We start from the raw sequence: 72,089 nt of genomic DNA, 5'->3' as shown, positions 1-72,089 counted from the left end.
TGCGGAGGAGTGTTGAACCCTAATCCTAGGGGCGACCCTTTATACCGCCCGCACTCGCTCAGATTGAGGATGAAATCTGTTCGTTGAATCGTCCCGGAATCGCCGCCCCGCAATCAACGGTCGAGATCTGCGCCGTCACCGGCTGAATAGCCGTTAAACTAGCCGTTAGCGGTCACGTCGAGCCCAACGGTCAACAACATGCAAACGGTGTGCGCCTCGGTCAACGTGAAATCTAGCCGTTGGCCTCTCCACGTGTCTCTATGATGACTACGCGTCGACTGGCAAACGGCGATCGCCGAGCCGATCGTCACACGCCGACTGACTGATCAAATTCTGGCGACTAAGACTGCCACCGCACCCGCGACTTTATCTTTGGAAGCCCGGCGGCGACTCATCTTGATCCATCACCGCGCCTCTCCAAGACTTGCTCCAGATCCGCGCTTCATCACCACCGCGCTTGGGGACTACTGATGGGGATATGCCCATAGGGGGTGGGTCGCCAGTCCCAGTCGCCATGAAGATAGAGGCTCGGGTGGATCGCCAGTCGCCTAAGCGACTGGGCCCTAAGGCGACTGGGCCGTGATCCCAAGGAGGAGGTCCACACGGCTGGACAAGAAGATTACTTGCGAGGGGGATAGCGGATCCCGGATTAGTAGCAACTGATATGATTCGGAGTTATCTCCATGTAACCCTAGATCGGGGGTGCTTATATAAACCCCCGAGCTTAAACCCTAGAGGACACCTTACTTGAGATCCAATCTCCCCCTGTAAGCTCTCGGCGTAGCCGCCGACTGAGCCCCCCCCCATTGTAATTCTCCACTGAGCAATAAAGATCTAGCAGGACGTAGGCCTTTTACTCTCCGGAGGGGCTGAACCTGGGTAAAACCCTTGCGTCTCTTGCACCTCGACCCGTAGATGGCAATGTTCCCTTCCCCTCGCATCAATGAAGTGCTACCCCCCGTAGCATCTGCCGTGGTTACATCCACGACATATGTTGTAAACATATTCTATATTGTAAAGTCAACAAATTTGTCTATTTTTCTTCATCAAGCCCCCGAGGGACTCGGTGGCTGATTTCTTTATTGTATGTGCGAGGTTTAAACCAAAGCCACGAAATTATATCGAACATAATATATTTGCGGGTACGAGCCCCCAAGCGTTTTTTTGCTGATTGCTATTTTGTCTCTTCCTTTTTTTTGCGAGGTGTTTTCCACCAAAGCGAAATATTTGTCAGTAATGTATATTGTAAACCTTCGATCCTGTCGAAAAAGATATATATCTCAACTATCTTTATTATATTGCAGCACCGCGAGTCCGCCTCATTAAAAACCTTTCCCGGCCCCACTCGGTGCCCCGAAAAAGGAAAAGAGTGCGTCTGAAAACTCGCGGGCGTTTCAGTACATTGTATTTTTACAAGGAGGACTATATTTCGATTCTAGGCATAGAAGCGTCTTAACTGCGCCACGTTCCAGGGATTTTTCTCGGGATCCCCCGTCTTCTTGTCCTTTATCCTGTATGCTCCTCCTTCGATTAGTTCTGTTACGATGTAAGGACCAAGCCACGGCGACTCGAGTTTTTCGGTACTATTTTGATTGAGTCGCAGAACTAGGTCTCCGACCTGAAAGGATCTTGGTCGCAAACGTCGACTATGGTAATTTTTCATGTCCTGCTGGTACTTAGTAACCCGCGACAATACTTCATCTCTGGCTTCATCCAATGCATCGACATCATCTTCCAATGCTTTCCTGGAAGCTTTTTCATCATACTCAGTGACTTTTGGAGAATCATGCTCTATCTCTATTGGCAGTACTGCTTCAGCTCCATGGACTAGGAAGAACGGAGTTTCCTGTGTTGCTGTATTTGGCGTTGTTCGAATACTCCATAAAACACTTGGCAGCTCCTCTGGCCAAGTATGTCGAGCTTTTTCCAGTGGCCCTAGCAAGCGCTTCTTGATACCGTTGCAGATTATACCATTGGCTATTTCGACTTGGCCGTTTGTTTGCGGATGCGCAACTGACGCGAATTGCAATTTGATGTCCACTTGTGCACAGTATGCCTTGAATTCCTTGGATGTGAAGTTACTGCCATTGTCCGTGACGATGCTATGAGGTACTCCAAATCGAAAAACAATGCTTTTCACGAACTTTATTGCTGATGCTGCGTCTGGTGAATCTATCAGCTTTGCTTCTATCCACTTGGTGAATTTGTCGACAGCGACGAGCATATACTCGTATCCTCCTGGCGAGGCCTTGTGTAACTTTCCCAACATATCGAGTCCCCATTGAGCAAAGGGCCAAGATAGTGGTATTGGCATCAACTCTGCCGCCGGAGAGTGAGGTTTCGCGGCAAATCTCTGGCACGCGTCACAAGTTCGTACTACTTCCTTCGCATCTTCAATTGCTGTCAACCAGTAAAATCCTGCTCTGAAAACCTTGGCCGCGATAGCTCGACTGCTTGTGTGATGACCGCATACTCCTTCATGTACTTCCTTCAGAATTACCCTTCCTTCTTCGGGTGTAACGCATCTTTGTAACACACCCGAAATACTTCGTTTGTACAATTCTCCTTTGACCACAGTGAAGGATTTGGAACGCCTAATCACTCGCCTTGCTTCGACTGGATCGTCGGGTATTGTTTTTCTTAGGATATATGAGATGTACACTTGCATCCATGGAATTTGCACCATCAGGACTAGATCCTGTTCTTCTTCTGCTTCCGGTGTTTCTTGCACAGCCCCCGAGGATTTCTCATCCTTCTCCTTCTTTTTTGATTTCTTCGGCTTTGTGGATCTCTCTGTTATCTCTTCCCAGAACACGCCTGGAGGAATCGCGAGGCCCTGCGACCCGATGTTTGCAAGAACATCGCTTCATCATTGCTTAGCCTGCTGATGTGGTTTACCTCGCATCCATCAAACAGTTTCTCCAGCTCGTTATACATTTCCTTGTACGCCACCATGCTATCATTGACTGCATCACATTGGTTCATGACTTGTTGGGCCACCAATTGTGAATCGCCAAAGATTTTTAGTTGAGTTGCACCACAAGCCTTCGCCATCTTCATCCCATGTATGAGAGCTTCGTATTCTGCCTCGTTGTTAGACGCGTTTGGGAACGTCATCCGTAAGACATACTTTAATTTGTCGCCTTCAGGTGATATTAGTATCACGCCTGCTCCAGCTCCTTCTAACCTTTTGGATCCATCGAAGTTCATAGTCCAGGTTCTCGATAAATCTGGGGGTCCTGTATTTTGCAGCTCCATCCACTCTGCGATGAAGTCTGGTAGAATTTGCAATTTTATTGCTTTTCTTTTTTCAAACGTGATGTCCCGAGGGGAAAGCTCTATTCCCCAAAGGGAGACACGACATGTAGCTTCTGGATTGTTTAGTATATTGGATAGAGGCGCCTCGTTGACCACTATTATCGGATGCGCCGAGAAATAGTACCGCAATTTTCGTGCGGTTGTAAACACTCCGTACGCTAGTTTCTGGTACTGCGGGTACCGCTGTTTTGAAGGCGATAAAACTTCATTGATGAAGTATACCGGTCTCTGCACTCCATGGAGTTTTCCTTCTTCTTCTCTTTCGACAACTAGCGCTGTGCTGACCACCTGGGGTGTAGCCGCAATGTATAACAGGAGCGGTTCCTTCTCTTTTGGCGCCACCAAGATTGGTGGTGTCGAAATTGTGCGTTTAAGATCCTCGAAGGCTCTATCTGCCTCTTCGTTCCACTGGAACTTCTCTCCTTGTTTGATTAGGGCGTAGAACGGTAGCGCCTTTTCTCCCAGCCTGGCGACGAATCTGCTTAAAGCTGCGACTCGCCTAGTTAACTATTGTATTTCTTTCAACTTTGTTGGCTTCCTCATTGTTACGATTGCTTGGATTTTTTCGGGATTTGCTTCAATCCCTCTTGCTGAAACTAGGAACCCAAGAAGTTCTCCCGCAGGAATGCCGAAAGAACACTTCGTCGGATTCAGCTTGAGACAAAACTTGTCGAGGTTGTCAAAAGTTTCTTTCAAATCATCTATCAACGTTGTCCCCTTTTTTGAAGTTATGATGACATCATCAATGTACACTTGTACATTTTTACCAATCTGTGTTGCTAAGCACTTCTGCATCATCCGCTGATATGTTGCTCCCGCGTTTTTCAGACCAAAGGGCATTGTTCTGTAGCAAAACACGCCATACGGTGTGATGAACGCTGTCTTGGCTTCGTCATCTTCTTTTAATCTGATCTGGTTATAACCAGAATATGCGTCCAAGAAGGAAAGACGTTCGCATCCTGCCGTGGAGTCGATAATTTGATCGATCCTTGGGAGGGGAAAGTGATCCTTTGGACAATGTTTATTGAGGCACGTAAAGTCGACACACATGCGAAGGACTTTCGTGTTTTTCTTCGGCACCATCACTGGGTTAGCTACCCAAGTGGCCTCTGTAGATATCTCTTTAATGAAACCAGCTTCTCTGAGTCGATCAATTTCTGATAGCATGGCTTTGCGGTTTGGTTCCAAAAAACGCCGCAAAGGTTGTTTGATTGGTCTCGCTATTGGATCCAAGTTTAAGTGGTGCTCGGCAAGTTCCCTGGGTACTCCTGGCATGTCAGCTGGACACCATGCGAAGATTTTCCAGTGCTCACGGAGGAACTCGACGAGCGCGCTTTCCTATGCGAGGTCCATGTTTGTCGCGATGGACGTCGTTTTCTTTGGATCTGTCGGGTGGATCTGCAACTCCTTGGAATCTTTCGTCGTGTTAAAGGTTGGTTCCTTGTTAAATCTCCCTACATCTGGCAGCACATCATAATCGGTCGTGAGCCTTGACGCCATGTACTCTGCTTGCATGCCGAAAGTTTCTGATAGTCGATGAAAATCCTTGTCACATTTATCGGCTAGCGCGAAGCTTCCTTTGACTGTGATTGGTCCCTTAGGTCCAGGTAACCTCCATAGCAGATACGTGTAATGTGGTACCGCCATAAACCTCGCATATGCTGGTCGTCCCAACAAGGCGTGATATTGCGACGGGAAATCCACAACTTCAAACTCCAACCTTTCTATCCTGTAATTTTCTCGGGTCCCAAACTGAACGTCGAGATGAATCCTTCCCAACGGATAACTCGGCTTCTCTGGTGTGATTCCATGAAAACGCGTGTCAGTTGGTTTTAGATTTGCCTGGGATATGTTCATTTTCCTCAATGTATCTGCATACATAAGGTTTAGACTGCTGCCTCCGTCTATGAAAACTCGAGATACGTCGAATCCTGCAATCACTGCTGGCAAGATAAGTGCTGACTACCCTGGTCGAGGAACTTGCTGCGGGTGATCCGCAATTGTGAAGCCGATATCTTGTCCCGACCAATTTAGATACTCTATTGTTGGTGGAGGCATCTTCTCTGCGATGAACACTTGCCGCGATATTACCTTCTGAGCCCTGTTAGATGGCCTAGCTTTTGGAATCATCGAGACCGCGCCATTGGAATTAGGATCGACATACGGAGGTGGGTGTGGTGCTGCCGCTATTCTGAGCTGGTGTCGATTTTCGTCCGTGATCGCGGGAGGAGGTGGTAGGTGGATCTCACTCCTAGGCCCTTGGGGGTTTCTATTTGCTGCTTGAGCGTTGGCTATCCCTGCCACCCGCAGCATTGCTTGAAAATTACGACAGTCCTTCTGCAAATGTCCTGACTGCCTTCTGATACGTCTCCGACGTATCGATAATTTCTTATGTTCCATGCCACATTATTGATGTTATCTACATGTTTTATGCACACTTTATGTCATATTCGTGCATTTTCTGGAACTAACCTATTAACAAGATGCCAAAGTGCCAGTTCCTGTTTTCTGCTGTTTTTGGTTTCAGAAATCCTAGTAACGAAATATTCTCGGAATCGGACGAAATCAACGCCCAAGTTCCTATTTTCACCGGAAGCATCCAGAACACCCGGGAAGGACCAGAGGGGGGGCACTGGGCCCCCAGATGATAGGGTGGCGCGGCCCAGGCCCTGGCCGCGCCGCCCTATGGTTTCGTCGCCCCTTCGACCCTCCTGCGCCGCCTCTTCGCCTATATAATGCCCCTGGATCGAAAACCCTGATACGTTCGATGAAAACCACAGAAACCTTCCAGAGCCGCCGCCATCGCGAGGCCAAGATCTGGGGGACAGGAGTCTCTGTTCCGGCACGCCGCCGGAGCGGGGAAGTGCCCCCGGAAGGCTTCTCCATCGACACCGCTGCCATCTCCACCGCCATCTTCATCACCGCTGCTGCTCCCATGAGGAGGGAGTAGTTCTCCATCGAGGCTCGGGGCTGTACCGGTAGCTATGTGGTTCATCTCTCCCATGTACCTCAATACAATAATCTCATGAGCTGCTTTACATGATTGAGATTCATATGAGTTTTGTATCACAATTCATCTATGTGCTACTCTAGTGATGTTATTAAAGTATTCTATTCCTCCTGCATGGTGTAAAGGTGACTAGTGTGTGCACCATGTGGTTCTTGTCGTAGCCTATGATCATGATCTCTTGTGGATTGTGAAGTTAACTATTACTATGATGGTATTGATGTGATCTATTTGGTTATGTTGATCTATCTTACACTATAAGGTTACTAAAATATGAACAAATTGTGGAGCTTGTTAACTCCGGCATTGAGGGTTCGTGTAATCCTACGCAATGCGTTCATCATCCAACAAGAGTGTAGAGTATGCATTTATCTATTCTGTTATGTGATCAATGTTGAGAGTGTCCACTAGTGAAAGTGTAATCCCTAGGCCTTGTTCTTAAATACTGCTATCGCTACTTGTTTACTACTGCTGCGTTACTACTGCTTGTTTACTGTTTCACTGCGTTACTACTGCTGCAATACTACCACCATCATCTACACGCCAGCAAGCTATTTTCTGACACCGTTGCTACTGCTCATATATATTCATACCACCTGTATTTCACTATCTCTTCGCCGAACTAGTGCACCTATTAGGTGTGTTGGGGACACAAGAGACTTCTTGCTTTGTGGTTGCAGGGTTGCATGAGAGGGATATCTTTGACCTCTTCCTCCCTGAGTTCGATAAACCTTGGGTGATCCACTTAAGGGAAAACTTGCTGCTATTCTACAAACCTCTGCTCTTGGAGGCCCAACACTGTCTACAGGAAAAGGAGGGGGAAGTAGACATCAAGCTATTTTCTGGCGCCGTTGCCGGGGAGGAAAGGTAAAAGGTACTCACACTCCGGACCTCGGCTACCAAGCTATTTTCCGTCGTCGTAAGTACTCAAAGCTATTTCCTTTAGATCCTGCAATTGCATCTTTTTGTTTCTTGTTTACACTAGTTTGGCATAATGGACAAAAATGAGCTTCTATTGCTATTTCCTGATTTAAAACATGGATTGTTTGATGTGAAAATTAAAAAACCTATGGAATATTATTTGCATGCTGGTAGTAATATTAGTATGAACGCTTTGAACACCATTGTTGATAATGATATAGAAAGTTCTAAGCTTGGGGAAGCTGGTTTTCATGATCTTTTTAGTCCCCCAAGCATCGAGGAGAAAATTTTCTTTGATGATACTTTGCCTCCTATTTATGACGATTATAATGATATTGGTCTTTTGGTGCCACCTACTATGGAGAGTACATTTTATGGTGATTATACTATGCCTCCTACACATGATGAGAATAATAATGATAGCTACTTTGTTGAATTTGCTCCCACTACAACTAATAAAATTGATTATGCTTATGTGGAGAGTAATTATTTTATGCATGAGACTCATGATGAGAATGCTTTATGTGATAGTTATATTGTTGAGTTTGCTCATGATGCTACTGAAAGTTATTATGAGACAGGAAAATATGGTTGTAAAAATTTTCATGTTACTAAAACACCTCTCTATGTGCTGAAATTTTTGAAACTACACTTGTTTTATCTTCCTATACTTGTTACTTTGCTCTTCATGAACTTGTTTATTTACAAGATTCCTATGCATAGGAAGCATATTAGACTTAAATGTGTTTTGAATTTGCCTCTTGATGCTCTCTTTTGCTTCAAATACTATTTCTTGCGAGTGCATCATTAAAACTGCTGAGCCCATCTTAATGGCTATAAAGAAAGAACTTCTTGGGAGATAACCCATGTGTTATTTTGCTACAGTACTTTGTTTTATATTTGTGTCTTGGAAGTTGTTTACTACTGTAGCAACCTCTCCTTATCTTAGTTTTGTGTTTTGTTGTGCCAAGTAAAGCCGTTGATAGAAGAGTAAGTACTAGATTTGGATTACTGCACAGTTCCAGATTTCTTTGCTGTCACGAATCTGGGTCTACCTCCCTGTAGGTGGCTCAGAAAATTAAGCCAATTTACGTGCATGATCCTCAGATATGTACGCAACTTTCATTCAATTTGGGCATTTTCATTTGAGCAAGTCTGGTGCCATTTTAAAATTCGTCAATACGAACTGTTCTGTTTTGACAGATTCTGCCTTTTATTTCGCATTGCCTCTTTTGCTATGTTGGATGAATTTCTTTGATCCATTAATGTCCAGTAGCTTTATGCAATGTCCAGAAGTGTTAAGAATGATTGTGTCACCTCTGAATATGTTAATTTTTATTGTGCACTAACCCTCTAATGAGTTGTTTCAAGTTTGGTGTGGAGGAAGTTTTCAAGGATCAAGAGAGGAGTATGATGCAACATGATCAAGGAGAGTGAAAGCTCTAAGCTTGGGGATGCCCCGGTGGTTCACCCCTGCATATATCAAGAAGACTCAAGTGTCTAAGCTTGGGGATGCCCAAGGCATCCCCTTCTTCATCGACAAATTATCAGGTTCCTTCTCTTGAAACTATATTTTTATTCGGTCACATCTTATGTGCTTTGCTTGGAGCGTCTGTATGCTTTTATTTTTGTTTGTGTTTGAATAAATTGGATTACATCATGCTTGTGTGGGAGAGAGACACGCTCCGCTGTTGCATATGAACACATGTGTTCTTAGCTTTTAGTATTCATGGCGAAGTTTCTTCTTCGTAAAATTGTTATATGGTTGGAATTGGAAAATGATACATGTAGTAATTGCTATTAATGTCTTGGGTAATGTGATACTTGGCAATTGTTGTGCTCATGTTTAAGCTCTTGCATCATATGCTTTGCACCCATTAATGAAGAAATACATAGAGCATGCTAAAATTTGGTTTGCATATTTGGTTTCTCTAAGGTCTAGATAATTTCTAGTATTGAGTTTGAACAACAAGGAAGACGGTGTAGAGTCTTATAATGTTTTCAATATGTCTTTTATGTGAGTTTTGCTGCACCGGTTCATCCTTGTATTTGTTTCAAATAGCCTTGCTAGCCTAAACCTTGTATCGAGAGGGAATACTTCTCATGCATCCAAAATACTTGAGCCAACCACTATGCCATTTGTGTCCACCATACCTACCTACTACATGGTATTTCTCCGCCATTCCAAAGTAAATTGCTTGAGTGCTACCTTTAAAATTTCATCATTCACCTTTACAATATATAGCTCATGGGACAAATAGCTTAAAAACTATTGTGGTATTGAATATGTACTTATGCACTTTATCTCTTATTAAGTTGCTTGTTGTGCGATAACCATGTTCACTGGGGACGCCATCAACTACTCTTTGTTGAATTTCATGTGAGTTGCTATGCATGTCCGTCTTGTCTGAAGTAAGGGAGATCTACCACCTTATGGTTAAGCATGCATATTGTTAGAGAAGAACATTGGGCCGCTAACTAAAGCCATGATCCATGGTGGAAGTTTCAGTTTTGGACATATATCCTCAATCTCAAATGAGAAAATTATTAATTGTTGTTACATGCTTATGCATAAAAGAGGAGTCCATTATCTGTTGTCTATGTTGTCCCGGTATGGATGTCTAAGTTGAGAATAATCAATAGCGAGAAATCCAATGCGAGCTTTCTCCTTAGACTTTTGTACAGGCGGCATAGAGGTACCCCTTTGTGACACTTGGTTAAAACATGTGCATTGTGATGATCCGGTAGTCCAAGCTAATTAGGACAAGGTGCGGGCACTATTAGTACACTATGCATGAGGCTTGCAACTTATAAGATATAATTTACATGATACATATGCTTTATTACTACCGTTGACAAAATTGTTTCATGTTTTCAAAATCAAAGCTCTAGCACAAATATAGCAATCGATGCTTTTCCTCTATGGGGGACCATTCTTTTACTTTTATTGTTGAGTCAGTTCACCTATTTCTCTCCACCTCAAGAAGCAAACACTTGTGTGAACTGTGCATTGATTCCTACATACTTGCATATTGCACTTATTATATTACTCTATGTTGACAATATCCATGAGATATACATGTTATAAGTTGAAAGCAACCGCTGAAACTTAATCTTCCATTGTGTTGCTTCAATGCCTTTACTTTGAATTATTGCTTTATGAGTTAACTCTTATGCAAGACTTATTGATGCTTGTCTTGAAGTGCTATTCATGAAAAGTCTTTGCTTTATGATTCACTTGTTTACTCATGTCATATACATTGTTTTGATCGCTGCATTCACTACATATGCTTTACAAATAGTATGATCAAGATTATGATGGCATGTCACTCCAGAAATTATCTGTGTTATCGTTTTACCTGCTCGGGACGAGCAGAACTAAGCTTGGGGATGCTGATACGTCTCCGACGTATCGATAATTTCTTATGTTCCATGCCACATTATTGATGTTATCTACATGTTTTATGCACACTTTATGTCATATTCGTGCATTTTCTGGAACTAACCTATTAACAAGATGCCAAAGTGCCAGTTCCTGTTTTCTGCTGTTTTTGGTTTCAGAAATCCTAGTAACGAAATATTCTCGGAATCGGACGAAATCAACGCCCAAGTTCCTATTTTCACCGGAAGCATCCAGAACACCCGGGAAGGACCAGAGGGGGGGCACTGGGCCCCCAGATGATAGGGTGGCGCGGCCCAGGCCCTGGCCGCGCCGCCCTATGGTTTCGTCGCCCCTTCGACCCTCCTGCGCCGCCTCTTCACCTATATAATGCCCCTGGATCGAAAACCCTGATACGTTCGACGAAAACCACAGAAACCTTCCAGAGCCGCCGCCATCGCGAGGCCAAGATCTGGGGGACAGGAGTCTCTGTTCCGGCACGCCGCCGGAGCGGGGAAGTGCCCCCGGAAGGCTTCTCCATCGACACCGCTGCCATCTCCACCGCCATCTTCATCACCGCTGCTGCTCCCATGAGGAGGGAGTAGTTCTCCATCGAGGCTCGGGGCTGTACCGGTAGCTATGTGGTTCATCTCTCCCATGTACCTCAATACAATAATCTCATGAGCTGCTTTACATGATTGAGATTCATATGAGTTTTGTATCACAATTCATCTATGTGCTACTCTAGTGATGTTATTAAAGTATTCTATTCCTCCTGCATGGTGTAAAGGTGACTAGTGTGTGCACCATGTGGTTCTTGTCGTAGCCTATGATCATGATCTCTTGTGGATTGTGAAGTTAACTATTACTATGATGGTATTGATGTGATCTATTTGGTTATGTTGATCTATCTTACACTATAAGGTTACTAAAATATGAACAAATTGTGGAGCTTGTTAACTCCGGCATTGAGGGTTCGTGTAATACTACGCAATGCGTTCATCATCCAACAAGAGTGTAGAGTATGCATTTATCTATTCTGTTATGTGATCAATGTTGAGAGTGTCCACTAGTGAAAGTGTAATCCCTAGGCCTTGTTCTTAAATACTGCTATCGCTACTTGTTTACTACTGCTGCGTTACTACTGCTTGTTTACTGTTTCACTGCGTTACTACTGCTGCAATACTACCACCATCATCTACACGCCAGCAAGCTATTTTCTGACACCGTTGCTACTGCTCATATATATTCATACCACCTGTATTTCACTATCTCTTCGCCGAACTAGTGCACCTATTAGGTGTGTTGGGGACACAAGAGACTTCTTGCTTTGTGGTTGCAGGGTTGCATGAGAGGGATATCTTTGACCTCTTCCTCCCTGAGTTCGATAAACCTTGGGTGATCCACTTAAGGGAAAACTTGCTGCTATTCTACAAACCTCTGCTCTTGGAGGCCCAACACTGTCTACAGGAAAAGGAGGGGGAAGTAGACATCACCTTCTGCCATTGTTGTCGAGATAAAAATGCATCTGGCATGGCCCGTTCATCATATCTTCGGGAGTTATGAAAGGTCTCTGAAACCTTGACCCGCTGTTTTGCCTGTTATTTCGAGAGTCATCTCTGTTGTCGCCTCGCTGCTCATTACTTCTTTGATATTCATCTCTATTGTTTCCTCCGTTGTTTCCTCGAAAACCGGCCGATATTTGGCCAGGAGCATCGTAACTCGAGAATTGCCGCGGGAATCGCCTTCTATTTTGAAAGTTTCGGCTGCGGTCCTCCTCTGGTGACCTGTGTCGCTTGTTGTGAACAGCATCCTCTCCATCTGCCCATCTGTTTGCTATTTCCATCAATGCTGACACTGTCCTTGGGTTAGTTCTCCCCAAGTCTTCGACAAAATCTCCTCGCCGAATTCCTGCTACAAACGCATCTATTGCTCTCTCGTCAGATATGTTCTCTGCCGAGTTCTTGATGATGTTCCATCTTTGGATGTATTTTCTCATCGATTCATCATGTTTTTGTCGACACGACCTCAACTCTTCAAGTGATGCTGGTTTTTTGCAGGTTGATCAGAAGTTTTTCACAAACACGTCCTCAAAACTATCCCAGCTGTCGATGGATCCTGGAGGGAGTTTCTTGATCCAAGATCTTGCGGCTCCACTCAGGTGTATTTGAATACTTTGCATTGCTGTTGCTCTGGTGCCACCTATCAGTTTCACCGTCTCGAGGTAATCGACAAGCCAATCTTCGGGATCTTGCAGGCCATAGAATTTTTTGAAACCATCTGGTAACTTGAATCCTGACGGGACTCGAGTTTTGCGGACTCGTCGCGTAAAACACGGGAGACCACACATATCTTCTTCAGCAAGGTCTGGTGACTGCCGATGTTCCCTTCTTTCTTGTCGTGCTCTATCCACTCTGGCTTGAGTCGACGTATCTCTGACTCCACTTGCTCTTGGTGGGTCTTGCACTGCTGCAGTAGGTCGCGGACTATTTTGCCTTGCAGTTCCTTCGGGAGGTGTAGCCGCGAATGCTGCTCCCATGGCTCCGCATCCTGCCATGGCCATGTTATACGACGCTTCTCTTGGATCTCCGGGAGGTGGTCTGGACGCTAGGATGAAAGCTTGCGTCGCCATATACCCTGCTTCCGGTGTTTTTGGAATAATATTTCCCCTCGTGTCGATTGACATAAAGGACATATCGAGGTTTTGGATTAAAGTCTCTCTTTCTGCTTCAGGTATGTTTTGCAACCGAGATCTTGCTCTCCTACGAGCTTCTCTATGACTATCTCCCGAAGTTCCTGACTGTCGACTTAACTCCGCTCTTCGCCTGCTTGATGCGGAAGCTGCCTCCCGTCTTCTGTTCAAAGCAGCTATCTGTTTTTCCAGTTCTCTTCCTGCTCTGGCGAGCCTATATTGGTATGCTTGCAGTTCTTCCGCCGTAGCGGTTGTCTCCATTGGTTGAGAACCATCCATAGCTCTCGCAGCTCTATCCCATGCTGCTTGTGGGAGTTGGACTCTGACACGTGGTGTAGGCCCAACATATTTAGTGCCCAAACCTCGCCTTAGGTCCGAGGGATCGACATATGGATTTCCCAATTCGTCGAAAGCCTCTGATGTTTCCTCCTGATCGCGATTTGTTTCTCCAATGGCATAAACTTGATGATATTTGGAATTTTGAACTTTGCTGGGTTTGGTGACACCATCATATAGATTGGTGAAGACCTTGCCCACAGTAGTGGATCTGTCGATGAAGTTGAAGCTGTCGACGCTACTCGAGTCATCGCTTATATCGGAGTCCGCGGATGACTCGAAGGATATGTCGCTGAAGATCTTGGCGAGTTTTTCACTTGCCCTGGTGCTGATGAAGCGTGGCGACGAAATCTCTCCTTCGCTTGACTCTATTGATGATGCTGAGTCTGAAGTATCGAGATCAACCGCTGATAATCCCGACGAGATCGGAATTTCGAGACGATATGATCCTTCCTTCTCGACGCGGAAGTGGAACTTTCCGAACGTCATCTCCATGGGCTCCTCCAGATACGCATATGCATCCAAACGGGAGGGCGGGTGAGGAACGAAATCAACGAGACCAGTTTCGATCTGTTTACCTCTGTCCATGATGTTGCTTGCTACCGACGAAGTCGACGATCTTGAACGTGCCATCGAGATCAGCTCCTTGTCGCCTCTAGATCCCACAGACGGCGCCAATTGACAAGGTATTAATTTGTCAATGCCTACGGATTGTAGACTAGGGTTTAGTTAGATGTAGAGGGCAAGTAGATCTCGAAGGTTTCAGCCGAAAAGTACTCGACGAATATGAAACTAGGGTTGTGTTGACAGTAAATTCGATCCTTTCTTTGTCCCTCGACTCCCCCTTATATAGGAGGTGGAGCCGAGGGTTTCGTAATACACAAGTTTACAGAGTCCAGGAGGGTTTCTAACCCATCCCGCAAGATTACAAGTATCCTTTCCTAATACAACTCTAGCTTTCCTTAATAGTATCTTGGGCTTCCGAATCTTCTCATCCTTCGAGTCGTGGGCCTTCATAAAACCCCGGGTACTATCTTCGGCAGGCCCATTGGGGATGCCTATGTCAGCCCCCGGTGTCATATCCATGTATCCCGAGGGTCCTCGGATCCCGTCGAGTGGACCCACAAAGAGGTTCGCGGGACCCGATGGAGTCTATGGGGGAAGGTCCCACCTGACGCGTGACCTTGGCAAGAAGATTCCAGAGTGATGGGAAAAGAGGCCCTCCGGGACAAATGAATCATGTAAAATGCATACATGAACTTTATAGTTTGTTGACACATACTGCCACATATTTTCAACATATATGATGTCATATCCATGTTTTATATTAATTTATGAGGATTTACTAATGATCTCCTTTATTTTGGTTATAGCCCTGCAGGACAGGAAAACCCTATTTTGTGTATTTTTTTTGCTTTCAGGGAACTAAACAAAGTCAAATGGAGCTATGACTTTGGGGATGTCAATATTTCATCGAGGGAAGCACCTGGAGAACATGTACCTCACAAGAAGGGCCAGAAGGGCCAAAAGAGCCCAGGTGGCACGTGCAGTTGAGGTGGGCGCACCACCCTTGCTCTTTCCCTACTCGGTAGTCTGATGCGTTTGATTTTTTCTCCCATGGACTCCGTATGAAGACCTAAAAACCTCTATATAAAGGACTTCCCGAGGCTTCCTCGAGAGAGGTGGAGCAGAAACATCGAAACACTAAAACAGAGCCAGAACCAGTGAAGATTGGAGGGGGAAACTACGCTGAAGCCTCCGCCGGAGAGATCTCTACCTTCTCCATCGTCTCCACCACTACGACAAAAAGGCTTACTAGTGATGGGCGTTTTTTCCGCTCTACTGAAGATCGAGGTGAGCGTTTATAGTGTCACTGGTAATCCCACACCTCTGGCGGGCAATTATTACGTCGGCAGTTAGGCTAACTAGTGACAATAAAATAGATTGTCGACCATCACCGGTAAGTCATTCATCTGGTGACCAGTGTTCACGAGAAATAGAACGGTGACGGTCGAAGCGACAACATCTGAACATATTAAATAAGACCGTTATTCATATGTGACCAATGACAGTTTATTATGTTTACGCACCGTCATTTTCGTGATTTACAGAGACGGACACCTACCTGTGGAACCTGTCATTAGTAACCTACCACTGACTAGCCGTGGAATTTTTTCTTGTCAATTGTTGACAACCACTGACGCATGCATTCTTTTTCTATTGTCATTAATAGCTTATCACAGACGACTGCATTTTGTTTTGCAACGTCATTACTAGGTTACCGTCAACGCCTGCGTTTTGTTGTCTACTTCATTTGCGGCTCACCAATGATGTCTGCTTTTCATTTTTGAATGTCAGTAGTAATTTCACAGTGACGGGTCATATGTTGACAACTGTGAAAACACATATATGAGCCCGTCGTTGGTCAATTTATCAGGAGCAAAAAAAAATCCATATTAATAAAATCCAGGCTGGCGTACGTATAAAGTGCACTCGTTGCATGGTTTAAATTAGTAGCTAGAACAAATACAAAAGCATAATACAGATGTTTCATCCATGTAAAGGTAAACAATGAAGATCATCAAGTTTTCATTGGTCTAAATAATATATCATAGAAGAAGCATCCTCATCTTTCATTGGGGTCACTGTTGCAAGCAAAATATAGGAAGCATCCTCGTCTTTCATTGGGGTCACTGTTGCAAGCAAAATATAGGAAGCATCCTCATCTTGGCATGGCTGATATCCTGATATTCCAAATCTTCATCTGGTGTCTTTGTTGCAAGCAAACAAACCAAGATTATGGCAGAGATAATTGATAAGTCGTTGCTTCAAAGATGTAGGTAATGAGAAGAATAGTTAATTGCATAACATGAGATGTATAACATGAATTACACCCAGTTTAGAGACATGATAAAAGAAAGAAATACCTACAATATAGAGCATCGGTGCAGAAACGCTGAAAGAAAACGTATGACACCATATCATTATGGTGCGGAGATGAATTGACAATACAAACTTTACGTTTAAATAAGTAGGTTTAAACTAACAAATCATAGAATCAAAATAATTGTATGACATTAGATAATTGTGCATAGATGAATAGAAAAATTGAAATAACACTTATTTCTCACAAGAGCAGTGTATCTTGTCCTAAGACATTGCTTGTTATCGTCTTATGTAGGATACATCAGGTATGCAGTCAAGGAAGTGTACCTTGGTGAGGAACATCTTCTATCTTCATACCGAGTCAATAGACAGATTCCCAGGAGCTTTAAAATGTAGGAGACACCTAGTGTTTTTCTGCAATTATCAAGATCCATGTTAAAATAAGCAGTAACATGAGTGTAAAGCGTATATAGGGGTTCAAACAGTTTAAAATAATCAAAGCAACAAGCTAACAAAGAGATATAATGATCATCGCAAGAATGTCCTAAAATCAAAACATGTGTACATATGAAATTTAATCAAATTATGAACCCTGGTAAAGCATAAATGAACAAAATAGAATTGAACTAAGTCATAATTTAACTAAGAGATAGTGACAGAAAAATAAAGAAGCAGCAAATGATCAAAATATACTAAATTGGCATGAAAATGGATATACTTCCATCGCCATGGTCTAATTAGCATACGTATATGTAACAATATTGGATCAACAACATGATTAAGTAATCATAGGAATGATGGAAACATAGTGCGCAGAAATGCAACTAACATACATATATGATCATCGAGTCAAATATAGCATGAAAAGGGTGCTCACCATGGTTAACTAAGCAAAGGAACTACAAATACGAAGTGTGTCAGAATGACCTTAAACTTATAATAGCCAGCTAATGACTGCAGGGGGTACACCTGCAGGGAATAGTGAAAAAAACATGAATATGTAACATAGACAATTCATCACACTAAACAAGTTAAGCAACACCTAGACCCAGAAAACAAGAATACATACGTAGAAGGTAGATAAACCATACTAGGCAAATTAAATAATCGAACAGTTTTAGAACTGTTAATTTTAAAACATAGCAGCAAATGATCATAATAATATACTAAATAGGAATGATCATGGCTATACATAAATCACCATGGTTCAGTTAGCATACAAATATAATGGTCACCTAAATATAGCAATAACGGATCAACAACATGATTACATAAGCAAACAAATAATGAATATATAGTGTGTAGGAACGAACCTATCATACATATATGATTATCAGAAAAATATAGCATGAAAAGATTCTCACCATGGTTGAACTAGTAGAAATAAAAAGTGTGTCAAAATGATCTTAATTTTATAATAACCAACTGATGACTGCAGGGGAACGGAATACCTGCAGGAAAGAGTGAAACAAAAATAAGAACATGTGAACATAGAAAGTTTATCAGAGTAAACAAGTGTACAGAACAACCAAATCGACAAAACAAGGAACATATGTAGAAGGTAGATAAAGAATACTATGAAAACTAAATAATACAATAGTTTAAGAACTCTTAACTTCACTTAACTTTGAAACAGACAAATGATCATAAAAATATACTAAATAGGAATGATAATCAATGGATATACATAAATCACCATGGTCTAGTTAGCATACAAATATGATGGTCACTCAAATATAGCAATAATGGATCAACAACATGATTAAGTAAGCAAACAAATGATGAACATTGCGTATGAACGCGGTTGGCATACATGTATGATAATACGTCTTCGCCATAGTTAACTAAGCAAAGGAACTAGTAGAAAAACAAAGTGTGTCGGAATGACCTTAATCTTATAATAACCAGTTGTTGGTTGCGGGAGAGACGGAATACCTGCAGGGAAGAGTGAAAGAAAATCATGAACATGTGAACATAGACAATTCATCGCAGTAAACAAGTGTAAGCAACACCTAAATCTAGAAAACAAGAAAACATACGTAGAAGGTAGATAAATCATACTAGAAAAAATAAATAATTCAACAGTTTCAGAACTGTTAACTTTGAAACATAGCAGCAAATGATCATACTAATCTTATATTTACTAATTGAAAACTCCCAAGTTCCAACGAGACACCACGTTAATCCTAGAGATTAGATATATTATGTCCATCAGATCTAATAATAATCAATTTAGGGCCGTTAGATGATATACGATTCCTCTCCTATGCGTGTGTCTTTTCCGCTCCCGATCATCCTAAGAAAGGAAAGATTCTTGCACACAAAAAAACATCCCTAATTGTTGGCGTCTCCAGATCTGGCTGCGAAGATTACTTCGATCAAGAAGAAGTTTACGTCCAGCTCCTCCCAGCGGCCACTATTTGTCCATCCCGACGTTTCCTGGAGTTTGGACTACGGCGACAAAGCCATACCTCACCGGGTGCATCTGGCCGCAGCGGCAAATATTTGCTCATCCCCCGCTGGACTGGGAGTTTGGCGATAGCCTATATCGATGAAGATCGGGTTTAGGGTTTAGGGACCGCCGACCGTCTTGCGAAACGGGGGTGGCCACACCAACCTACTTGTCAGCTGTGTAGATGCTCCCCGAAACGGCGCGACATATCCTTTTTGGATGCCGCTTTTCCAAGAGGATCTGGGCTGCTGCGGCTTCTTGGCTCTCTTGTCCAAACCTTCTCCTCTGCTTGGGAACGGGAAGACCTAAGGTGCTGGACTATTGGCACGCCATCGCCAAGACTCCCACCTCTTCTCCCAAAGGTTTACGGACAACCATCATGCTTATCGCTTGGGAGATTTGGAAATAAAGGAATGAAAGAGTCTTCAGCAATAAATCATCTTTGCCTTCGGTCATCATGGATAAGATTAGGAAGGAAGGAAAGGATTGGATTCTAGCCGGTGCTAAAAACCTAGCGGAGCTTGTAGGGTGACTTTTTTTTTCTCTTTCTTGGGGTCTTTCCCCCTTTCTTTTATTTTTTTGGCTTCAGTCAATCCTATGTTTGCTCCTCCTATATCAATATAAGGCAAGCTTTTCTTGCCCCGTTTCAAAAAAAAAAAAAAAGATAGCCTATATCGATCTGGCAGTGGTCTCTACAGAATCAGGTACATGCGTGTTTCTCCAAAATTGCTGATACATGATGTCACCGGCTGCAACCGTCAATGATATTACCGTGGACGATAAAATTGTGTGCATGGTATTGGTATAGGCCTTGAGGCCTTGATTCCTGATTGATTTGCACACCACTCCCTCCGCGTGATGTGTAGTATCTGAGTGGTGCGTAGATCACAACCAACAATTGATTTTATATATAGTCCTGCTAACATGAGGCCTCTAGCTATAATTTAAGTTTTCTAGGAAACTGTTTGATTTAAGTATGGTAGTCCATGTGCAAAGGCATATCTTTCCTTAATTAAACTGGAAGTAGCGTAAATTACAATATGTTTATTACAATCAAAGTAAGCAAGTCATCCGACAGACTTCATAGATCTCAAATTTGATCTATTAGATCATGTCAAATGGTTCTTTTGTAAATCCTTGAAGCACTATGAATAATATAGCATGTTGTTGGTAGTCTGCATGGTGTTTTGTCTATCTTCAGACAAGAAAGTGTCATGCATACTTTGAAAAGTCCTACATCCAAGTGAGAAAATTTAATCTTGGACAAATATAAGAAAGTATCATATTTATAATAATTTATAATAAGATAATAAATTTAATCTTTCATTTACAATCTTACATATTTTCAATCATTCATACATGACAATGCGGATGCACGGGTTGATGACTAGTATATACTAAATTGGAATGATAATGGATATGCATAAATCATCTTGGTCTAGTTAGCATACGAATATGATGATCACTCAAATGTAGCAATAATGGATAAACAACATGATTAAGGTACGCAAACAAATGATGAACATATAGTGCGTACAAACGGAGCTATCATACATATATGATCATCAGTCAAATATAGCATGAAACAATTCTGCCATGGTTAACTAAGAAAAGTATCTAGAAATACAAAGTGTCTCGGAATGACTTTAATCTTATAATAGTTGATAACTGCAGTGCGTACAGAGTACCTGCATGAAATAGTGAAAGACAAACGTACGTGGACATGTGAATATAGACGAAACATCACCGTAATCAAGCGGAAACAATACCTAGTTTCAAAAAATAAGGAAGCATGCGTTTGGGGTACATAAACCATACTAGGTAAAATTAAAAGCCATCAAATTCGAAATTGTAACAATATAGTTATACAACTAGTAATCTTTATTTGTACAAACAATTAGTATGGGGAGCAAGTATTAATCCTATACGAACCATCCGGCCATGTTAAACAGGCACGCCACGGCACCTACACAAACTGTGCTAGGACACAACAACTAGATATGTCCTAGAACCAAATATTCAACTCACAATACACAACTGAAATAACATCATTTAGTAGTAGTAAAAATAATCAATTATACCTACAGAAATACGAACATATTAATTCACCAATCATCAATACAACTCAACCAAAATTATGGTACGGTCATCCTATGGTTGATTTAGGGTTTGTAGGAGATCTGTGGAGTACGGTTCGTGAATACCAGTAGAAGTCGAACCTAAAGCTAAATAATGTATAGCCTCATTGTATGGCAGATTCAGGGTTTACATGTCATCTGGGAATTAGGGTTTGTACACGGGATTTCGGGATTAGGGTTTGTGCGTAGGACGGTGGACGAGGCACGGGAGGATTATTATGGCCGAAAAGTGAGAGGACACAGGGATGATGATGGCAGGAGGAAATCACATGTGTTGTCGCCGTCTAGTCCCTTGCGCGGTAGTAGCTACAGTTTTGTGCGAACCTAGATGCAGCGGCCGAGGGGACGAACCCGCACCATAGGGGGGAGAGTAGGGGCACGGGGTGTGCATTAGGATTAAGCGCCGGTGGATCTCCTCGTGGAGTCACTCGAGGGTGGGGAATGGGAGGATCTGGAGAGTACACGGGCGGAGGAGCAACCGCCGAGTACACTCTGGGAGGATTAGGATCTATCTTGGGGAGGGTCTCACCACTACCTTCTTCATCCTTGGTTTTGGCCTCCGAAGAGGCATCAAGGGAGGTATTTTCCAAACTAGGAGTGCCAACCTCGGTAGTGGTGGTAGGAGGGATAGGAGGTTTATTGGCTTGCATATAGCTCATCATCATTTCCCTTAATTCACCTATGAGTCATTCATCGAAGAGATTGACGATTTCAACTCCTTGATGTCTTCCATAGATGCGGGCTCCGAACTAGCATCCCCCGGCTCGGACATACTCTCTTAGGCGGTAAAGCCTGGATAAAGAGCTGAGGCTCTAAAACCAATTGAAAGGATCGTATGTAACCTAGAGGGGAGGGTGAATAGGTGCTATATCAAATTTTAATTATTTTTCAATTTAGGCTTGACACAAAGGTAAATTCTCTAGATATGCAACTATGTGAATTTACATATATGACATGATGCAAGCAAACAATACACAATACTAGATACAAGTAGTGAAGTGCGGTAAAAAGATAGAGGTAACCGAGGTGGAGCATGCGGAGACACGAGGCTATGATTCCTGTAGTTCCTTCCTTGTGAAGGGAAGTACATCTACGTTTGGAGGGGTGTGGTGTCACGAAGGCCTAGCTCACTCTCCACTAAGCGGTTGCCTTAAGGTCGCAACTGTCACCTTTACACAAAGGTTGGGGCACACATCCACAACTCAATTTGAGGCTCCCAACAACCGACCACGGAGCTTTTACAACACAAAGCAAACTCCGAGGGTGACTGCTCACAAATCTAGGGTTTCACAACATGGAACTCCTACAAACAAGTGGGATCCTCAAATCCCTTTGGTGAAAGTGTAGATCTAGGGTTCCTCACTTGATTCCCAAGATATCAACAAGATTGAATGGCTAGGGAGGGATATCTTGGAGTTTTGAGCTTTGGAACAATGGAGGAGAGCGAGTTGAAGCCGCAACCTCTCTTTGGAGAAGAAGGGTCCCTTTTATACCCCCACAATAAATGTGACAATTGCAGAAGAAATAGGGCCGGAGTCTCCGGACCCCTATACTGTGGCTGAGGCACTTGGGCCAGTCCTTCGAAGCCAGAGGGGTCGTACTCTTGTCCGGAGTCTCCGGTGTAGTCTCCGGTGCAAACTCCGGACCCCTATACTGTGGGTGAGGCACACTGGCTGGCCCTCGAAAACTTGTCGGTCCAGAGACTTGTCCGGAGTCTCCGGCCTGGAGGCCAGAGTCTCCGGTGTATAGGGCCGGAATCTCCGGACATGAACTTCTGCTTGGCATTTTTGTTGTGGGTCTTCTCCACCACTACTCCCAGCCAACCCCTGAACATCTTTGAGTATTGTAGACATCTCACCACAAAGCTGCAATGCATATCTTGTTCGTTTCACTTTTTAGTGGTCGGCTACCGTGACAAGCTTATCACAAATATTATCTATGATACATAAACACACGGTTAAAATATCTCTATCTTGATAACAAACACACAAAATCATCTTAGGAGGGAAATGCCCTTTCACCGCTAATGAAGGTTGTACGGGCATTGGTCAAGTGGAGAAGTATGAGAGGATAAGGTGAGGAGGATGACTGGGATATTTCTTTTCCCCAAGTTGCTCCTCCGAGTTCCATTTCTATACTGATCCAAGCCCACCTGTTGGACCAAAAGGCTAAAAGCAACTCTAACAGAACCCGTAAATCACGCCGGAACCATATTTTTCCGGTCGATTTACGTGTTCGGGTCCAAAGTGGCGCAGAACAGAGACTGAACTCGCTGCCCGGCCCGAAAAACTTTTTCAGGGGCCTGAAAAATTTCACACTCGACCTCTATTAATACAGACTCTAGGGCGGTTTACAAGCCCAAAACTGAACGGATTTCTCATCACTCCTCCAGCATCGCCGTCCGTACAACCGCCTCGAGCCGCCGATTTATGGGTGCTTTGCTAAAATTGTGCGCCGCCGCTCAAACATCATGTAAGCCTGCTCCAATTCCAATCATGTCTATGTTAATTCCCGACGAATCTTCTCGATATAGACTAATTCCAGCGAGCGGCGCAGTGCACGCAAGTAGCACAAGAAATGCGTACACGTGCAGATTCTGGCGAGCAGCGCGAGGCACGCGAGCTAGTCTTATATGGGAGCTAGCTAGCTCTAACTATTGGGTGCTAATGATCTCTCCATTGACTCACAAATATCCAATGGATTCCATAGCTAGCTAGCTAGCTAGCTAGCTGGTGCTACTATTCCGATTAAGCTTGCTAGCTAGGTGGCGGCGGGTGCTGGGGCGCGGGCGGAGGGCTCTTGGGCACAGGGAGGTCCAACCAGGGGCACGGGCGGCGGCCGCGCGGGGAGACCTAGGCAGCGGCACGGACAGTTCTTGTAAAGAAGATGATGACTTTCCAAATATTTTGTTTTTCAACTTTAGTTTATAGGGCATGTTCTACGCCGCCGTTTTGTGACCTGTAAACACGTTTTCGGAAGACTGAACTCGAGTTTTTCGATTTGCACTTTTACAAGCTCTGTTAGAGATGCTCTAAAGTATGTTTCCTCTGCCATGAATATAAAAGGTAGAAGCCTAGTATTAACGTTTCCCTAAAATCTTTTTAGGACCCTACGTTGTTCTTAATTCAGATTAGCAGTGTATTGTGATGTAAATACATCTATGTTAGATATTATATCTATTAGAAGTTACGAGTATATAATATGACATGTTATCAATATATTTGCTTCTAGCATTTTATAACATGGTATTTGGTATAACAAGATTATTTCACGCTTGAAATTAAATTTTCTTCTAAAATTTCTTGTTAACAAATACTTCCTCCGTTCCTAGATATAAGCCATATAGTTTTTGGCACGGAAATCAAAGAACACATATTTTGGAAAAATTACTCTAGATTTGGGAGGGTTTACCATTGTACATTTAACATGAGAAAATAGAGGACTTTTCATAAGATAAATAAACATAATCAAATTTCTAAAAAAATGTCTATACAAGTGGTGCATCGCAATACACCATATATTATGGATTTTTTCTCAAAAAACTATATGGCTTAGGAATGGAGGGAGCATGAAATAAGAAAAAGCCAAAACAAAAATATGTGACTATCTCGAAGACCTACACATATATGGCTTATAAGCATCCGCTTTCAAAATGTTCCTCTAGAACAAATTTATTGTTTACTAAAACCAATTTTACTATAAAGTAAAATTAATTAAATGCATCATCATACATGCATGAAAAATGGGTGACATCAGTAAAAAAGAATTTCAAGAACTACAACTCGATGAAAGTAACTATCTATCATGGGCCATGGATATGAAAATAAATTTGGTCCCACGATTACCCCCCCCCCCCCCAAATGTTCCTAAAATACCCCAAATGGTAAAGTATGCGGCATTACATTTTATAAGGAACCACCTCCATCCTGATTTGAAGACTGAATACTTGATGGAAGAGGACCCACTAGCTTTATGGAACTCCCTTAAGGAGAGATATGACCAACAAAGAGCGGTTATGTTGCCGGAAGCCGAGAGAGAATGGGCTCTCATAAGGTTTCATGACTTTAAGTCCGTTGCGGCATATAATTATGCCGTGCATAAAGTTAACTCCAAACTGAGATTTTGCAAGAAGCAAGTTTCAAAGGAAGATTTAATAGAGAAGACCCACTTTCCATCCCTCGATGAGGATATTGCAACAACAATATCGTCAACAAAAATACACTAAGTATTCTGAGCTTATATACACATTACTTCAGGCCAAGAAGCATGATGAACTTCTCATGAAAAATTACAATGCTCGCCCAACGAGTGCCATGCCGATCCCTGAAGCACATGCTAATGCTCACTTTACTAATAAATTTGGAAACTGTAAAAGGAACTTCAAAAAAATCAAGGGAAAGTGGAAGAACAATGGTCAAAAGAACAATGATCAATTTAAGGAGAAAGGTCATTTCAAGAAAAATGATCAAAATGGCAACTCTCAAGCTTGTCAAAGGTGTGGATGTGAAAATCATTGTACAAACAAATGTCGTATTCCCAAGAACCTAGTGGATCTATACATGAAGTATGGAGGAAAAGGGAAGCAAATTCATGGAAATAGGGCTGAAGCTCACTTCCATGCCATTAAAGACAATCCTCAAGCTAGTCCTTCTCAAAGTGCTATTGAAGAATTCAAGCCAAATGAAAACATCATCCTTTATGAAGACATGCTTGTGGACTCCACCCAAGATGTTTTTGAAGACCTCAATTGATCTCCTAAACAATTGATGTCGCTTATCTTTTTAAATACTACGATGTGTTATATATTGTATAACCAAAAAAAGAATAAAGTCTTGCATACTACATGTACTGTATTGTGTGAATCATACATAATATTGTAATGTATTTATATTTAGAATTTGTAATATAAATACTATTATTTAATTTGATGAATATATGAATAAAATAAATTTATTCTAAAATATTCTCTTTCTATTTTAGAAATTTTACGGGAAAAATCTGATGGAAGAAGAATTATGTTTAGTGGATAGTGCTACCACTAACACAATTTTAAGGGAAATAAATACTTCCAAACTCTTACTAAGAGAAAGGAAGATGTTATGACTACAACCGGGAGTAACAAAGCAATGATTGGTTCAGGAAGAGCCACATTCACACTTCCTACGGGTACTACTATTGTAATTCTCAACGCGTACCCTTATAAGTTTCAAAGATATCCGATCAAATGATTTTCATCTTAAAACTGTTAAGATGGATAAGAAAGAACATTTGCATTTAACAAAAAACGGCGAATATGAGGAAAAAAATCTTGAAAAATTCCCATCAATTTCTTTCGGATTATACTTTACATACATTAAATCCGTACCTTATGTTGCGTACAAAATAAGTTTTCAAAATCTTGATAAATTCAAGACTTGGCATGATCGCCTTGGTTATCCTGAAATACGTATGATAAGAAAAATAATAGGCAATTCTGTTGGTCATAATTTACCAATTAAAAGATTTCCTAAGTCAACAGACTTCGTATGCACCGCATGTGCTACTGGGAAATAAATTATTAAGCCATCCTACCTAAAAGTAAACAATGAGTCGCTTAATTTTCTTGAAAAAATTCAAGGATATATATGTAGTCCAATATAACCTCTATCTGGACCATTTAGGTACTTTATGGTGCTAATTGATGCATCCACTAGATGGTCATATGTATGTTTATTATCCGCACGTAACCATGCATTTGCCAAATTAATAGCACAATTTATCAAATTAAGAGCAAATCATCCTGAACAAAGATTAAAACAATAAGAATGGACAATGCGATTGAATTTAGTTCATGCGCATTCAATAATTATTATATGGCCTTAGGCATTCATCTAGAATATTTTGACCTTATGTTCATTCTCAAAATGGATTGGTCGAATCTTTAATCAAAAGAGTAAAATTAATTGCTAGACCATTATTGCAACATTAAAATTTACCAACCTCTTGTTGGGGACATGCGGTTTTACATGCCGCAGATCTGATACAAGTCATACCAACTATAAGGTTCGATGCATGGAAACAAAAAATTCTATCGCAAAGACGAATAAATCCAAGATCCAATCTATGGAAAATCCAAGATCTAATTATGAGATCGGAGCAACGAAGTAGATGAGAAACTAACTCTCGTAGATCCAAAGCCTTAACGAGATCAGATCTCGTGGTTGATGTAGACGATCCTTCTAGTGTTGTAATCTGGCAGCACTTCCGTACTCGGTCACACGTACGATATCGATGATGTACTTCCTCTCCCTGTTCTAGCGGGCAGCGGAGGTGGTAGATCCCCTTGGAATCCCAGCAGCACGACGGCGTGGTGGTGGTGGAGGAGGAGAAATTCATGTAGAGCTTGATGCGTGCAGTTAACACACGTCCGTTGGGAACCCCAAGAGGAAGGTGTGATGCGTACAGTAGCAAGTTTTCCCTCAGAAAGAAACCAAGGTTTATCGAACCAGTAGGAGCCAAGAAGCACGTTGAAGGTTGATGGCGGCGAAGTGTAGTGCGGCGCAACACCAGGGATTCCGGCGCCAACGTGGAACCTGCACAACACAATCAAAGTACTTTGCCCCAACGTAACAGTGAGGTTGTCAATCTCACCGGCTTGTTGTAACAAAGGATTAAACGTATTGTGTGGAAGATGATGATTGTTTGCGAAGAACAGTAAAGAACAATTGCAGTAGATTGTATTTCAGATGTAAAGAATGGACCGGGGTCCACAGTTCACTAGCGGTGTCTCTCCCATAAGATAAATAGCATGTTGGGTGAACAAATTACAGTTGGGCAATTGACAAATAAAGAAGGCATAACAATTCACATACATATATCATGATGAGTACTATGAGATTTAATCAGGGCATTACGACAAAGTACATAGACCGCTATCCAGCATGCATCTATGACTAAATAGTCCACTTTCAGGTTATCATCCGAACCTCTTCCGGTATTAAGTTGTAAACAACAGACAATTGCATTAAGTATGGTGCGTAATGTAATCAACACAAATATCCTTAGACAAAGCATCGATGTTTTATCCCTAGTGGCAACAGCACATCCACAACCTTAGAACTTTCTGTCACTGTCCCAGATTTAATGGAGGCATGAACCCACTATCGAGCATAAATACTCCCTCTTGGAGTTACAAGTATCAACTTGGCCAGAGCCTCTACTAGCAACGGAGAGCATGCAAGAACATAAACAACATATATGATAGATTGATAATCAACTTGACATAGTATTCAATATTCATCGGATCCCAACAAACACAACATGTAGCATTACAAATAGATGATCTTGATCATGATAGGCAGCTCACAAGATCTAACATGATAGCACAATGAGGAGAAGACGACCATCTAGCTACTGCTATGGACCCATAGTCCAGGGGTGAACTACTCACACATCGATCCGGAGGCGATCATGGCGATGAAGAGCCCTCCGGGAGATGATTCCCCTCTCCGGCAGGGTGCCGGAGGCGATCTCCTGAATCCCCCGAGATGGGATTGGCGGCGGCTGCGTCTCTGGAAGGTTTTCCGTATCGTGGATCTCGGTGCAGAGGGTTTCGCGACGAAGGCTTTAAGTAGGCGGAAGGGCGGAGTCGGAGGAGTCACGGGGGCCCCACACGCTAGGGCCGCGCGGGCACCCTCTAGGCCGCGCCGCCCTAGTGTAGCGGCGCCCCGTGGCCCCACTTCGTTTCTCCCTCGGTCTTCTGGAAGCTTCGTGGAAAAATAAGCCCCTGGGCGTTGATTTCGTCCAATTCCGAGAATATTTCCTTACTAGGATTTCTGAAACCAAAAACAGCAGAAAACAACAACTGGCTCTTCGGCATCTCGTCAATAGGTTAGTGCCGGAAAATGCATAATAATGACATATAATGTGTATAAAACATGTGAGTATCATCATAAAAGTAGCATGGAACATAAGAAATTATAGATACGTTTGAGACGTATCAAGCATCCCCAAGCTTAGTTCCTACTCGCCCTCGAGTAGGTAAACGATAACAAGGATAATTTCTGAAGTGACATGCTATCATAATCTTGATCAATACTATTGTAAAGCACATGAGATGAATGCAGCGATTCGAATCAATGATGAAGACAATGAGTAAACAAATGAATCATATAGCAAAGACTTTTCATGAATAGTACTTTCAAGACAAGCATCAATAAGTCTTGCATAAGAGTTAACTCATAAGCAATAAATACTTAGTAGAAAGCTTTGAAACAACACAAAGGAAGATATAAGTTTCAGCGGTTGCTTTCAACTTCAACATGTATATCTCATGGATAATTGTCAACACAAAGTAATATAACAATTGCAATAGGTAAACATGTAAGAATCAATGCACACAGTTTACACAAGTGTTTGCTTCTAAGATAGAAGGAATAGGTAAACTGACTCAACAATAAAGTAGAAGAATGGCCCTTCGCAGAGGGAAGCATGGATTGCTATTTTTGTGATAGAGCTTTTCATTTTGAAAAACATAGAAACAATTTTGTCAACGGTAGTAATAAATCATATGTGTTATGTATAAGATATCTCATAAGTTGCAAGCCTCATGCATATAATACTAATAGTGCCCGCACCTTGTCCTAATTAGCTTGGATTAACACGGATTATCATTGCATAGCATATGTTTCAACCAAGTGTCACAAAGGGGTACCTCTATGCCGCCTGTACAGAGGTCTAAGGAGAAAGTTCGCATTGGATTTCTCGCTTTTGATTATTCTCAACTTAGACATCCATACTGGGACAACATAGACAACAGATAATTGACTCCTCTTTTAATGCTTAAGCATTCAACAACAGTTAATATTCTCATAAGAGATTGAGGATTTGTGTCCAAACTGAAACTTCCACCATGATTCATGGCTTTAGTTAGCGGCCCAATGTTCTTCTCTAACAATATGCATACTCAAACCATTTGATCATGAAAATCGCCCTTACTTCAGACAAGACGAACATGCATAGCAACTCACATGATATTCAACAAAGGTAAAAGTTGATGGCGTCCCCAGAAACATGGTTACCGCTCAACAAGCAACTTATTAAGAAATAAGATACATAAGTACATATTGTTCACCACAATAGTTTTTAAGGCTATTTTCCCATGAGCTATGTATTGTAAAGGCAAAGAATAGAAGTTTAAAGGTAGCACTCAAGTAATGGACTTTGGAATGGCAGAGAAATACCATGTGGTAGGTAGGTATGGTGGACACGAATGGCATAGTTTTTGGCTCAAGGATTTGGATGCACGAGAAGAATCCCTCTCAATACAAGGCTAGGCTAGCAAGGTTGTTTGAAGCAAACTCAAGTATAAAACGGTGCAGCAAGACCCACATATAAACATATTGTAAGCATTATAAGACTTTACATCGTCTCCCTGTTGTTCAAACACCTTAACCAGAAAATATCTAGACTTAGAGAAACCAATCATGCAAACCAAATTTTAACAAGCTCTATGTAGTTATTCATTAATGGGTACAAAGTACATGATGCAAGAGCTTAAACATGATCTATATGAGCACAACAATTGCCAAGTATCAAATTATTCAAGACATTATACCATTTACCACATGCGGCATTTTCCGTTTCCAACCATATATCAATGAATGAGGTAGTTCAACCTTCGCAATGAACATTAAGAATAAAGCTAAGAACACATGTGTTTATATGCAACAGCGGAGCGTGTCTCTCTCCCACATAAAGAATGCTAGGATCCAATTTTATTCTAACAAAAACAAAATTAAAAGCAAACAGACGCTCCAAGCAAAGCACATAAGATGTGACTGAATAAAAATATAGTTTCACTAGAGGTGACCTGATAAGTTGTCGATGAAGAAGGGGATGCCTTGGGCATCCCCAAGCTTAGATGCTTGAGTCTTCTTAAAATATGCAGGGATGAACCACGGGGGAATCCCCAAGCTTAGACTTTTCACTCTTCTTGATCATATTGTATCATCCTCCTCTCTTGACCCTTGAAAACTTCCTCCACACCAAACTCAAAACAAACTCATTAGATGATTAGTGCATAATTGAAAATTCATATATTCAGAGGTGACATAATCATTCTTAACACTTCTGGACATTGCACAAAGCTACTGAAAGTTAATGGAACAAAGAAATCCATCAAACATAGCAAAACAGGCAATGTGAAATAAAAGGCAGAATCTGTCAAAACAGAACAGTCCGTAAAGACGAATTTTCCAGGGGCACTTAACTTGCTCAGATGAAAATGCTCAAATTGAATGAAAGTTGCGTACATATCTGAGGATCACGCACGTAAATTGTCAGATTTCTCTGAGTTACCTACAGAGACTACTGCTCAAATTCGTGACAGCAAGAAATCTATTTCTGCGCAGTAATCCAAATCTAGTATTGACTTTACTATCAAAGACTTTACTTGGCACAACAATGCAATAAAATAAAGATAAGGAGAGGTTGCTACAGTAGTAACAACTTCCAAGACTCAAATATAAAACAAAAGTGATGTAGTAAAAACATGGGTTGTCTCCCATAAGCGCTTTTCTTTAATGCCTTTCAGCTAGGCGCAGAAAGTGTAAATCAAGTATTATCAAGAGATGAAGCATCGACATTACCTCGGGCTTTACGCCTACCCTTCTTACTCTTTTTCTTACTCTTTGGTTTAGGGAATACATGTCTGCCTCCCGGTGTAGAGGTGAATTTTAGGGTGCCTTCTCCCACATCTATGATTGCTCCCAATAGTTTCAGCAGGGATCTTCCAAGATTGATTTGTCCTGTTCCTACACATTCAATAACAAGATAATCAGTGGATACCGTTCTTCCAAGAATGGTTGTGTGCACACCCTCGGCTATTCCCTTAGGAATTATAACAGAGTTATCAATAAGAGTTACTCCTTCTCCCCCTTCAACGAGTCCCCAAAGTGTCAAAGATTCATAAATACTCTTAGGCATAAGGCAAAATTCAAACATAATATCACAATCGGCATGAAAAGTTTCACCACCAATAATAACTTTAATAGTAGGGTCCCACATTGAAGGTTCAGAGTTCACTAAAACTTGATCAAGACGGTTACGAATATAACTATACTTTTCTTTCAAGCAAGATGCACTTGTCTCAAGAGTATTTAATCTATTATAAATGCTAATAAGAGCTGAATCAAAGTTATTAGCTGAACTATGTGATGCAACCAAATTTTTTATGGCATTAAAAAGCTTGATCCCCATTGCAATGAAGGAAATCTCCTCCCACTACAGCATCTAAGGCATATCTATAGCGAATCATAATCCCAAAATAAAAATTACTAAGGAGCAGACTTAGAGTCATTTGAGGTTCAGCTTTACGATAAGAATCAAAAATTCTAGACCAAGCATCTGTAAAACTCTCCTCATCCCCTTGTTTGACAGTAAAAACTAATTCCTCAGGTGAGGAAGTAACATGTACAGAGCTAGACATGATAACAAAAGTAAACTAAATGCAAGTAACTAATTTTTTTTGTGTTTTTGATATAGAGAACGCAAACAAGATAGTAAATAAAGTAAAGCTAGCAACTAATTTTTTTTGTGTTTTGTTTTAGTGCAGCAAACAAAGTAGTAAATAAAATAAAGCAAGACAAAAACAAAGTAAAGAGATTGGATGTGGAGACTCCCCTTGCAGCGTGTCTTGATCTCCCCGGCAACGGCGCCAGAAAAAGAGGTTGATGCGTGCAGTTAACACACATCCGTTGGGAACCCCAAGAGGAAGGTGTGATGCGTACAGTAGCAAGTTTTCCCTCAGAAAGAAACCAAGGTTTATCGAACCAGTAGGAGCCAAGAAGCACGTTGAAGGTTGATGGCGGCGAAGTGTAGTGCGGCGCAACACCAGGGATTCCGGCGCCAACGTGGAACCTGCACAACACAATCAAAGTACTTTGCCCCAACGTAACAGTGAGGTTGTCAATCTCACCAGCTTGCTGTAACAAAGGATTAAACGTATTGTGTGGAAGATGATGATTGTTTGCGAAGACTGTAAAGAACAATTGCAGTAGATTGTATTTCAGATGTAAAGAATGGACCGGGGTCCACAGTTCACTAGCGGTGTCTCTCCCATAAGATAAATAGCATGTTGGGTGAACAAACTACAGTTGGGCAATTGACAAATAAAGAAGGCATAACAATGCACATACATATATCATGATGAGTACTATGAGATTTAATCAGGGCATTATGACAAAGTACATAGACCGCTATCCAGCATGCATCTATGCCTAAATAGTCCACTTTCAGGTTATCATCCGAACCCCTTCCGGTATTAAGTTGTAAACAACAGACAATTGCATTAAGTATGGTGCGTAATGTAATCAACACAAATATCCTTAGACAAAGCATCGGTGTTTTATCCCTAGTGGCAACAACACATCCACAACCTAGCTTAGAACTTTCTGTCACTGTCCCAGATTTAATGGAGGCATGAACCCACTATCGAGCATAAATACTCCCTCTTGGAGTTAGAAGTATCAACTTGGCCAGAGCCTCTACTAGCAACGGAGAGCATGCAAGAATATAAACAACATATATGATAGATTGATAATCAACTTGACATAGTATTCAATATTCATCGGATCCCAACAAACACAACATGTAGCATTACAAATAGATGATCTTGATCATGATAGGCAGCTCACAAGATCTAACATGATAGCACAATGAGGAGAAGATGACCATCTAGCTACTGCTATGGACCCATAGTCCAGGGGTGAACTACTCACACATCGATCCGGAGGCGATCATGGCGATGAAGAGCCCTCCGGGAGATGATTCCCCTCTCCGGCAGGGTGCCGGAGGCGATCTCCTGAATCCCCCGAGATGGGATTGGCGGCGGCTGCGTCTCTGGAAGGTTTTCCGTATCGTGGATCTCGGTGCAGAGGGTTTCGCGACGAAGGCTTTAAGTAGGCGGAAGGGCGGAGTCGGAGGAGTCACGGGGGCCCCACACGCGGCCGCGCGGGCCCCCTCTAGGCCGCGCCGCCCTAGTGTGGCGGCGTCCCGTGGCCCCACTTCGTTTCTCCCTCGGCCTTCTGGAAGCTTCGTGGAAAATAAGCCCCTGGGCGTTGATTTCGTCCAATTCCGAGAATATTTCCTTACTAGGATTTCTGAAACCAAAAACAGCATAAAACAGCAACAGGCTCTTCGGCATCTCGTCAATAGGTTAGTGCCGGAAAATGCATAATAATGACATATAATGTGTATAAAACATGTGAGTATCATCATAAAAGTAGCATGGAACATAAGAAATTATAGATACGTTTGAGACGTATCAGGGCTTCGCCAAGCCTGTGCAGGAAGAAGGAGGAGGGAGAGAGGTGGCGGCTAGGGTTTGGGGAAGGGTGTATCCGACCCCCTGCCCTCTCCCCTCTTTATATAGGGTCAAGGGTCGGCCAAGGTGGTCCCCCCAACTCATCTAAGGCCGGCGGCCAAGGGAGAAGGAGAAAACTTGCCCCCCAAGTCTTCCCCTTTCAGGGTTTCTCCAAACCCTAGGGGGTTTTGGCCGACCTGGGCCTTGAGATATGGTGCGCCTAGCCCATTAGGGATGGGCTGCACCCCCTCGGCTCATGTGGCCCCTCCCGGGGTCGTGGGCCCACCAGTGGCCCCTTTGGAACCTTCTAGAAACTCTTCGGTCTTCCACCGGAAAATTCCCGAACTTTTCTGAACCACGGAAAATGACTTTCCTTATATGAATCATTGTTTTCATTTGACCAGAACAAAATAACAATTATAAAGTTCTTTATTATAAATCTGAAGGGCTAGGTAGAATGCCAACGACGAACATAATAACACTTTATTTTGTTCTAGACGTGCATTCTTACCACATTCCTTGTCAGTCACTTAGGCCATTATATTCTTATATTGCGTTGTGTTGTATGACTTCTCATACCAACCAATATGTTACAGATACCTAAGAATTTCATAGTGTGACTAAACAAAGAATATATCCATAACATGTATATCATCTATATACACCTGAGCTAGACTTTCTAGTCTTTTCTTTCTTTCTGCCAAAAACTTTGTAGTTTCTCTTTTGGATTTCCTCATTTTTTAGAAAACACTTTAACATCAATAACTTCTAGGTTTGTTGGTCAAATACCAACAACCTTGAGGTTCTTACTTTGAAGTTAATCATCACATGACAAGTGTTCCAGATTTCTCTATTAGTAACTTTTTAATGTGATGAATAATTTCACTCATAATTTTTTATCCATCAAATCATGACGACTTTCCGAGACCATGTCTGTACATGCTAGGCTCGTCAATTTTAACCTCAGTATTCGCATGTGTAAATCTGGGCTTACACCTGTTGTATGCACACAGCACACGTAGAATCTATAACACCCGATCATCACGTGATGCTTCGAAACGACAAGTCTTAGCAACAGTGCATACTAAGGACGACCACTTCATGGATATGCGAATATCATTAGTACGTGCCCAAGTAGTTGGAGGATCAGGACGCCTTGGGTCTTCAACCTTCGTACATTCCTATAAATCTTATGAGTTTATGTAGTCTCACTAAATTATATTCTATCATCTTGCAATAAGGTCTTAGATATCACATATATCTCACACCTTGCTTATTTCTGAAAATAAACTTTCCAGCTCCTCACTTTTCAAACGGATTTGAACTTCAAGTTTCACGGAGACAAGATGATTTTAGGTACTAATTGAAACCATTACTTTTTGAATCAGCAATGTGAGGTTTACCAAAAGTTTGCAATAAGACTTAATCATTTCTTGATTCTTTAAAAATACAGTACTAGTCTGTAAAGTTACTTTTCAGATTTAGCAGTGTTTCTATCTCAATTACAAGTCTAGCGCATGGTAGATAACGGATGCCAATTCTACAAATTAATTCAAAATACAATTCAGACTATGTTCAGGATAAGTAGTTCAAGTTTTAATCTAATTAGTAATAAACTCCCACTTAATACAACATCCCTCATAGTTGTTTAGTGGCAAACGATTCATATTCACTACACCAAGTCCGATCATCACGTGAGATGATATAGCTTCAATGGTGAACATCAACATATTGATCATATCATCCATATGACTCGTGTTCAACCTTTCGGTTTCCTGTGTTCCGAGGCCATGTCTGTACATGCTAGGCTCATCAAGCAAAAACACGTATTTTCGCGTGTGCAACATGGCTTACACCCATTGTATGTGAACGTAGAATCTATCACATCCGATCATCACGAGATGCTTCAAAACGACGAACTTTAGCAACGGCGCATACGAGGGGAGAACACTTTATTATCTTGATATTAATGTGAGGGATCATCTTATAATGCTACCGTTGCGATCTAAGCAAAATAAGATGCATAAAAGAATTAACATCACATGCATGGATAATGTGACATGATATGGCATTTTCTTCTTGTGTCGTTGATCTCCATCTTCAAAGCATATGAGCATGATTTCCATCATCACCAGCATTGCGCCAAGGTCCATGGCGCCGCTTCATGGTTGTCCACCATCCATAGCAACTATTACAACTACTAAATCATAGTAATGAAATAAAGCTATTACATGGTGATTGACCCGCAGGTCATGAAACAATAAAGACAACCATTAGGCTCCTGCCGGTTGCCATATTACAATAAGGATCATCTTTTACATCAAATATAAACATAATCACATAATGACCATATCACATCACATGCCCCTGCTAAAACAAGTTAGAAACACCTCTAATTTCCTTTGCAAATTTTACGTGGCTTGGGGCTGTCGAATAAGATCCGATCTTACCTAGAACAAGAACCACAACACCGATACAAGTGTTGTCAAGTGCAGATTTTAAATTGGATCTTAACTATGATGGGAGAAACTGACACCCGCTGAGTCACTTATGCAATAGAAGTTGCATGTCAAGCGTGGAGAAAGTCTCATGAACGCGGTCATGTAAGGTTAGCCCGGGCCGCTTCATCCCCTCATCCCGCAAGATGCAGCGTACACAAAAAGCAAGCGACAACAAAAGCATCAATGCCCACAAAAACATTGTGTTCTACTCATGCAACAGATCTACGCATAGACACGGCTCTGATACCACTGTAGGGTTCGATGCATGGAGAACAAAAAAATTCTATCGCAAAGACGAATAAATCCAAGATCCAACCTATGGAAAAGCCAAGATCTAATCTATAAGATCGTAGCAACGAGGTAGATGAGAAACTAAACCTCGTAGATCCAAAGCCTTAACGAGATCAGATCTCGTGGTTGATGTAGACAATCCTTCCAGTGCTGCAATCCGGGAGCACTTCTGTACTCGGTCACACGTACGGTGTCGATGATGTACTTCCTCTCCCTGTTCCAGCGGGAAGCGGAGGTGGTAGATCCCCTCGGAATTCCAGCAGCACGACGGCGTGGTGGTGGTGGAGGAGTGATACGTCTCAAACGTATCTATAATTTCTTATGTTCCATGCTACTTTTATGATGATACTCACATGTTTTATACACATTATATGTCATTATTATGCATTTTCCGGCACTAACCTATTGACGAGATGCCGAAGAGCCAGTTGTTGTTTTCTGCTGTTTTTGGTTTCAGAAATCCTACAAAGGAAATATTCTCGGAATTGGACGAAATCAACGCCCATGGGCTTATTTTTCCACGAAGCTTCCAGAAGACCGAGGGAGAAACGAAGTGGGGCCACGGGGCGCCGCCACACTAGGGCGGCACGGCCTAAGGGGGGCCCGCGCGGCCCTAGCGTGTGGGGCCCCCGTGACTCCTCCGACTCCACCCTTCCGCCTACTTAAAGGCTTCGTCGCGAAACCCTCTGTACCGAGAGACACGATACGGAAAACCTTCCAGAGACGTAGCCGCCGCCAATCCCATCTCGGGGGATTCAGGAGATCGCCTCCGGCACCCTGCCGGAGAGGGGAATCATCTCCCGGAGGGCTCTTCATCGCCATGATCGCCTCCGGATCGATGTGTGAGTAGTTCACCCCTGGACTATGGGTCCATAGCAGTAGCTAGATGGTTGTCTTCTCCTCATTGTGCTATCATGTTAGATCTTGTGAGCTGCCTATCATGATCAAGATCATCTATTTGTAATGCTACATGTTGTGTTTGTTGGGATCCGATGAATATTGAATGCTATGTCAAGTTGATTATCAATCTATCATATATGTTGTTTATGTTCTTGCATGCTCTCCGTTGCTAGTAGAGGCTCTGGCCAAGTTGATACTTGTAACTCCAAGAGGGAGTATTTATGCTCGATAGTGGGTTCATGCCTCCATTGAATCTGGGACAGTGACAGAAAGTTCTAAGGTTGTAGATGTGCTGTTGCCACTAGGGCTAAAACATCGATGCTTTGTCTAAGGATATTTGTGTTGATTACATTACGCACCATACTTAATGCAACTGTCTGTTGTTGCAACTTAATACCGGAAGGGGTTCGGATGATAGCCTGAAAGTGGACTTTTTAGGCATAGATGCATGCTGGATAGCGGTCTATGTACTTTGTTGTAATGCCCTGATTAAATCTCATAGCACTCATCATGATATATGTATGTGCATTGTTATGCCTTCTTTATTTGTCAATTGCCCAACTGTAATTTGTTCACCCAACATGCTATTTATCTTATGGGAGAGACACCACTAGTGAACTGTGGACCCCGGTCCATTCTTTACATCTGAAATACAATCTACTGCAATTGTTCTTTACTGTTCTTCGCAAACAAACATCATCATCCACACTATACATCTAATCCTTTATTTACAGCAAGCCGGTGAGATTGACAACCTCACTGTTACGTTGGGGCAAAGTACTTTGATTGTGTTGTGCAGGTTCCACGTTGGCGCCGGAATCCCTTGTGTTGCCCCGCACTACACTCCGTCACCAACGACCTTCACGTGATCCTTGACTCCTACTGGTTCGATAAACCTTGGTTTCTTACTGAGGGAAACTTGCTTCTATACGCATCATACCTTCCACTTGGGGTTCCCAACGGACGTGTGCTTTACACGTACCAAGCTAAATTTCTGGCGCCGTTGCCGAGGAGATCAAGACACGCTGCAAGGGGAGTCTCCACTTCCAATCTCTTTATTTTGTTTTTGTCTTGCTTTATTTTATTTACTACTTTGTTTGCTGCACTAAAACAAAACACAAAAAAATTAGTTGCTATCTTTACTTTATTTACTGTCTTGTTGCGTTCTCTATATTAAAAACACAAAAAAAAATTAGTTACTTGCATTTACTTTATTTAATTTGCTTTATTTACTATTGCTAAAATGAATACTCCTGAAAATACTAAGTTGTGTGACTTCACAAACACTAATAATAATGATTTCCTATGCACACCTATTGCTCCACCTGCTACTGCAGCAGAAATCTTTGAAATTAAACCTGCTTTACTGAATCTTGTTATGAGAGAGCAATTTTCTGGTGTTAGTTCTGATGATGCTGCTGCCCATCTTAATAATTTTGTTGAACTTTGTGAAATGCAAAAGTATAAGGATGTAGATGGTGACATTATAAAATTGAAATTGTTTCCTTTCTCCTTAAGAGGAAGAGCTAAAGATTGGTTGTTATCTTTGCCTAAGAATAGTATTGATTCATGGACTAAATGTAAAGATGCTTTTATTGGTAGATATTATCCTCCTGCTAAAATTATATCTTTGAGAAGTAGCATAATGACTTTTAAGCAATTGGATAATGAACATGTTGCTCAAGCATGGGAAAGAATGAAATCTTTGGTGAAGAATTGCCCAACCCATGGACTAACTACTTGGATGATCATCCAAACCTTCTATGCAGGATTAAATTTTTCTTCGCGGAACCTATTGGATTCAGCTGCTGGAGGTACCTTTATGTCCATCACCTTGGGGGCGGCTACAAAGTTTCTTGATGATATGATGATCAATTACTCTGAATGGCACACGGAAAGAGCTCCACAAGGTAAGAAGGTAAATTCTGTTGAAGAAACATCCTCCTTGAGTGATAAGATTGATGTGATTATGTCTATGCTTGTGAATGGTAGATCTAATGTTGATCCAAATAATGTTCCTTTAGCTTCATTGGTTGCTCAAGAAGAAAATGTTGATGTGAACTTCATTAAAAGTAATAATTTCAACAACAATGCTTATAGGAACAATTCTGGTAACAACTATAGGCCATATCCTTCTAATAATGGTAATGGTTATGGTAATTCTTATGGGAATTCTTACGACAATAATAGGAGTGTACCCCCTGGTCTTGAAGCCATGCTTAAAGAATTTATTAGTACACAAACTTCTTTTAACAAATCTGTTGAGGAAAAGCTTGATAAAATTGATATTCTTGCTTCTAAGGTTGATAGACTTGCCTCTGATGTTGATCTTTTAAAATTGAAAGTTATGCCTAATAAGGATAATGATAATAAGATTGTTACTACGGCAAATGCCATCCAAGTTCGAATTAATGAAAATATTAGATTGATGGCTGAATTGCATGCTAGGTGAGAAAGAGAAGAAAACGAAAAACTTGCTAAAGAGAATAATGTAGCTAAAGTTTGGACTATTACCACCACTAGTAATGATAATGCTTAACATGTTGCTACACCTCCTACTATCAATGGTAAAATAATTGGTGTCGGCAATGTTTCTACTCCTAGTGCAAAGCGTGCAAAATTGCCTGAAACTGCTAAAACTGCTGAAACTGTTTGTGATAAAACTGCTGAAATTTTTCAAAATATTGGGGACAATGATCCCATTGCTGTAGATCATAATGGTTTAGATTTTGATGATTTTCACATCTCTGAAGTTATAAAGTTCTTACAAAAACTTGCTAAAAGTCCCAATGCTAGTGCTATAAATTTGGCCTTTACAAAACATATTACAAATGCTCTCATAAAAGCTAGAGAAGATAAACTAAAACTTGAAACTTCTATTCCTAGGAAGTTAGAAGATGGTTGGGATCCCATCATCAAGATGAGGGTCAATGATTTTTATTGTAATGCTTTATGTGATCTTGGTGCAAGTATTTCTGTTATGCCTAAGAAAATCTATGATATGCTTGACTTGCCACCATTGAAAAATTGTTATTTGGATGTTAATCTTGCTGATAATGCTATAAAGAAACCTTTGGGGAGGATTGATAATGTTCATATTATGGTTAACAATAACCTTGTCCCTGTTGATTTTGTTGTCTTGGATATTGAATGCAATGCATCTTGTCCCATTATATTGGGAAGACCTTTTCTTCGAACTGTTGGTGCTACTATTGATATGAAGGAAGGTCATATTAAATATCAATTTCCTCTCAAGAAAGGTATGGAACACTTCCCTAGAAAAAGAATGAAGTTACCTTATGATTCTATTATTAGAACAAATTATGATGTCGATGCTTCATCTCTTGATAATACTTGATTCACACTTTCTGCGCCTAGCTGAAAGGCGTTAAAGAAAAGCGCTTATGGGAGACAACCCATGATTTTGCTACAGTACTTTTGTTTTATATTTGAGTCTTGGAAGTTGTTACTACTGTAGCAACCTCTCCTTATCTTTATTTTATTGCATTGTTGTGCCAAGTAAAGTCTTTGATAGTAAAGTCAATACTAGATTTGGAATGCTGCGCAGAAACAGATTTCTTGCTGTCACAAATTTGAGCAGTAGTCTCTGTAGGTAACTCAGAAAAATCTGCTAATTTACGTGCGTGATCCTCAGATATGTACGCAACTTTCATTCAATTTGAGCATTTTCATCTGAGCAAGTTAAGTGCCCCTGAAAAATTCGTCTTTACGGACTGTTCTGTTTTGACAGATTCTGCCTTTTATTTCGCATAGCCTGTTTTGCTATGTTTGATGGATTTATTTGTTCCATTAACTTTCAGTAGCTTTGTGCAATGTCCAGAAGTGTTAAGAATGATTATGTCACCTCTGAACATGTTAATTTTCAATTATGCACTAACCCTCTAATGAGGTTGTTTTGAGTTTGGTGTGGAGAAAGTTTTCAAGGGTCAAGAGAGGAGGATGATACAATATGATCAAGAAGAGTGAAAAGTCTAAGCTTGGGGATGTCCCCGTGGTTCATCTCTGCATATTTTAAGAAGACTCAAGCATCTAAACTTGGGGATGCCCAAGGCATCCCTTTCTTCATCGACAACTTATCAGGTCACCTCTAGTGAAACTATATTTTTATTCAGTCACATCTTATGTACTTTACTTGGAGCGTCTGTTTGCTTTTATTTTTGTTTTTGTTTGAATAAAATCGGATCCTAGCATTCTTTGTGTGGGAGAGAGACACGCTCCGCTGTTGCATATGAACACATATGTTCTTAGCTTTATTCTTAATGTTCATTGCGAAGGTTGAACTACCTCGTTCATTGATATATGGTTGGAAATGGAAAATGCCGCATGTGGTAATTGGTATAATGTCTTGAATAATTTGATACTTGGCAATTGTTGTGCTCATATAGATCATGTTTAAGCTCTTGCATCATGTACTTTGTACCTATTAATGAAGAACCACATAGAGCTTGTTAAAATTTGGTTTGCATGATTGGTCTCTCTAAGTCTAGATATTTTCTGGTTGAGGTGTTTGAACAACAAGGAGACGATGTAAAGTCTTATAATGCTTACAATATGTTCATATGTGAGTCTTGCTGCACCATTTTATACTTGAGTTTGCTTCAAATAACCTTGCTAGCCTAGCCTTGTATTGAGAGGGATTCTTCTCGTGCATCCAAATCCTTGAGCCAAAAACTATGCCATTTGTGTCCACCATACCTACCTACCACATGGTATTTCTCTGCCATTCCAAAGTCCATTACTTGAGTGCTACCTTTAAACTTCTATTCTTTGCCTTTACAATACATAGCTCATGGGAAAATAGCCTTAAAAACTATTGTGGTGAACAATATGTACTTATGTATCTTATTTCTTAATAAGTTGCTTGTTGAGCGGTAACCATGTTTCTGGGGACGCCATCAACTTTTACCTTTGTTGAATATCATGTGAGTTGCTATGCATGTTCGTCTTGTCTGAAGTAAGGGCGATTTTCATGATCAAATGGTTTGAGTATGCATATTGTTAGAGAAGAACATTGGGCCGCTAACTAAAGCCATGAATCATGGTGGAAGTTTCAGTTTGGACACAAATCCTCAATCTCTTATGAGAATATTAACTGTTGTTGAATGCTTAAGCATTAAAAGAGGAGTCCATTATTTGTTGTCTATGTTGTCCCAAGTTGAGAATAATCAAAAGCGAGAAATCCAATGCGAACTTTCTCCTTAGACCTCTGTACAGGCGGCATAGAGGTACCCCTTTGTGACACTTGGTTGAAACATATGTTATGCAATGATAATCCATGTTAATCCAAGCTAATTAGGACAAGGTGCGAGCACTATTGGTAATCTATGCATGAGGCTTGCAACTTATAGGATGTCTTATACATAACACATATGATTTATTACTACCGTTGACAAAATTGTTTCTATGTTTTCAAAATAAGAAGCTCTAGCTCAAAAATAGTAATCCATGCTTCCCTCTGCGAAGGGCCATTCTTCTACTTTATTGTTGAGTCAGTTTACCTACTTCTTTCTATCTTAGAAGCAAACACTTGTGTAAACTGTGTGCATTGATTCTTACCTGTTTACCTATTGCACTTGTTATATTACTTTGTGTTGACAATTATCCATGAGATATACATGTTGAAGTTGAAAGCAACTGCTGAAACTTATATCTTCTTTTGTGTTGTTTCAAAACTTTCTACTAAGAACTTATTGCTTATGAGTTAACTGTTATGCAAGTCTTATTGATGCTTGTCTTGAAAGTATTATTCATGAAAAGTCTTTGCTATATGATTCAGTTGTTTACTCATTGTCTTCATCATTGCTTCGAATCGCTGCATTCATCTCATGTGCTTTACAATAGTATTGATCAAGATTATGATAGCATGTCACTTCAGAAATTATCCTTGTTATCGTTTACCTACTCGAGGGAGAGTAGGAACTAAGCTTGGGGATGCTTGATACGTCTCAAACGTATCTATAATTTCTTATGTTCCATGCTACTTTTATGATGATACTCACATGTTTTATACACATTATATGTCATTATTATGCATTTTCCGGCACTAACCTATTGACGAGATGCCGAAGAGCCAGTTGTTGTTTTCTACTGTTTTTGGTTTCAGAAATCCTACAAAGGAAATATTCTCGGAATTGGACGAAATCAACGCCCAGGGGCTTATTTTTCCACGAAGCTTCCAGAAGACCGAGGGAGAAACGAAGTGGGGCGACGGGGCGCCGCCACACTAGGGCGGCACGGCCTAAGGGGGGCCCGCGCGGCCCTAGCGTGTGGGGCCCCCGTGACTCCTCCGACTCCGCCCTTCCGCCTACTTAAAGCCTTCGTCGCGAAACCCTCTGTACCGAGAGCCACGATACGGAAAACCTTCCAGAGACGCAGCCGCCGCCAATCCCATCTCAGGGGATTCAGGAGATCGCCTCCGGCACCCTGCCGGAGAGGGGAATCATCTCCCGGAGGGCTCTTCATCGCCATGATCACCTCCGGATCGATGTGTGAGTAGTTCACCCCTGGACTATGGGTCCATAGCAGTAGCTAGATGGTTGTCTTCTCCTCATTGTGCTATCATGTTAGATCTTGTGAGCTGCCTATCATGATCAAGATCATCTATTTGTAATGCTACATGTTGTGTTTGTTGGGATCCGATGAATATTGAATACTATGTCAAGTTGATTATCAATCTATCATATATGTTGTTTATGTTCTTGCATGCTCTCCGTTGCTAGTAGAGGCTCTGGCCAAGTTGATACTTGTAACTCCAAGAGGGAGTATTTATGCTCGATAGTGGGTTCATGCCTCCATTGAATGCAGGACAAGGATGAAAGTTCTAAGGTTGTGGATGTGTTGTTGCCACTAGGGATAAAATATCGATGCTTTGTCTAAGGATATTTGTGTTGATTACATTACGCACCATACTTAATGCAATTGTCTGTTGCTTGCAACTTAATACCGGAAGGGGTTCGGATGATAACCTGAAAGTGGACTTTTTAGGCATAGATGCATGCTGGATAGCGGTCTATGTACTTTGTCGTAATGCCCTGATTAAATCTCATAGTACTCATCATGATATATGTATGTGCATTGTTATGCCTTCTTTATTTGTCAATTGCCCAACTGTAATTTGTTCACCCAACATGCTATTTATCTTATGGGAGAGACACCACTAGTGAACTGTGGACCCCGGTCCATTCTTTACATCTGAAATACAATCTACTGCAATTGTTCTTTACTGTTCTTCGCAAACAAACATCATCATCCACACTATACATCTAATCCTTTGTTTACAGCAACTCGGTGAGATTGACAACCTCACTGTTACGTTGGGGCAAAGTACTTTGATTGTGTTGTGCAGGTTCCACGTTGGCGCCGGAATCCCTGGTGTTGCGCCGCACTACACTCCGTCACCAACGACCTTCACGTGATCCTTGACTCCTACTGGTTCGATAAACCTTGGTTTCTTACTGAGGGAAACTTGCTTCTATACGCATCATACCTTCCACTTGGGGTTCCCAACGGACGTGTGCTTTACGCGTATCAAGGAGGAGAAATTCCTGCAGGGCTTCGCCAAGCCTGTGCAGGAAGAAGGAGGAGGGAGAGAGGTGGCGGCTAGGGTTTGGCGAAGGGTGTATCCGACCCCTACCCTCTCCCCTCTTTATATAGGGTCAAGGGTCGGCCAAGGTGCCCCCAACTCATCTAGGGCCGGCGTCCAAGGGAGAAGGGGGAAACTTGCCCCCCAAGTCTTCCCCTTTTAGGGTTTCCCCAAACCCTATGGGGTTTTGGCCGACCTAGGCCTTGAGGTATGGTGCGCCTGGCCCATTAGGGCTGGGTTGCACCCCCTCGGATCATGTGGCCCCTCCCAGGGTCGTGGGCCCACCAGTAGCTCCACCGGAAAATTCCCGAACTTTTCTGAACCACGGAAAATGACTTTCCTTATATGAATCTTATTCTCCGGACCATTCTGGACCTCCTCGTGATGTCCTGGATCCCATCCGAGAATCCGAACAACATTCGGTCTCCAACTCATATTCCATATCTACTATACGACATCGAACCTTAAGTGTGTCACCCTACGGTTCGTGAACTATGTAGACATGATCGAGACTCTTCTCCGGTCAATAACCAATAGAGGGACCTGGAGATCCATAATGGATCCCACATATTCAACGATAACTTAGTGATCGAATGAACCATTAACATACGATACCGATTCCCTTTGTCGCGTGATACTTTACTTATCCGAGGTTCGATCATCGGTATCTCTATACCTAGTTCAACCTCGTTACCGACAAGTACTCTTTTCTCGTACCGTGGTATGTCATCTCTTGTGACCTTGTCACATGCTTGCAAGCTAATTAGATTACATTCCATGAGGGCCCAGAGCATATGTATCCGTCATCAGGATGGACAAATCCCACTCTTGATCCATATGCCTCAACTCATACTTTCTGAATACTTAATCCCATCTTTATAACCACTCATTTACGCAGTGGCGTTTGATGTAATCAAGTATCCATCTGGTGTAAGTGATTTACATGATCACATCGTCGAAGGACTAGGTTACTATGTATCGAAAGCTTATAGCAAGTTGAACTTAATGACTTGATCTTATGCTATGCTTACTGTGGGTGTGTGTCCATCACATCATTCACCTAATGATATAATCTTGGTATTAATAACATCCAATGTTCATGATCAGGAAACCATAATCATCTATTAATCAACAAGCTAGCTTAACAAGAGGCTTACTAGGGACTCTGGTTGTTTACACAACACACATGTATTAATGTTTCCGGTTAATACAATTATAGCATGAGATGTAAACATTTATCATGAATACTAAGATATAACAATAAACACTTTTATTCTTGCCTCTTGGGTATATCTCCAACACCAACTGCATATCATGAAACTTCCCCATTCAAATAGTATGAGGCAATCGACCAATTATTTCTCACCAGCGAAAATTCGGTTGCGCTCTATACGTTCATATATCACCACAACATCGTACCTCCATGGGCCCCCATAGAAAAATTGGAATCTATGTGGGATATAACTCTCTGTAAATTATAAAATATTTAGAACCCCTAACAAGGGACCTGTTTACAACCCGGTACGCTGATTCGATTTTTAATGAGGATCATTTCCCAGCATTATAGGGAGAAACAAACCACAAATAATGACAGGAAATATATTGGAATGTAACAAGCATACAATCCACGTACTAAAGAATCTGAATCTGAAGTCCCGAGAATAATAGATTTGCAACACTTTGCAAATAACTTGTTAGACGCATTTACTGATCACAAAGATGTCACTAAATCATATATGGAGTCAATGCACTAGAACGAGTGAGGTACCAAATAAAACTACTCAACTCCCAAATGCAAATAAAAGGGGGGAAATCTGATCTTAAGGGAAAAGGCTCCTCCAAAGCAACCACAGAAACAAAGAAAATATATGATGGTAAATGCAAATCAACCTGAAGTTGATAGACACCAAGATGATGTTCAACATCAAGAACCTAGCATAAATATGCACACAAACCCCAATGCTGGGACATCGAAACAACCAGACTGCGTTATTATGGGAAATCACACTGTGCGTGAAGAAATTAATGAAATATCCACAAACTATATCTATTTGGGAGAATCATATAATAGAAAGACTACAACTGTCGACACATATTTCTCCTCTAAAATTGCTAAAATCCTTCAACTGGATCTAGAGCCAAAATCTGTGAAAGAGTGTCTGAAGCGTTGGGATTGACCTAAATGGAAGGAGGCCATTGAGGCAGAACTGCGCTCGCTTATTAAAAGAGAGATATTCTACTCCTCCTAAAGTCTTCCATGTGAGAGCTAAATGGTTTTTCGTTCGAAAAAGGAACAAAAATAATGAGGTGGTGAGATATAAAGGGATACTAGTAGCACAAAGATTTACGCAAAGACCCTGTATTCATTAGATTACGACGATACATATTCTCCTGTAATGAGTGGAATTACGTTTCGATAGTTAATATCATGGCAGTACAAATGAATTTATCAATGCAATTAATGAATGTAGTGACCACATATCTATATAGGTCACTCGATGCAGATATTTATATGAAAGTCCCTGATGGACTTAAAATCCCTAATCGAAACACGATCGCAACATGTATTGTATAAAATTACAAAAATCACTCTATGGCTTAAAGCAGTCGGGTAAAATGTGGTATAACCGGCTTAGTGAGTTCCTTACTGTAAGGGTATATTGCTCCTATGTGTGGTTTTGGTAATTAATGACAACCCCTATGGACTAATGTTTTCATTGAGTTTATATGAAGGAATATGCCATATGTACTACTTGTAGTCCATGTGTTGGATTCAAGTATGGATGCCATGAAGATAAAGATATACCTTGTGTATTGGTATCAAGATCATTGATTTAAAGATATATATGTGATATGATCAAGAAGAAGAAATGAAGATGGAGTTCTTATGTGGAACTCAATATTATCCATGCTCTAGCTTATGTGATAAGCAATGAATGATCAAGATCTTGAGTGCTTGATTCCAAGTGAAGAATTCAAGTTATGGATCTAAGTCAGTGTCATGATAGTCTCATAAGTTGAGCTATAGTTGACTAAGATTTAGAGCATGCAAGCAGATGAAGAATTCTATATACACCTCAAGATAGTATGATAGAGCATGAGAAGATACAAGGTTGACCAATACAAAGAGTGAAGAATAGATTCAAGTTTAGTCAACACATGAAGCATGAAGAATGTGCCACGAGAAGTCATGTGGTAGGGTAAGCCGTGTCAATTATGCTTTATGAACTAACCCATCATATATGTTCCCTTGTGTTTTCTATGTGGGTTAGGTATCTTTCCATGGGCATGCATCAAAAGTGAGATCTCATATAGCCCATGAGAGGATGACGTCAAGTGGTGATCATCATCAAGGTTGAGTTGGGCAAGTTCAAGATTGAGCATCTCAAGAGGATCATATGCTCGAATCTTGCCGTACATTTTGATGATAATGGACATGTGAAGATGTGCATAAATGGAGCTTTCCCATCATGGTGTATGGGGGAGCATTTGTGAGTCTTCACGAAGCAACAATGATCAAGTGAGGCATTCCGGCTTGAGTGGAGCTTGAAGAGCTATCATCGAGATCAAGCGGGATGCGCAAGGCAAAGGTATGGCCTTGCTAGGTTTTCCTTTTACCAGTCTCAAGGTGGTTGTTGGGAGACCGGGTTATAGGATACATAGCCGCACTATCAAGAGGGGCTTTCAGTTGGGTAACTTGATCACATCGTCTTAGGGAGCTCAACCCTTTGCATGCTTTGAATTCCATAAATCTTATTGCTTCTTGGTGTTTCTCTGTGTGAAGTTCTTGAGCTTGTTGCTAGCTTTACAACAAGCCCAAGTTCATCGAAAACGGAATTCATATGCATCTTCTATTGCGTTTTCAAGCTTGGAGGTTTTACCGGTGTCTCTTTTATAGATAGGTCAAACATTCATCTTATGATTTTTACTCCGTGGGTGGACAGTGATGTTTCTATGCATAAAGTTGTAGGGCTTGTTGTTCTCATTCTAACAAGCCCAAGATCATCGAAATCGGAATCCGGACGCAAAAGTTATCATGTTTTTGTAAACCATGTTTTCATGTTTGGCCCGGTGGCGCCGGCTGTCTCACCGGCTCGTCCGGTACAAACCGGCTCCCACACCGGTGCCAACCGGACAGTTTCCAGGGGGCTTTCAGGGGCGCCTGGTCCCTGGCCCGGTCTGACCGGCCCGGTCCCTGGCCCGGTCGACCTGCTCTCACGCCAGGCTGCACAAAAAACTCCCAGATCTGCCCCAAACGGTCATATTTCGTTTGGCTATAAAAGGGGCTTCTTCCCCAACTGTTTTCTAGGGTTCTTGAGCACGTTTTTTACCACCATTGTTGAACCTCTTGAGCTTGCTTCCTCTCCCTTCCCTCCCATGATTCTTGCTCATTCTTGAGGGATCTAAGAGAGGAGATCTAGATCTACAACCTCCACCAATCCATTTCTCCTCTAAGTGAGGGGAACTCTTGGGATCTAGATCTTGGAGTCATTTGTTGATTTCCTCCATTGTTCTTCCTCTCTAATCTCATCCTAGCATTTGGTTCTTGGGTGGGATTTGAGTGCGAAGGATTTGAACACCTCTATTGTTCTTGCTTTGCATCATTGCATAGTGTTGAGCTCTCCACCACGATTAGTTCGAGTGAGAGACCGTGAGCTTGTTACTCTTGGAGGGAGACCTCCTAGTTGGCTTGGCGGTTGGTGCTCCGGTGATCTCTTCAAGGAAAGGGCTTCTCCTTCGTGGTGCTTGTGAAGTGGTTGTGGAGCTTGCCATCTCCGGAGTGGAGGAAAAGCTAACCATAAGGAAAGGGCCATTATCCTTCGTGGGTGTGGCTCGGAGAATATGGTGAGCCTTCATGGCGTTGGGGAATCCTTCGTGGGACCTCCACTCCTCCAAACGTGGCGTACCTTCTTGCAAAGGAAGGGAACACGGGAATACATCCTCGTCTCCGCGTGCCTCGGTTATTTCTATACCCGAGCTTACTTTCCTTGTGATAGCCATCGTGCTTGAAGTACATATATCTTGCTATCACTTGTGCTTCATATATCTTGTGCCTATCTTGCTTAGCTCTAGTTGTTATTGTTGCACTTAGTTGAGCCTAGCATATTTAGGAGTTGTGCTTGTAAACTAAACGTTAGTTTAATTCCGTATTCTTACAAGGAAAATCCGCAAGAGTTTTTAAACGCCTATTCACCCCCCCTCTAGGCGACATCTCGTCCTTTCACTTATCAATAAAGGATACTCGAATAATGATGATTGCCCATTCATAAAGAAATCCTTAAAATAATTTTGCATCATCTCAGTTTATGTTGATGACCCCGACATCATTGGTGATGCGGCAGATATATCTATAGCACACAATCATTTAATGACATAGTTTGAGATGAATGATTTGGGAAAAACCAAATTCTGCTTAGGTTTACAACTTGAGCATCTTTTCTCAGGAAAACTCGTTTATCAGCCAACGTATATTCAGAAAGATTTGGAAAAATTCAATATGAATAAATCATATCCATCCAAAACACCCATGGTCGTTAGATCCCTTGATATGGAAAAGGATCCTTTTAGACCTAGGGATGATAACGAAGATGTGTTGGGACATGAGTTTCCATACCTTAGTGCCATAGGAAAACTAATGTACCTTGCTAATTGTACTAGACCAAATATTACCTTCACATTAAATTTACTGGCTAGACACAGTGCAGCTCCAACAAAACGTCATCGGGCCGAAGTGAAGAATATCTTCAAGTATTTACAAGATACTAAAGATATTGGTTTATTCTATCATAAAAATTAAGATATGACTTTGAGTGGCTATACTGATGCCGGCTATCTTTCTTATCCCCATGATGCTAGATCACAAACTCGATTTTTATTTTTATACGATGGAACTGCTATCTCATGGAAGTCAACAAAACAGACTTTAGTAGCAACTTCCATTAACCACTCTGAAATAATTGCATTATATGAGGCTCCATGTGAGTGTGTATGGCTTTGCAGAGTGATTAATCACATCCAGACCTCATGCGGCATAGCTTCATTAGAATCACCAACTATTATCTATGAAGATAATGCGTTGCTCAAATGCATATGGGATGATTAAAATTAATATCCCAAAACATATTGCTCCATAACTGTTCTTTCCTCATGAATCACTGAAAAATGGAGAAATTAATGTTTTGCAAACAAAATCTTGTGACAATCTTGCAGATTTGTTCACTAAGTTTTTACCAACAGGTGCATTTCAAAAATGCATTCATGGCATGGTATGAGACGACTTGGAAAAGTTTGCAAAGTTCAGAGGGAGAAATCTCCTAGGACTGAACTTAGTATTTATCATCCGATAATAACATATTGTACTATTTCCTTATGAGTTCTCCAATGAATTTGTCATATAGGTTTTAATGATACAATTATTATACCAATAATACATCGGATCCCTATATTATACTTATCTTTTTTAACAGGATTTTGAAGGACATATATTGTACAAGATCAAGTTTTTAAGATCAAGGTCCATCAAGAGTTCAATTTTTTTTCAAGAGACCCTATAGAGAATTTCGGACCTAGAAGATTTCGAAGACATCGTTTGTTAGCGTCATCTATAATAACTAAATAGAAGCAACCCACTAAGTGATTTCTCTTAACATGCAAGCTATCCACCTCATCAGCCATCTTTGATCAATCATAGCCTCCCACATCAGCAACCTGCCATGTCATTAATATAATTATTTTTCCCATCTAAACCTGGTGAAAAAACACATGTCGCCTTTCATGTTTTTCAGTGGACTGTAGCACTCTTCATCACCTATTTTTATTGTTGTTCCTATTCGCCTCCTCCACCCACACGGCATAACTCCTCCTTTTATTGCTAGCTGTTCCTATTCGTCTCCTCCACCCACACGACAAATCAAAAGACAATTTATCTCAGCATTTTCACATCCTCCAATCAAGAGTAACCCGCCATTAGCCTTTATAGCAGCTCATCTCTATTTTAGTACCAGCGAGTCAGAAACCGAGCGACGTCTCAACATGTCCATCTCATACGCCTCCACTTATTCGCCTCCAAGTTCCATTTGTCGCACTCAACTGATCCGTCTCTAATCGTGCCCAACGCCATCACGGGACGCAGGCCGCAGACACTGCCTCTTTTCTCCTCCATAGCTACTTGGATGTCCAGCTCTTGCTCTCATGCTCTCTCCTCGCCATCCACCACATGCTCCGGTTATGGAGGTGAGTCGCTCAACAGGAGTCCAGGACAACGGTCCTCGTCTTTCTTCTGCTAGCGTTTGCCCAGGACCTGTGTGCTCCCTTTCTTCTCTTAATTTATTATGCAGATGTCAACATGTGAAACTGCTCATCCTATGCGCACAGGGCACCTTCCTCCAGATCGATTCAGTTACATGTGTGCGTGATTTGCAATTTAGGTCAGGTCGCGCTCCATAGAATACAAATTGTTTCTTTATTTGTTCTCTAAATTTTGCAGTGTGTTCTGTCATGTTATATAATATAGGAACATACCATCCCAACTTGTGTATATGTCAAGCAGCTAGCTGCAACTTCTATGTGCATAGGTATGTCTTCCGGATACCTTTACATTTTCTCTAAATTTTGCCGTGTATTCTGTCCTGTTATATAATATAGGAACATGCCATCCCAACCTGTGTATATGCCAAGCAGCTAGCTGCAGCTTCTATGTGCATAGGTATGTCTTCCGGATATTTTTTTAGGAACATTGTAATATTGCTATTTTATTGTTTACAGTATATAGTTATTATTTGAAGCATTAATAATGAATGGCTGCCAGATATCTCACTTTCTCAAAATTCTCTTGATTTTTATTGCCTTATTAGCTCCTTCTATGTCACACAATATGTTTCTACTTTGCCTTCGGATCAAAATCAAAGTTCAGGTATTCTCAGTTTATTCTTTTCGGCCGAAATTGTACATTATGGCTGAATCAAAAAAGCCACATTATCGATTTTCCTTGAGAGATTTTCAGTGTGTATGATGATGGGTGTATGTCACTGTTGCCCTACATATCATGTTGATGTAAGCAAGTTTTCTTCTTTTTAAATGATATAAGCAGGATCTTATTTTCAGAATGTTTTTTTGCAGGTTTTGGATCTAGAAGCATCTGCCATTGAAGTGTTGTAATGCTCTATGAAGCAACAAATAAAACAAGGGTAGAGTTACCGCAATATGTTTGTCATAAAATATTCAGGTTTTGAAGGCATAAATAGGAGATCTTAAAGAATTGAGTTGTTCTTCAAATATGACATTATCTCCACTTCTATCAAGTCTCATTTTTATAATGCATACTCATCAAGATTTTAATAGTTATAACTTCGTTTCCTCTGAAAAATCGTCAAGGGGTGGCATATGATTTATTATGAATGTAAAATCTAAATATTAATGTTGCAAATTTTCTCCATATATCAACCATGTGTATATTTGTATATTGTCTAAACAATGTGCCTATATTTACTATCATGTGTGTTTATATTCCCGCCGCAACGCGCGGGGCATTATCTAGTAAAACAGATTCGCGGCGCTTGTTTTGGCGCCCAAATCCCACATTGGCGTTAGTAATCCCGCGCGACGGCCTTCTCAATTCCTACTCGCCCGATCCCCTCCGCCAGCGGCCTTGTCCCCTCATCTCGCTCGCTCGGTCGCGCCCCGTCCCTCGCCTTCCTGCTCCTGCCGCCCGCCGTCGCCTCTCCTCCCCCCTTCCCTCCAGCAAACGAGAGAGGAGCGGGAGAACGCGAATCGGAGACAAGGCTCGACGAGGAGATGCAGCCCAAGATCAACGCCTTCTTCAAGCGGCAGGCCCCAGACCCGGATCCCAACAGGTTCTTCTTCTCTCTTCCCCAATCGAAACACCGTTCCGCAGCTTCACCTCGGCTGATCTGCGCCTACGGTCTTGCGCAGTGGCGACGAGGCGCGCAGGGAAGGCGGCGGCGCGGCGGACGCCAAGGTGCTGAACAAGAAGCGGAGCTACGGGCAGTTCCACCTGGAGCTGGGGCAGCCCGACTTCCTCCTCCACGCGTGCGCGGTCTGCGGGATGATGTACGCCCGCGGGAACGACGAGGACGAGAAGGTCCACAGGGCATACCACACGACCTACTTCCAGGGCGTCCCCTTCAAGGTCCCGGTTGTCTCTCTGATAATTGCAGTGTTGACAACACTGTCCCTGTCTGTTTCTTGCGTTTTCTGTGACTGAAGAGTTCGTTCTGACCGCAGGGTTGGCGCGACGAAACCGTGGTTGCGAGGTCGGAGGGCGGCGACCGGATTATTCTCGCGACTGGGGAGAATTCTTGTACGCGGAACAGCAAGGTATTTTCTGTTTGCTAAACTCACTTTGTTATGTCCACAGATCACAGATGCATGACTTTCTGAAGAAATGTGGACTGTTGGTTCACTGATAGCTGTAATATGTATGTGTCTATAACCAATTACTACTAGAAGCCTGAGCCTCTTCTACAAACGATCCACATCTTGGCATTAGAGAAACGGCTGCACATGAGTAGGTGACCTTCACCAAACAGGTTCTGAAGAAATGCATAACTGCTTGCTGCTAAAAGGCTGAGCCACTTTAGAAACAATCCACATTTTGACATTAGAAACATATCAGAAAATTGCGCAGAATTAGGAAGCAAATCATGTAATGCCATCCATGTACATGTCAGGTTCAGGAGGTGATCAAAGTGGTGGAGAAGGAGCTGGGGTTTGGTGAAGGCAGGCTCCTTCATAAGCTTTGCAAGGTAACTTACAGTCTGAATTCCCATACGTGGTATAACAACATGAATGCAATATGTTCTGTCTTGCTGCAAATAAAAGGATCGTTGCTGCATAGGTTTATCTGTTCGTATCCAGTGGGAGGATAGTGGGATGTCTCGTTGCCGAACCGATAAAAGCAGCACACAAAGTTATTCCGAGCTCCTCATCAGAAGACAAACACGATTTACCAGACCATAAAATTGAACCAGCACAAGCAAACCATACATTAGAGTTTGGGAAAATAAGTTTCAAGAGGGAGGTCTTAAGACAGCATAATCATCCCGACAAGAACAGGGAAGAGAGCCAGGGCCCTGGTGCCATAATCTGCCAACAAGAAGCTGTCCCTGCCGTCTGCGGAATCCGGGCCATCTGGGTGGTGCTGTCACGCAGAAGAAAGGGACTAGGGTCGCAGCTAATGGATGCCGCAAGGTATGTTCTCCAGGCCCCTTTTCCACATTTTGCTTGCTCTAATGCTTGTAGCCGTCTCATGCCTTGAGAACGCATCACTGCCAAACATGAACAATTGTCCTTAACAGTGAGACATGATTGCATTCTGTGTCAATTGCACGACTTTTTACCAGATTGCATCACCCAGCAAATATCACTGGTTTGTCGAGCTTTCCTCTGACGTTGCTACTTCGATTCGTCTCCTGCAGGAAGAGCTTTCGCGAAGGCAGTGCGCTGGGGATCTCACAATGCGCTTTCACTCCACCAACCTCTGCTGGCAAGGCACTGGCGTCGAGTTACTGCAAGACGAGCACATTCTTGGTCTACAGGGAGGGAGATGTATAGTAGATGATGCTCCCATTTATGGATAGCTAACTGACAAACAGTTGTAAAATTTGTCATGTTGAATATAAACAGCACAATTTCTGCTGTACCTAGTGAACAGAAGAGGTTATAATGACACTTTGCATATGTGATCCTCGTTGACAGCAGTGTATTTTCACGATTTCTCGCTTTCCACATGATCTTGACAGTCAAATGTTGTTATGCGCTATTATCAGTGTGTCGACATCAGTAACCGAGATCATAATGTTCAGCCGATAGCAAGGAGAACAGCTGTAGGCAAACACAACCAGAATAACTGGAACAGCATAAGCACTCAAGCTTGACCTTTCCATAAAAACAAATGCACAAACATATCATTCAGCTGACCAGCAATAGCATTATCAAAGGACAGACAAGCTTAAACAGAAACTAGAAGATGTAATCTATTCTAATGTTTCCTTGTTGATGGACCATGTATGGCAGCTGCTGCGTACTCGTCAACTTCTGGTTTTGTCAGTGATGGCTTTAGCGACCTTACTGTAGCCTCAAAATGAGCCTTGTCTATCGAACTTGCAGTGATATCTTCCCTCAGTGCCAACATTCCTGCTTCCCTGCACAGACCTTCGAGATCAACACCGGTGAACAGCTCGGTGCGCTCCGCTATCTTCCCAATGTCCACATCCTTGGGAATGCCTAGTACATCTAGTCAAGAATATGCCTAGCTCATCGAATCAGGGAATGCCTAGTACATCTAGTCAAGAATTCGCTACAACTCATGAATCCACCATTCTGATAGAACACCTTGAGAATCTCGAGGAGGATAACAATAAAGCTCCTAAAAGGAGTAAAAGACAGAGGACTGCGAAATCCTTTGGTGATGATTTCATTGTGTATCTCGTGGATGATACTCCCATTTCTATTTCAGAAGCCTGTGCATCTCTAGATGCTTACTACTGGAAGGAAGTTGTCCGAAGTGAGATGGATTCCATTTTGGATAATGAAACTTGGGAGATCACTGATCATCCTTACGGGTGCAAACCTGTAGGATGTAAACGGGTGTTTAAAAAAAAGCTTAGTCATGCTAGTACAATTCAAAAGTACAAGACACGGCTTGTGGCCAAGGGTTATACCCAAAAGGAAGGTGAAGACTTCTTTGATATTTACTCACTTGTAGCTAGATTGACTACCCTTAGAGTACTATTTTCATTGGCTCCTTCATATGCTATTCTCGTTCATCAAATGGATGTTAAGACGGCTTTCCTAAATGGAGAGTTGGATGAGGAAATTTACATGGACCAGCCAGATGGATTTGTAGTACGTAAATTGTCAAGAAGAAAAGGTATGCAAATTGTTGAAGTCTTTATATGGTCTAAAGCAAGCACCTAAGAAGTGGCATGAGAAGTTCGAAAGAACTTTAACTGAAGGTTTTGTTGTAAATGAAGCTGATAAATGTGTGAACTATCGCCATGGTCGGGGCGAAGGAGTCATTCTTTGCTTGTACATTGATGGCATACTGATTTTCCGAACCACCTGAATATTATCAAGAAGACCAAGGATTTCTTATCTCGTTGTTTTGAGATGAAGTATCTTGGGATAGCTGATGTAATCTTGAACATCAAGCTGTTGAGGGATGACAATAGTGAGATTACCCTGCTTCAGTCTCACTATGTGGAAAAGATATTGAGTCATTTTGGGTATAGCGATTGCAAGTCTTGTCCAAAGCCTTATGATCCTAGTGTGCTGCTTCGAAAGAATAAAACATCGGCTAGAGATCAACTGAGATACTCTCAGATTATTGGCTCTCTTATGTATTTGGCTAGCACTATGAGGCCTCACATCGCCTTTACTGTGAGCAAACTTAGCCGATTTGTCTCAAATCCCGATGATGATCAATGAAGGGCGGGCCTGGTGCAGCGGTAGAGCGTCACCGCCTGTGACCGAGAGGTCCCAGGTTCGAGTCACGGTCTCCTCACATTGCACTTCGTGAGGGTAAGGCTTGCCACTAACACCTTCCCCAGACCCCGTACAGTGCGGGAGCTCTCAGCACTGGGTACGTCCTGATGATGATCAATGGGATGCTCTTGAAAGGGTTATGCACTATATAAAAGGCACTGTGAGTTATGACATTCACTATACCGGGTATCCGAGGGTACTGGAGGGCTATAGTGACTCAAACTGGATTTCTGATGCTGATGAGAATAAGGCCACTACTGGATATGTGTTTACACTTGGTGGTGGCGCTGTTTCTTGGAAGTCTTGCAAGCATACCATCTTAACGAGGTCAACAATGGAAGTAGAACTCACAACATTAGATACAACCACTGTTGAAGCATAGTGGCTTCGTGAACTCTTGATGAAATTACATGTGGTTGAGAAACCAATACCCGCTATCCCAATGAACTGTGATAACCAAACTGTGATCATCATGGTTAACAGTTCTAAGGATAATATGAAGTCATCAAGGCATGTGAAGAGGAGATTAAAATCTGTCAGAAAAATGAGAAACTCTGGAATTTTTGCGCTGGATTATATCCATACGTCTAGAAATTTGGTAGACTCCTTCACAAAGGGTCTATCACTTAACGTGATAGATAATTCATCGAAGGAGATGGGTATGGGACCCACTGTATAAGTTATCCACAGTAGTAACTCACTCTATGTGATCAGAGATCCCGTGAATTAGAATTGAGAGACAAGCTATATGTCAACTGAGAGGAAAGTACCTTATTCTTTGAATGATACCACTCCGTGAAGATGCAGTACTTTCCTAAATCTGCATGGTAGGCTGTTTTAATCTCAACTAGATGACCTGTTGCGCTATCGCGCAAATGACAGAATCAAGTCAGAATTTAAAAATAAATTTTAGCCTATTTTAGTATTAAGAATTTGCCCAAAATTTAACTGCTTTAATATCTTGCAGACATCTATACAATCTATGAAAAGTGAACTTTACATTTCAATATACGTCACTATACTACATCCAATCATACATCACATGGTTTACAGGATTCTGTTTTTTTTTTGAAAATTGCAAAGAACCTTTGCGCTTCATTTCGTTGCGCCCCGACGCAAGTCAAAAGCGAGACAATATTATAATTGTAAATGTTGGAGAGATTTATTGACTTTATACCGTGAGTCTCATGATTGGTCCCTGGTTAGCTACCCATAACATAAATTCCAACATAGATAGATAGAAATAGGTATAGGTTCATCTAAGACTATTATTATCATGTATATTAGGAATGGTTGAAAGCTCTCTAATGATTTCGTGGAAATTTTCTAATCGCGTGCTTCCAGTTATAGCAGTCCATCACTCTGACTGGCATAATTTTTCCTTCCTCCGGATCCATTGCGGTTTCACAAAATGTTCATGTTGTATACATGATAATAATCGATGGAACACTCCTATTTTGCCAGTCGATATAACGCTCATACTTCTTGATGTCGGTTGATGTTCCTAAATGGTAACCTTAAACATACCGAAAAAGCACCAACACTTGAAGTCTGATATTAACCTTTCTTGGCAGTGTTTCATTTACGACACAAAAGACCCTCGACGAAGCAGTCCAAGAGATAGTATGCCAAGAATCTATAGGTGTATGTAATTAGGTTGTCATAATTCTTACATGTAACAATGATCGTGGAAGACACGTTACCTAAATAGTTTCTTGCCGTTTTTATTACGACTCGTTCTACTTGGGATGTTTGTTTAATCTGGTATTTTTGTAATTCTATTTTTAGACTCGAAGTAGGTTACACAGGATCGCTTCCACTGACAATTAACGGGCAGCATAATTTCTTTTCAGTAAATTACAATCTGTCTCTCGAGTTCCACATACCAATCAATTTTTATTGTATCAGGTGGGCTGAAGCATGCCATAGAGGCCTTGAGAAATCTCATGAAACATTGTACGCATCTGTTGATTAATGAGTTTGCATTGTTACAGGGAAGCATGCTTCTGATGATTCCCTTTTCTCTTCTTACAGTTCAGATTCCATGGCAAAAAAAAGCACAAATACAAATTCTAATGATATTAGCATATTATTAGAACTCTGAAACCGACTGTATATCCCATACCATGTGCACCCCATACATGGGCAAGGTTCTACAAATAAATAAGCATGTTCTAGCAGCAGGGCACGTGTCCAAAATGTAAGCCTAGGACATGTATGATTTATCACAATTACTACAAAATACCAAAATAAGCAATACCACTATTGTAGAGGAGAAACTGATGGAAATCAAAGCATATCGACACAAAGTCTTCCTGGGCAATAATTCATGCCATCCATAGAAGTTGACAAAGTGCAGATGAAGTTCAGCCCATATTCTGGGCATAGGATCTAGCTGAACGATGGTCACAAAGGATCTACTTATAAAAGCATGCTTATAGAGCAGCGTGCACTTACACAAAATAGCTTTCTACATAGCTATTTACACAGCTAGACATCAGGTCGCTGCTGCAGCAGAGAATACAAGTCCAACAGCAGTTTATAGGCAGGTAGTAAAGGCATCACATCAGCTTGACAGCTTAGCAGAGAACCCACATGAAGTAGTAGCATGCGTCAAGGTGGTGAGATCATCTCAACGATGTAGTAAGGAAGGCACGCTGAATACCAGCAGATGTTGAGGTAGCGAGCATTATTAAGATACTGATAAGCTCTTCACCTGGGCCTGTGAGCCAAGCCCGTAACAAGAACCATCCATGAAGATAAAGTTGTACAGAAAATGGCCTGCTAAACAGTAAAAAGAACAAAATATCATTATAATGTACTGGTATGATAGAGAAATGGCTGAAGTTACTATATCAGAAAACAAAAAGAGTCATGTTAAAGAAAGGAACTATATAGGAACAAAACTATTGCAAGACAACAGCAGTATGAGAGAGCAGAAACGTCTATACACAAAGTAATTAGGTTGTACCTTATGCATGCAGACCAGCCACTGCTTTGGTTTCTTGGCAGCAGTGCTGGTCCTAAGACAAATGGAGGTTGTAGCAGCATCCACTGCAGTTTCCACAGAAGGCTGAATAATCTTTTATGAGAAACAAGTTAAAGCAATGGACAACACATAATCAAGAGTATGACAGAACTATAAAACAGGATAACTAAAATCTGGCAAATATTGGATTTTATTATGTACATCAGAGGCTGCTATTACTGACATATTAACTGTTATATTTCTGGACTGAAACTTTACAAAGCAAAGTAAATATTTTAGAGAAGGCAAATAAATTATATGTTTATAATGCAACAATCAGCTTGTTCTTCTCATGCAAGACAAACATGAACTCATCACATGATCAATGTCGTGATTTATATCTACCTAGAAACAAAGGATTGAGATAAATTAATTATGGTCAACCGTTAGGTCAGACCATATTGAATTAGCCTATAACAATCAAACTATTTCTGCAATACAGAGACAATGCACTGGAGCATTAAGCAAAGAAAAGGCGGTATCAGAATGGCATAACTGCACACATGTAAGTGTTATGGCCAGTCTTAAATGCAGACACATAGTAGAAGATTCATAAAAAGTAAGAAGTCAAACGGAAAAGATGACTCATAATGGCATATGTAAATACGTGACACACTTGCTACTGAAAATTATAAGAAGTAACACATCAGTTAAACTAAGGTATTCACCAAGAAAGCCTACATGTAACGTATCATTTTTTGCTGCTGATAATTCATATAATTCGATATATTTCATAATAGGTGCCTTGCAGATTCACTCCACCAAGATGATTGATAGGACATGAAGTTAGAGGTAAGCTCGCCCTAGAAGGCCTAGCAAAGTTAGAATTTTTGCTCGATGGTTGAAGACTAATGAATGAAAAGACATAACTATGTGACATTCTTGTAGTGTTCAAACACAATTAGATAAGTACTTCAAGACCATAAACATTTGAGAGGCAATAAATTGCTAGATCTTACCCAAGCTGAAGTCTAAACATTTTAACACACACATTACATTTTACAGAGTAGCTATAACTGAACTGCAGGTCTGTTTCACTCTGATCATACAATATCCAAATATTAAAAAATGTACCATAAGAGGCAAAGCGATGAATCATTATTTTTCGAGGAAACTTGCTTCATTAAGGGAATAAAATATTTTGACCAAGCTGCACACCCACATCAATCTGTATAGGCAATGATTGGGATACCTACTACAAACTCCATTGCAGCCTTCTTTCATTTCCCTCATCACCAATAACCACTATCAACATTAGGTCCCAATTTTCCTCTTTAATATCCACGAGGAACTATAGTAGTCCGTGTGATTTTGCACATTTTCTCAGGTAATTATCCCCTGATTTGGTTTAGGAATCCAACATAAAGATGGATTGCTGGGTTGAATCTGAATATAAAGCACCCAATGTCTTTAACATCCTCAAATCAAAACCAATAATTATGTCTTGTTTAAGATAAATTAATTGTGTATGTACAAAACTGAGTCACGAGCAAGAGTTATTCTCACCTTCCAACCAGACTAAAATAACTTGCCTGGTTCCTATTAGAACCTTTAAAGAGTGCCTATGTACCCTGAAGTAGCCAGATTGCAAATTATGCTGTACAACAATAAAAGAAAAGACAAACTGGATTATACTAATCTTTGCAGCTATAGTCCTGCTGAGACTGATGTTGAAGCTAGCAGCACTTCCACCTCTCCAGTCCTTGCTTGAGGGACCATCAGCAATCTTCTAGGTAGCTGCAAAATTCAAAATTCAGACACATCAGACTAATTAACCAGACAAATATAAATTTACAGTCCATGGCACGTGTAATTGTAGAAATAAGCATCAGACTAATTCAGACACATCAGACTAACAGGCTTCTATGCCATGTTGTGCTATTCTTAGTAGCCATAAGCTAACTTCACAAGTACATTTTTAGCAGGCACAAGGTCATATAAGTACATTTAGTTCCTTAACAGTTTCATAGTGGACAATTCTTTTTTCTGTCCTGGGCAATATGTTTTTGTGTTTGAGCCACTGTGACGCCTCTTATATCTCAAGCTATGCCTTCATACAATGAAATTTTGACTAATTCAACTTCTAATTTTATTTTTTGCAGAAGAGTATTGTAGCCTAGTTATTCCTGAACAATATTTACAGTCCATGGCACGTCCAATTGTAAGCCCAAAGATGGATATTTGTGCTAACCGGTGAGAACTACAATCCAGCTTCCGCCCTCACTCGGTTGTTCCCTGCTACCACTTTCGTCGCTTGAAAATGGGCATAGCTTATCTCTAGATGTGGTGCAGCATCTTCAGGTGCCATGTGAGTATGGCACTTCCACCTGAATAGTAGGAAATTTCCACTTGTAAATTTGTATGGTAGATATAGTAACTAAAGCATTAACTTAGATATAGTACATAAGCACTTGACCAATGGGAGCAGGCAGCAAGTCGTAGATCACGGCACAAGCCATCTCGATGCCAATTCCTACAGGTTTCACGATCACAGCAAAATCCATGAGTTTGACAATCAAATTTGAAAAAAGAAATCTGTTGCAACCAAGCCTTCACGCATCTGAACAAAATAGACATAAAGAGAGGTGAGACGGGGATAGTGAGTAAACCTGTACTACTACACCCAGAATTAGCAAAGGAAATGACATCCTAAGAAAAAAAGAACAAAATCGCAAAGTGCGAGTATGAATCTGTAGTTCTTGATAGTTCTCTAGTAAGGTTCAAAGATGAACAAAAAATCACGATATTACGCATGAAGGATAAAAATGGAAAGAGGAGCATCTGCACTATATATATACTGTATATTTAAAACTGCACATAGTTGCATTCATAAGTTGTATTATATGTTCACGCTTGAGTAAAACTATGAAAGACAAGAGTCAAGAAGCTCTGGACTATATGCTTACTTTTTGAAGATGTCCAGAAACTGAAATTCAGGGAAAAGATAATGACTGAAGGTGGACCCTGGAGCTTTCGATGTATATAGACATCATATGCACACATTTAACTTCCACCATGGGTTATCTGACAATCATGCAAAAACAATCTACTGTTTAATCGGATGGAGTCCACATTAAAAAAACTTTAGGTTAATATATAGTTAGAATCAACCACATTTTGGTGGAGGAACAATTAGTTTACCACATGGTTATATGTAGTATTAAGCACTTGTATACTGGTCTACAAAGCATAGAGAGGAAAACAGATAACTCAAAACTAATTAGATAGTGTGCTAAGCGTCTATATACTGGCCTACATATCATAGAACATAATTCACAAATGTTTTTATCATAGAACAGAAAAATAGATAGCTGCAAACTATTTAATTTAAGCACCCTAATAAATTGAGATATCGTACACCACATAATTTTGGACCAGATTTTTTAATCAGGGTCGGGTTCAAAACACAAATCAAGAGGTCTCCAAATATCCGCACTACAACTACCAAAAATCTGCGACTTCAGATTTCCATATACTTTATTTTACACTGCTAGATCTCTGAAATATTGTAACAAGTCAACAACCATATTGAATACAACCAAAGATCCAATTAGCATATTAGCATGACTCAAAATATCTGAAAATCATATTAGAATGCCAATAACTCAATATAATACATATTAGCACAAGCCAACATGAAATTTATAAAATATATCTAAATATAACCACACAATAACCTTTTGAATGCACGGTATCCAGTTCCCACTTCCCACTTACCATGAGTGAGTTCCATGGTCAGTGTGCATGCAAAGTTCCATCAAGCAAGATATGATGTAGCGAAACACGGTTCCTGCTGGTAAGATCAAACGAATTAATTAGCACCAACAAGCCACCACATAAAAATTGCTTACTGATGATTGCCAAAACAATTAGCTAAATTACAAACATAGCACAACTACGCATAAATATTTTTTGAATACTTGTTCACAGGAGATTAAATCAAATAACACAACTGAACCAATTAGATGGTATATTAGTAGAGTGTATTAACCATGAGTAAATGACTAAATACATAGAAATGAAAATTCATATTCTTACAGAATCTGTGTCAGTACCACTTCTGCTCATTGCAATCAGTTTTAGTCCAGTCAACTATAGGTACTTGTACATTAGAATGACTATGACAATGAGATTTCAGCGGAGCCTATTGCACAGAGCCTAGAAACACATAGAAATGCATAAAATTAGTAAATACATATACTGAGAGTTCAAGCCACGCGAGATACCACCACTGCACATGGATATAAAAAATAGCTAATTCAATATTCCCTGGAACTATTTTTAGACAACATCCACTAACAATGTGTGTGATTAACAACTAAATGGTACAATATAATGTTAATCTACTAAATAGCAGTAGAGACTGTTAATAAGTAAATATGGTTCAGGTGCAACCTGCATGCCCTCGTCAGTACCAGCTTTGTTGGCTTCTGTCTCGAGATCCATCGATCGTCGTTCGCACTAATGATGCCTTCAGTTCTCAGCTCATCTTCCACAACATCATGTGCCGCAAAATTTACAAAAGGCAAATGCATTATTTTCAATTTTGATGCCAGGGCATAGAAACGCGACATCATTATAGGAATCTCCTAACTATCTGTGCAGCCAAAAGCATGGAGCGTCTCAGACACTGGCCGGCAAAATAACAAGGATAAATTTCTGCATACAGGCACATGAGCCCAAAAAACTCTAGCTTATACATAATGCTTGAAAAAACAAATGCAAGTGCGGGCTTCAGGAAATATACCTCTTGGTCCTCTTGCTTAGGCTCTCCAGTCTTCGTACGCTGGCTCAATTTTTAACAATTGAGGTTACAGACAATACCAATTTTCCACGTCGGGCTTCTTATCGGGATAGGTAAAATACCTTGGTTGGATACCAGATTCTATAAGGCCAGAGCATGTCCTTTATCCTTTTCCTTCTCTGCATACAGAAGAAAAAACCATTAATCATCTGAACCACGTGCATCAAGCATCAACACGATCCGAATATTTACAAAGAGGAAAAGTTCATAGAGAAATCCTAAGAATAAAACAATCTAAACTGAAGCATAACTATATATATTTTGATTTAGAAAACATTGTCTGAAATGGCCGGGGACAAACTGAAATTGCTAAACATGGTACTGGTACTTATTACCTCAATCTGAACAGACCCCCCATTCAGTGAACAAATGGACCAACAAAGCGGCGTAAATAGCAGTACTTGACCCTAAGGCACTGCCGCTGCACTCTTCAAAGAGTTGTTCTAAAAATTGTAGAATTGTGCAATTAAATAATTGATTTTTAACCTATTCTAGTGCAGATATAATTTTTTCTAGTTTGTTAGTATGCAAGTTCACGTCATGAACTTTTTGTCCTCTCCAACAGATCCAAATAAGTTTTAAACTTTCAGGTGCCAAGCAACATCTTCAACGCCATCATCATGAGAACGTGTTACAGGGTAAACTTCAAATAAAACAACACTCACCTAGGATGAAACTGGGTCGACTAACCATGATATCCTAATTGTTGGTATGTGCAAAAAAAAAGGCACCCTACCACAAGAAAACAGAGAACATTATTGCATCCATTATTGGAAATAACCGTATTAAGCTTCGACATATACTTTTACATGAATCTTTGATGGACCGGGATTTAAAAGACCAACAAGTTGACTCACATCAATTATGCATGGAGTGTTCTTGCTCTATCCCAACATGTAGCTGAAAGCGCACCCCAATCCTTGCCCCTAGCACCACACACAAAATCTAGTTAAGTCAAACCTCTTGCACCATCTGACCACTCACACTCAAATCTTGACAACCAACAGCCCTTTGCCCTTGCAAGGAACATGCAATATGTGAACAAATCATTAATTAAAATAAATATGATAAATTAGACAGTGAGGAGTGCCTAATTAAGAGCCTACTAACATGAAAACCTAGAAAAGCATATGTATATTGGCCTACAATTTTACAAAGCATAGAGAAGAATGTAGATAACTCAAAACTAATTTACTTATGAGCACCATTTCATAGGAGTAAATTGTAAATTACTAATAGACTTCGTGGCACAGCGCCATAATTTGTGACATATGCCATATTGCCTCTCCAAATGAAACAAATTCTTATAGAGACTTCCAGGAGATTATGTCTTAAATTAAGCCAATATACAAAAAAAAATCAATTGACCAATGTATCAAGTAGCTCATGGGCCTGCTGGTTTTATATGAGACAGGGTACTCGGGTGATGATCTGCAAGACAGAGCAGTCACATAAGGTGCTAGCGAGAGCACTTGCAAACTACTAATTTGTCTCCCTCTCCCAAACCAATCTGAGCAAATTCTCCGTCTACACATTTCCCAAATAGATAACTTTTGGCCATGAACAGAAGGAATGGAGGATAAACTAATCTAGGGAACTACTGCCATACCTGGAGAGGAGAAATTGTAGACAGATTCAGCGGTGTATCAGGTCAGCATCGAGGCCCTATGGTTCTCTAGGCCAGTACAGCCGCTCCCTGATCCTCCACCTCCGTCCCTGCGGCGCTTCTCGAGCTCCCTCCTCCAGGCTCCATCTCCAGATTCCAGCACCACTCCCATCTCTTGTTTCTCCTCCTCATGAATAGTTGCAGTCCACTTGCCTTTTCATCGAACACCTTTTAAGCATATTTCAATACACATATAAAATTTACCAAAATAACAAGGTGAAATTGACCAAAAGAAGGCATCAAAAGGCTCACACAATTTCAGCCTTGAAATTGTCCAAAAGAACGGCCATAACGAGCAGGCTCCTCCACTCACATCATCTCCTCCTCCTCCGTTACTTGCAGCCAGGAGAAAAGAGAGCCAGAGCAAAGAGAGGGAGACAGAGAGGAAGAGATAGAAAGGGGAAGGAGATGCAAACCTGGACGAATCTCGGTGATGCCCACGATTGACCCCGAGTTGCCACCGGCTCGTGCCACCCTCGGTTCCCAGCCACCTCTGTCCCCCACCTCCTCTGCACCCCCTGCGCCTCCTCCATCCCCCACTCCTGTGCACATCACCCGCCTCCTCTGCTCAGGATTGGGGAGAATCAAGGGAAAACGAGGCTCCTCCCCAGGAAGGAAAAAAGGAAGAGGACAGAAGGTGGTCGTACCTGCGACGGTGTCGTCGAACGCGACTGGCGGCGGCCGGCGCTTCCTGGCGCTCTTCGCAGCGGCGGCCTCGAGCGCATGGCGCGGCCGAGGTCCTCGGCCCAGCTCCTCCCGATGCGCGACGGCGGCTGCTCGGGGTCGCCGTCCGCTGGCGGCGCGAAAAGTCGACGGCCGCGACGCGGCGGCTGGCGGAGTCGACGGGCGGGAGAGAGGAGGCGAGAGAGCAGACAGGGATTTGTGGGAGGAGAGCCAATGCCGATCTAGGGTTTTCACGCCTCCAGCAAACAACCACTAAAACGAGCGACGATGATGAGCGCCTGCAGCTGCCACTGGCCACCGGTCCCGCACGAAAATGGGCCCAGATGTCATTGTCTGTGAAGGAGCAACTACAGGTAAACAAAAAATGACCGCATCGAACGGCCCTGGTGAAAAGCGGGGGCATCCTTTTACTGTCGCGGTGGAAACGAGCGATCTGGATGCATTTGCCCTCTCAGAGCCCTTGTATGGCCGAGTAGTGTTAGAACATTTATAGGAGAAATGTGTTCTAAGTGGCTTGTTTAAGTACATATGTTATCCTGTAGATATGTTGAAGAACACACCTATATGAGTTTTGGATGTTAAACATCGCAGTCTATGAGAGTTGTGTGCTCTTTAATAAACTCACGAAAGGCCATGGAGTATGACACATAAGCTCAACCCGCGGGGAAGCCCTGCGACGGCCCAGTACCGGTCAAGACTCTTTGTGAAGCTAGATTAGCAGAAAACTTGCAGTTCAAGGCTTAGTCCACTGTTCAAGTAGCAGTCTAGTGTAACATAGAGTTATGGTGAAAGTTCAACTTAACAGTCTTCGCTATAGTACCGGTACATAAAACAATGTTTATGAACCAAAGGAAAATTCTATGTGCCTCTCGGATCTGGTGGGGGATTGTTGGAAGTTTGCCTAATATAGGCCCTACCTATTTAACTTAGTCCACGATTTCTGAAAATCCCAAAGGCCCAAGTGGCCCATTCATGCATGGCAAGGGATGGGACAAAAGTTTAGCCCCACCTTTCTAGTTTAGACCCCTAAAAAAACCTTGCTAGTTTAGAGAGAGTTAGACCTCCTTATAAGGGGCTGCTCCACTTGTTGTACAAGCATGAGAAGAGGACTCCCACACGCGTGCTCCTCCTCCTCCGCCGCCCGCTCGCTCGCCTCGTCACGACGAGCGCACCGCGGTATGCAGGATTGCCTCGAGCCGAGTGCTTCTCTTCCTTTTTATCACGCATGAATGGAATTTGTAAGGTTGCGCGCACGAATCTGAAATGTTTTTGCTTTGTGGACAATGAATACTGCTGCCTGTTCAGTTCGTATTCCGTCCCTTCGTTTCATCTCCTACCGCAACCTGTTCACCTCCCTCTGCCAATGCCTATAAAAGAGAGGGCGCTCCTCTCCAGAGAAAAACAGGGAACACTACAACCTCTCAGTTCCAGAGCTTTGCGCCGATCAAGGTCTTCTCCATCCTGTCTTGCGGCGTGCACTGTGATCCGGGACAGTAGGCCTCCGAAGCCGCGACGCTTGTGATCTTGTACGGGAGAGCGGCGATAAGGTTTTTGAGGGAGCGCTCCTGCGCGACTGCTGACTTCATCACGGACGTGGATGAGTTCTTCCCTGACGACGACTTTTTCCCCGACATCAGCAACCTCTACAACGACATGGGCCACAACACCGGCAACACAAACGAGTCTTCTTCTGCTATCCCGTATGTTCTCCTCATTCTTCTAGTCGAGATCATGATGCAGTTTCTAGCCTTAGTTTCTTGTATAGAATTGTTCTTATCATACTCTCTGATAGATGTCGTGACTAGTTTGATTATCCTCTTTCTGGTCGTGATTTATCTATGTTTTATGTTAGTTATATCATGTGAAAAATTGCTAATATATCCAACAATAAGGTTTACTGCGTTGTCTCACTTGTATGTATAATACTTTTAGGAATTTGACTAGGTTTCCTTATCTTATGCAAAGCCCTCTATTAGCTCACGTCAATTACCTAGGGTTAATCCTAGCCAAATATGGTGTAATTTTTTCTAAATACATGTTTCTTAATTTCCGTGCCAGAAACTTTATGGCTTATATTTAGAAACAGAGGGAATATAAGACTTGACTGAGCACGAAACCAGCTGAGAACTAAGCAAATCACCTAAAGAAAAGGTTCCTTCGTTGCTCTTTTTCTTAGCGATGATGCAGCCAGCCGGCTTACCCCATTTTCTGCTACAATTTCTGCCGGGTTTTCTATTATGGGGTGTTTTTTCTTTGTTTTTTTCATTTCACAACTTTATTTTGATTTTAGTTTCCTAATCTTAGTTGAGTTTTAATATTATAGACTTATAGTATATATTGTATGCTTTTGTTGTTCGTCAATATTACTAGTATTATTAAAAAATAGTTTATTTATATTTTTGTTTTTGTTTCCATTTCAAGCACAACATAAGCATATGCGCCATGCACATTTTCCAAACTGGGTGAATGTACCATATCAAAACCATGAATATTTTCTTTCAAACTGTTGACATTTTTTGAATCCATCAAAGTATCTTTTGAACCGACAAATAATTTTTAAAACCTCGTATTTTTTTATTTTGTATATGTGAAAATTTATTTCGGAATACGTGAATATTCTAGAAAGGGATTTCTATTTGCGGGCAGACGCTTGCGGTCTTCTTCTTGGAGTCGTTGTAGGAGGCGCCCCTCCTCGGCCCGGGCACATTTGTCTACCAGAGTGAATAGTTCTGGAGTGGTGTCGGGATCCCTTGTGTTCATCTTGTTCCTCATGTGAGGGTTACAGATGCCCACGTGGTAGGCGGCCTGATGACCCACAAGTACAGGTGATCGCAACAGTCTTCGAGGGAAGTAAAACCCAAATTTATTGATTCGACACAAGGGGGAGTCAAAGAATATTAATAAGCTTTAACAACTGAGTTGTAAAGTCAGATGCACCTGGAAATAGACTTGCTCACAACAGTTTATCAGTACTAATAGTTTATAGCAGTGTTAGTAGTGAAGTTGTAAGAGTACATTGCCTCTATGTGTGGTTTTGGTAATTAATGACAACCCCTATGGAGTAATGTTTTCATTGAGTTTATATGAAGGAATATTCCATAGGTACTACTTGTATTCCATGTGTTGGATTCAAGTATGGATGTCTGATACGTCTCCAACGTATCGATAATTTCTTATGTTCCATGCTTGTTTTATGACAATACCTACATGTTTTATACATACTTTATGTCGTAGTTATGCATTTTCCGGCACTAACCTATTAACAAGATGCCGAAGAGCCAGTTGCTGTTTTCTGCTGTTTTTGGTTTCAGAAATCCTAGTAAGGAAATATTCTCGGAATTGGACGAAATCAACGCCCAGGATCTTATTTTTCCACGAAGCTTCCAGAAGTCCGAAAGGGAAACGAAGTGGGGCGACGAGGCGACGCCACAGTAGGGCGGCGCGGCCCAGCCCCTGGCCACGCAGCCCTAGCGTGTGGGCCCCTCGCGTCGCCCCCTGACCTACCCTTCCGCCTACTTAAGCCTTCGTCGATAATAGTTCCAGTACCGAGAGCCACGATACGGAAAACCTTCCAGAGACGCCGCCGCCGCCAATCCCATCTCGGGGGATTCAGGAGATCGCCTCCGGCACCCTGCCG

General features: G+C 41.6%; 2 protein-coding genes and 2 long non-coding RNA genes across 7 annotated transcripts in view; 1 reads left to right on the top strand and 3 right to left on the bottom strand.

Moving 5' to 3' along the window:
• LOC139836140 (uncharacterized) overlaps window positions 1-273 on the bottom strand; it is a 2,484-nt gene extending 2,211 nt beyond the window's left edge. For both annotated transcript variants that reach the window (XR_011752497.1, XM_071826594.1), the window contains exon 1: window positions 1-273. This exon is cut by the window's left edge and continues 933 nt beyond it. The gene's annotated coding sequence lies outside the window, so the exon portion shown is untranslated.
• Window positions 274-16,078: 15,805 nt separating this feature from the next.
• On the bottom strand, window positions 16,079-18,000 carry LOC127330545 (uncharacterized). Of its 2 annotated transcripts, XR_011751091.1 has the most exons (5): window positions 17,904-18,000; window positions 17,417-17,508; window positions 16,867-16,953; window positions 16,585-16,609; window positions 16,079-16,424 (listed from the first exon to the last, which is right to left on the bottom strand). It is a non-coding gene; the product is annotated as an uncharacterized lncRNA (long non-coding RNA). The 2 variants fall into 2 exon arrangements; XR_007869316.2 differs by lacking the exon at window positions 16,585-16,609.
• Window positions 18,001-54,378: 36,378 nt separating this feature from the next.
• LOC127335425 (protein CHROMOSOME TRANSMISSION FIDELITY 7) lies at window positions 54,379-56,481 on the top strand. The gene is made up of 6 exons (XM_051362080.2): window positions 54,379-54,618; window positions 54,698-54,914; window positions 55,010-55,102; window positions 55,456-55,530; window positions 55,623-55,975; window positions 56,203-56,481. The coding sequence occupies exons 1-6, from the start codon at window positions 54,560-54,562 to the stop codon at window positions 56,336-56,338; spliced, it is 933 nt and encodes a 310-aa protein (XP_051218040.1). The 5' UTR covers window positions 54,379-54,559; the 3' UTR covers window positions 56,339-56,481.
• A 4,185-nt stretch (window positions 56,482-60,666) lies between these two features.
• On the bottom strand, window positions 60,667-61,548 carry LOC127335424 (uncharacterized). Of its 2 annotated transcripts, none has more exons than XR_007872776.2 (2): window positions 61,242-61,548; window positions 60,667-61,054 (listed from the first exon to the last, which is right to left on the bottom strand). It is a non-coding gene; the product is annotated as an uncharacterized lncRNA (long non-coding RNA). The 2 variants fall into 2 exon arrangements; XR_007872771.2 differs by having other exon boundaries at window positions 60,667-61,051.
• Between the last annotated feature and the right edge of the window lie 10,541 nt (window positions 61,549-72,089).

Source organism: Lolium perenne, chromosome 2 (assembly GCF_019359855.2).
Source record: "Lolium perenne isolate Kyuss_39 chromosome 2, Kyuss_2.0, whole genome shotgun sequence".
Lineage (NCBI taxonomy): Eukaryota > Viridiplantae > Streptophyta > Magnoliopsida > Poales > Poaceae > Lolium > Lolium perenne.
Note: the sequence above shows the minus strand (reverse complement) of the source record. Positions and strands in the feature narration are given on the sequence as shown.

What these genes read in the sequence shown, in the direction of transcription:
- LOC127335425 (XM_051362080.2), top strand. Translation starts at nt 54,560, where the DNA reads ATGCAGCCCAAGATCAACGCCTTCTTCAAGCGGCAGGCCCCAGACCCG. An exon ending in CCAGACCCGGATCCCAACAG is followed by an intron (nt 54,619 to 54,697) that starts GTTCTTCTTCTC and finishes GGTCTTGCGCAG; the next exon opens with TGGCGACGAGGCGCGCAGGG. An exon ending in TCCTTCATAAGCTTTGCAAG is followed by an intron (nt 55,531 to 55,622) that starts GTAACTTACAGT and finishes GTTGCTGCATAG; the next exon opens with GTTTATCTGTTCGTATCCAG.